The 69191-nt window shown below is 50.1% G+C and overlaps 1 protein-coding gene and 1 long non-coding RNA gene across 4 annotated transcripts; both read right to left on the reverse strand.

The window, feature by feature from the left end:
* Positions 1-15503: 15503 nt before the first annotated feature.
* On the reverse strand, positions 15504-29637 carry Nek2 (NIMA related kinase 2). Of its 3 annotated transcripts, XM_029559476.1 has the most exons (9): positions 29331-29637; positions 29129-29277; positions 28214-28431; positions 27271-27511; positions 24469-24551; positions 23690-23816; positions 21868-22087; positions 20380-20505; positions 15504-17917 (listed from the first exon to the last, which is right to left on the reverse strand). In XM_029559476.1, exons 2-9 carry the CDS (start codon positions 29222-29224, stop codon positions 17688-17690), a joined length of 1341 nt encoding a protein of 446 aa, XP_029415336.1. In that variant the 5' UTR covers positions 29225-29277; positions 29331-29637; the 3' UTR covers positions 15504-17687. The 3 variants fall into 3 exon arrangements, with proteins under 3 accessions (XP_029415336.1, XP_029415335.1, XP_017651523.1); XM_029559475.1 differs by having other exon boundaries at positions 29129-29637; XM_017796034.2 differs by lacking the exons at positions 29129-29277; positions 29331-29637 and adding an exon at positions 28844-29043.
* A 2615-nt stretch (positions 29638-32252) lies between these two features.
* LOC108490276 lies at positions 32253-50209 on the reverse strand. Its single transcript, XR_001872231.2, has 3 exons — positions 50137-50209; positions 35488-35533; positions 32253-32599 (listed from the first exon to the last, which is right to left on the reverse strand). It is a non-coding gene; the product is annotated as an uncharacterized LOC108490276 (long non-coding RNA).
* Between the last annotated feature and the right edge of the window lie 18982 nt (positions 50210-69191).

Genomic DNA, 69191 nt, shown 5'->3' on the forward strand with positions numbered 1-69191 from the left:
TGACAATAACTTAGGAGAAGAAGGGTTTATTTTAGCTCATGGAGGTGCAGCTCATCGGGGCAAGGAAGCCACCGTAGCAGGAGTGGCCATCAGGTATGACTGCAGAGCGTGAGACTGCTTGCGCATGCCTGGGTGGATGAGGAAGCAGACAGAGGGGGATGCTGGTGTGCTGCTAGCCTTCCCTCCCCCCATTTTTATTCAGTCCAGGACCCCATCCCGTGGGCTGCTGCCACCCACTGTGGGTCTTAACTCCTCAGTTAAACGTCTCTGGAAATTCTTCAAGACGTATCCAGAGTGGTGATTTCAAAATCCAGACGAAAAAACTCAAAAACCCAACATCCAGATTAACCATCAGAGCATACAAAATAATAGGTTTCATTGTGGTAGTTACACATATAGATAGAGATGTATGCATGAATTTGGACTTTTTTTTTTTGGTCTTTTTGAGACAGGGTCTCCCTGTAGCTCCAGCTGGCCTGGAGCTCACTATGTAGACCAGGCTGGCCTGGAACTCAGAGATGCATGTGCTACCACACCTGGCTCTGAATTTGGAGTTTTACACCCTGGAGCCTTTGATAAGGGGTGTGGGGCCCTCAGACCCATATACATAAGTGCTTTGTTCTTCTTCACCCTTAGAGTCCCCGCTGCCCCTCCCCTCCTGTAGGTACCCTCCCTCCCCTCAAATTCTGTGGCCTCCTGCTTTAATGTCCTGATTTAGCCAAGAAGGACTTGGCTAAATCCTTCTTACCTAGAACCTCTGCTCAGCCTCATCTCTCCCGGGAGGCCGGGGATGGGTCAGAGCCTGAGGCCCTGACTCCAGGACACCTTGCACACTGCCGTCATAAACTCATCACATGTCTATTTTTGAAACCTAGTCAATAAACTTGCACCGAATACAAGTTTATTGTGTGTCTTCCCAGTTGACTAAATCAGGGTCCAGTCTTGCCACCCCAACACCTTAGTCACGACTGGTCCACAGAACTTCCCCACCCCATGGATATTGCTGAACTGTTCGGTGGAAGGTCAGGGGCTCCGAGGGTCCGAAATCTAAAGGTGATCGCACGTTCTTCATTTCAGTTCACCTCACAAAGACTATATGAAGTGGACTCTTTTTTATTTTTTCTAAAGTTTTATTTATTTATTCTTTTTATTTTATGCGTATGACTGTTATGTCTGCATGTGTGTAAGTACACCAGTGTCATGTGATGCCCTTGGGGGACAGAAGAGAGGGTCAGAGCCCCTGAAACTGGTGATATGGAAGGTTGTTAGCCACCATGTTGGTGCTAAGATTTGAACCTAGGTCTTCTGCAAGAACAACCAATGCTCTTAACCACTGAGCCATCTCTCCAGCTCCCTCTTTTTCACTTTTTAAAAGATTTGTTCTTCTTATGTTTTTTTAGTTATGTGTGTGTCTGTATGAGCAAATGCCATATGTGTGCAGAGGCTAGAAGGGTCAGATCCCCTGGAGGTGGAGTTGCAGATAGTTTTGAGCCACTGCTATAGGTGCTGGGAAATGAACCAGGGTCCTCTGGAAGAGCAGAAAGTACTCAACATCTGGCCCATTTCTCCAGCTGTGAAGAAGGCATTTCCCCTACCTATCTTACAGTTCTGAGCTATCACCTTGCTGGACGTCACACAGTATGGATGGGGTCTGTGTGACGTGACATCTAGGGGTGAACTGCCACAATGCTGACTCTGATTTAGTTTAGAAAACAAAACCAGTAGATCCCAGTCTCCTACATTTTCAAGAACTGGTCATGCTGGCTGATTCCAGGACAGTTTCCATCTCCAAGGCCAAGGAGGGTCAGAACATTGCTCACTCTAAGACAAAGGACTCTATGAAACAGAACAAATCAAGGGTAAGTCTCCTTTCTTAGAAAGACCTACTATGATCAGCAAACCTCCTGCTAGGAGGGTGTGAGCACCGGGAATTCTCCCTCCCTCAGCAGCCCCTCCTCCTGGCCCTGGCAGCTAGGCCTGGGGACTTTACTCAGGTCCCCACTGATAGGACAGAAGGGAGCTTTGACACATTCCCTCCCCATGACCAAGTCCTACATGCATGCATTTTTCTGTGACAGTCTGGGGAGAGGAATTCTGAAAACCCCGACTCTGGTCTCCATTTTCTTCAAGCTGGAGAGAGCCTAAAGACGGAGAGAACCTAAAGCTGAAGCTGCCCCAGGGCAGGGTGTCTCAGCAAATCACAGAGGTGCAAACCGTCCACCTGAGTAACAGCAAACTTGTCCTCCCACCCCACCACAGGTGGGGACCAGAGAACTACACTGGGGAGAGTGGAGGGGACTCTTAATAAACTTCACTCTTGGGGCTGGAGAGATGGCTCAGCGGTTAAGAGCACCAGCTGCTCTTGCAGAAGACCTAGTTTGGTTCCCAGCACCTACGTGGTGGCTAACAACCATCTGTAACTCCAGTTCCAGGGATCCAACACCCTTTTCTGACCTCTGCATGTATTGCGTGACATGGGTGCATTTATACACATACAGGCGTCCAGTCTTCTGCCTCTACCTCCCAAGTGCTGCGATTACAGACAAGAGCCATCACGACTGGTTTATGGCGTGTTGTGTACTAAACCGAGGGCTTGGTGCCTGTATCCAGTCTTCTGCCTCTACCTCCCAAGTGCTGCGATTACAGACAAGAGCCGTCACGACTGGTTTATGGCGTGTTGTGTACTAAACCGAGGGCTTGGTGCCTGTTAGGCAGGCACTCTATCAACTGACCCACATCCCCATAAGCTTCACTCTTAGACATTAATACAGACTTCAGAATCCACCTGGGTTTCTAAATGCCTTCTCAGAGGGAGTCAGGGACTGCCAGGGAGAGAGTTTGAGAACATGGTTTCATTCTAGAAACTTCATAGGCTCATGCTTGCTATTTTGATGATTGCTTACCCCATTTCCCACAGGAAAAGCAGCCTAGGAGGGTGGGAGGAGGGGATCCCGGAGCCTATATTGGAAGCAGAAGGCGGGGAGCTAGATGCCAACCCCGTGGTGTCCGTCTTAAGAGGGCTATGACCACTGTCCCAAAGATGACTCTGCAGAGGCCCTGGAAATTCACCCAGGGAACCTGCAGGGCTGGCAGGGGGCTGCTGGGCCTGAGAAACAGCTTGGGTTTCTGTGGCAGGGGTTCCATAAAGACAGAGGGCTAAGGATGGAGTCTCAGCCGTGGCTGGTGGGAAATCTGGCCACTGTGGGCAGAAAGGTGAGAGGCCAGGTGACTGCTACTAAGGCCAGTTCTGGCCAGAGTGGAGTTAAAAGTACATCGCTTGACCTGTGTCCTCCTCCGTTGTCACTTTTCACCAGAGAGGCTGTCCTCACACGCTCCCTGCTCCCTCGTAAACCAAAGTGGAGGCCATAGCCCGCAGCGATTGCAGGGCCAGCCTGTGGGAAGGTTACTCACTGCCCCACATGACCACATGGGGAGTGGTGCGTGGATCTGAGCCAAGACGGTGTAGTGGAGCAGCTGGTCCAGCCCATCTGGCCCTGCACAGCCTTGGCAGCCTCCAGGCAGTCCCCCTGGCTCACCTGAGCTCCGACTTTAGTGGGGCATCTTCTAGGAGGAGGAGCCAGCTCGGGGAAGGGGTCTCTCCAGGGCTGGCCTCACCCAGGCGAGGTATCCAGCCTCAAGCTGGCGGCTAGCCAGCTTCCCGCAGCTCATTTCTTTATCTAGAGTTCTGGGAAGCTGGACTCCACCTGAGGGAATCTTTGACCTGGTGACACCAGAGACTTTGAACTCTCGAGAAAGCCCAAGACACAGATGCCTCAGGCCCAGGTGTGGTGACACTTGTCACCTTAGTGCCCCAGCTTGCAGCAGAGCCCTCCCCACCCGCTCCAGAGCAGCCCCAGGCTGGGCTTGTACATGGAACTCCAAGGTGCCACGACCACCTCCAGTCCATCTCCAGTTTCTGGCTGCCTGGGTTTCCAACCCTGTACCTCAACAAAGACATTGTCAGATCCTGCATCTCTCTTATTTGAATGTTTTGTGTTTTGTTTCTACAGGCAGTCTCCCTGTAGCCCTAGCTAGCCTCCATGAATTTGCTATATGGAGCAGGCTGGCCTTGATCTCACAGAGATCAAGTGCTGTGATTAAAGGCATGAGCCACCACGCCTGGACCTAGATTTTTGTAGGCATGAATTTAGTTATTATCTGTATTTGAACTAAACTCTGTTTATGTAAGGCTATAATTAATTATTTTTCTTTTATTTATTTATTTATTTACTTAATTTATTTCAGTTTTGGAGATTGAACCTAAGGGTGTGTGCATGCTAGGAGGGTGCAATATCATGGGATATACTCTCCTAGCCCTGGTTTTACACACACACACACACACACACACACACACACACACACACACACACACTCGGTCTCATGTAGCCAAGAATGACCTTGAACTCCTGATCTGGGTTTGTTTTACAGACAAGTAACATGTAGATGGGCCATTCAAGGAAGATGTGGACTGGGTTAACAGTTCTCAGCAGAAGCTGAACGTAACTCACTTTGAGAAGGAAATTGGGAAGTGTCTTTTATCAAAAGCTCTGCTCTGTAAATAACTTTTCAAAGCACAAATTACCTGGCAAGGCTCCAGCTCTCTAAAATTGTAAAATAGACTTTAAAACCCCTGATTGAATCCAAGGGATTAGTAAAATAAGCAGGTTTCTTGTAGTGAACTTGAAAAGAGTGAGGGAGAACCCCAAATTACTCTCATGGCATGGAGACACATACTCTGGTGTGGTGTTGGTGTGTTCAGATATGTTAAATCTACTACTGTGTCTGGGGCTCAGGGGAGCAGTATTCAAACTGGAGTAGTTCCCAACTCAGCCAGCTTTCAGTAAGATGATTTTTAGCTGTCTCAGTAGACAAGGTCTCACTCGGTAGCCCAGGTTGCCTCAAACGAGTGATCTGACGGCCTCAGCCTCCCCAAGGTTAGAATGACAGGTTTGGACCAGGCCTTGTGGAAACCACTTTTATTTTTCTCCTATCAGTCCAAAATCATCTATTCAGCAACTTACCGAACTGTCTCTCTCGTCACACTTGTCCCTCTCCCTGTCTGTCTCTCACCTCACACTGGTCATTCTCCTGTGTCTCTCTCACCTCACACCGGTCCTTCCCCGGTCTCTCACCGCACACTTGTCCTTCTCCCTGTCTCTCTCTCACCACACACTTGTCCTTCTCCCCATCTCTCTCTCTCCTCACACTTGTCCTTCTCCCTGTCTCTCTCTCCTCACACTTGTTCTTCTCCCTGTCTCTCTCTCTCTCCTCACACTTGTCCTTCTCCCTGTCTCTCTGTCTCCTCACACTTGTCCTTCTCCCTGTCTCTCTCTTACCTCACACTTGTCCTTCTCCCTGTCTGTCTCTCTCTCTCTCCTCACACTTGCTTCTCCCTGTCTGTCTCTCTCTCTCTCCTCACACTTGTCCTTCTCCCTGTCTGTCTCTCTCTCTCTCCTCACACTTGTCCTTCTCCCTGTCTGTCTCTCTCTCTCTCCTCACACTTGTCCTTCTCCCTGTCTGTCTCTCTCTCTCTCCTCACACTTGTCCTTCTCCCTGTCTGTCTCTCTCTCTCTCCTCACACTTGTCCTTCTCCCTGTCTGTCTCTCTCTCTCTCCTCACACTTGTCCTTCTCCCTGTCTGTCTCTCTCTCTCTCCTCACACTTGTCCTTCTCCCTGTCTGTCTCTCTCTCTCTCCTCACACTTGTCCTTCTCCCTGTCTGTCTCTCTCTCTCTCCTCACACTTGTCCTTCTCCCTGTCTGTCTCTCTCTCTCTCCTCACACTTGTCCTTCTCCCTGTCTGTCTCTCTCTCTCCTCACACCTGTCCTTCTCCCCGTCTGTCTCTCTCCTCACACTTGTCCTTCTCCCTGTCTGTCTCTCTCTCTCTCCTCACACTTGTCCTTCTCCCTGTCTGTCTCTCTCTCTCCTCACACCTGTCCTTCTCCCCGTCCTCACTCTTGTCCTTCTCCCTGTCTGTCCCACCTCACGCTTGTCTTTCTCCCTGTCTGTGTCTCACCTCACACTTGTCCTTCTCTCTAGGATCTGTCCTGGGAGCTCTCCTTCAGTCCTATTTTCCATCCTTGCTGCTGTTGCTGAAACCTTATCATGTATTTCAGAATCATGAAGGAGTTTTTTCCCAGAAATATTATCACTATGTCTCCCCGTCTGTCTCTCTCCTCACACTTGTCCTTCTCCCTGTCTCTCTCTCCTCACTCTTGTCCTTCTCCCTGTCTGTCCCACCTCCCGCTTGTCTTTCTCCCTGTCTGTGTCTCACCTCACACTTGTCCTTCTCTCTAGGATCTGTCCTGGGAGCTCTCCTTCAGTCCTATTTTCCATCCTTGCTGCTGTTGCTGAAACCTTATCATGTATTTCAGAATCATGAAGGAGTTTTTTCCCAGAAATATTATCACTATGTTCATACAATAATTTTTCCAGGGGAATTATTCTAGGTGAGTCCATTTTGTCAAATAAAAAACAATACACACATGCACACATACACATAAACACATATACACTCATATACATACACACAGAAACACACAGAGAAACTCACAGATACATTTCCCACACAGACACATACAGAGAGACAGACACAGACACACACAGACCCACACACAGAAACTCTCTCTCTCTCTCTCTCTCTCTCTCTCTCTCTCTCACACACACACACACACACACACACACACATGACATTTGAATTAATGGCATGTTTTGTCTTTGATATATTCTTGGCATAGCTGGTGGACTTTTATGAGGATTATACATTTTCTGAGACCTTCTCCCTCAGCAGCTGGAGTCTCTTTGCATCCCTTCTCTGATCTGTTGGCGCAGTATGCTGGCAGGTCTTACCCCTTATCATTTATGGAAGAGACAAAGGCCCAGTTCCCTGTGAGACACTCCTTGAGTTGCCGCAGTGTCAGAACCTGCCTGGTGTCACCTGCGTCCCCTCAGATGGAAGCCACCTTCAGTCCCCAACGTCAGTGCAGATTCAGACTCAGGTTTCTGCCTTGGTGCTTGCTGCCTGGACACAAGGGTAGTAAACTCTGGAGGGCAGCAAGGTCCCCACACTGGCCAAGCCCTTGACCGTGACCTTGCCAGACAACATGAACTCAACATGCCATGGCGCCACCAGGTGGGCACAGCAGGCCTTTGCGCTGATTTGAAAGCAATTGTTCTTCCTGACCCAGGTCGGAAGAGTGGGATAAACTACAGACTACGAAGAAAATGCCTGCTGGCCGTGGTGGCACACACCTTTAACCCTAGCCCTTGGGAGGCAGAAGCAGGTGGATCTCTGAGTTCCAGGCTAGCTTAGTCTGCATAGCAAATTCCAGGCCAGCCAGGTTACATAGTGAGACCCTGTCTCAAAAATCCCTTCTGTGGAACCACAGAGAGCCTCAACACTCTGAGGTCTGTAAACCAACAGCCCTACTGTGTAGCACTGTGGTCTAACCTGGGATGTCTTCAGCAGTGCCGAGAGATGGGTCAGTTCTTGGGTCTCAGTCCTTTCCATCTCTGAGTCTCTACTTTCTGCATGCGGAGTACCCACCTAGGTCAGCTACAGTGTTGTTGGGGGATCGACTGGGCTCATGTTTGTGAAAGCGTGCTGCAAACCACAGCTAAGTAGAACAAAGGTAAAAGACTACTCTTGCCAGGAAAGGGATACAACGAAGCCCAGTCCCAATAGGTGGCAAAGACATCTGGGTTTCTTCGAGAGCATTATCAGCTCCCATGCCGCCAGCTGCACCCAGTGAACCTGGCCTTCGCCCCTAGGAAGACTGGTAAGGCCTTCACGGTGCTGCATTTCTAAGGTTATGAGACTGTTCTGCTGACCTAGCTAAAACCATGATTATGTGACTGGAGGTTGGAAAAGAAGTGTGGGGGCTTATGGTCCAGAGACCAGTCTCCATGGAATCATAAAAATTAATATTTAATCCTGCCCAGTGTATTGGAGAACAGCCAGGAGCCTCAGCATGGCTGGAAGCAGGGACTGGTTGTCAGGTGCCAGGGGAGCCCTGGCTCTGTGTGACACATACAGCCCTCCCTCTGGCCCCAGGCCTCCAGTGCAAAAGGTCTACGTTCCAAGAAAATGAATCTGCATCTGAACACTTCTGCAGGCCATCATAACAAAGTCACATCCTTCACAAGAGACTTCGATGCCTTCCAAGTAGTCCATCTCCCAGCACCTGACATGGCCTGTCCTTACACTATTGTGACTCAAGGGCTCCAGACAAGTCAGATTGTGTGTGTGTGTGTGTGTGTGTGTGTGTATGCGAGTGTTGAGGTGGAACTGGGATAAAAGAGCATCTCCCTGGGAACCTCGTTCCTAATGCACGGGCTCCCCAGGTGTGCTATAAATGCCCCCCTCCCCGCCATCCTCAGACTCTCCAGGGCTGAGGGCAGAGCAGTGCTGCTGAGGATTAGCAGAGGTGTTTTGAACACTCTCAAAACTACTGCTATAGTTTGGATCTGAAATATCCCCCAAAGGCGCATGTGCACTGTTGAGAGGAGGTGGGACCTTCAAAAACTAGGAAGCTAGGTCCTGGGAACATGCCCCTGAAGGAAGGAACTCCTGGGATATCTCTCTCTCTCTCTCTCTCTCTCTCTCTCTCTCTCTCTCTCCCCTCTCCCTCTCTTTGCATTCTCTCTCTGTTCTCTTTGTTGTCTCTCTGTCTCTCTCTCCCCCCACCTTGAGATGAGTAGGCTTCCTTCACCACAATGTCCCACCATGCTGTCACAAGCCCAAAGCAATGGGGCCAATGAGAACAGACTGCAACTTGTGAAGCCAAGAGTCAAATGAAACCTCTATTTAGGGAATGCCCTGCCCTTTCCTCTGCTGCAGTGGCTGTGTGGTCAAGTGCTTTCCAACTTCCAGGTCCTGGCCTAGTGGCAGGCACACAAGAGCTTAATAAAAGGCTCTTGGATAAGCCAGGTGTGGTGGCACACACCTTTAATCCCAGTACTTAGGAGGCAGAGGCAGGCAGATCTCTGTGTGATTGAGCCCTGCCTACATAACGAGTTCCCAGCCAGCTGGGGCTACAGGGAGATCCTACTTCAAAAAAAAAACCCGCAAAATTTTAAGAAAGGCTCTTGGACAAATATATGAAATTTCCAATGCCCTCCCCAGGTGTGCGTGCGTGTGGTGTGTGTGTGTGTGTATGTGTGTGTGATTGTCTGTGTGTAGTGTTAAGGGTCAAACCCAGAGCCTCAAACATGGTAATCAAGTGGTCACTCTACCACTGAACCACATCTAGGTCTGCCTAATCCATCTCCTATCCCCCTACACCCCCACCAGTTGGAATATTTCTATTTCTGTTCCTCCCGGATTCTGCTCAGATTGCCCCTCCCCAGGCCGTGCCCCTGTCCTCCCCAGGCCGTGCTCCTGCCCTCCCCAGGCCGTGTTCCAGTCTCCTGCTCTTGCATCTTTGTGTATCCCATCAGAGAACAGCCTGGGCCTGAGCTCTGTCCAGTGGCAGGGAGGACTGAGCGGAACACTGTTACTGATGGGTTTGCTCCACCTGCTGAAAGAAATGTATACGCTTGACCAAATGGGCATAATCTCTCCCTAGTTATGAAACATTCAATAAGCTGGTTAATTGACTGGTTTGGGGTAAATGCTCAGGGAATTCCAAAGTTCAACTTCAACAAGCCATTTTGCCCCTTCCAGGTCCCTCGTGTGTGTGGTCAGGAAAGCTGTGGGGGGGATACGATGGGTCCAGCTGTTTCCTGCACAGCTCTATGCACTGGGTAACTGTTCTGTCCATGTTGGGCTGGCCCAGTCTGCCGATGGCATCCAGGGTGAATGTGACCTTGGCACAGACAACCTCTTGACTACTTCCTCTGTTCCTGGAGGCATGGTTGTGACCCTTCTGCCCCCAGGCAGATTTGCCTTGGGAACCCCCATGGATCAGACAGGAAGTGGGGCCTCTTCTTGTTCTTTCTCTACCACATGATGCCAAGGATTCAGGGAAGGCCAACCAAGACCACCCCCCCCCCGACCCCGTCCCACTAACTGGAGTGTTCAGAGGGGTCAGAGCACAAAAGGCCCTCTGTGGTTGCCTTTCTTCTCTGACTTGCCCCTTGAGGTCAGCCTGGAACAGGAGGGACAGCACACACAAGGGGGTCCACCACGTCACCAGCTTCCTCCCACCCCTCAGTTCCCAGAGCCCCTTTTATCATTTGCCACTCAGCAGCCTCAGTTCCCCCAAGATCTTGCTAGAACAGATTCTCAGGCCCTAACCTGGACCTGCAGAATTAAAGTTGCCTTTTCACAAGATGCCCAGGTGGCCCTTCTTCGTCCTTTGAATTTGGAGAAGCCGCCCTGGCTTCGGCCACACCCTGGGCACTGTCTCCAGTCGGGGTCCACTCCAGGAGGGCTGATTCTGATCACTGCAGTCATCATATTGGGCTTGTTCCCGGTCTCACCTCCCTTCCCTTTCTCCTTAATTTTAATATTTGCATTTTATTATAGCTCATGTGTTCTTACAAGCCTCATGGACTCCTTCCAAAACCAAACAGAACCATTTGGAGAAGGGACCATTCTGGGATTTGGACACAGCTCGTCTAATTTGTCCTCCGCACCCTGTCCGTTTTACAGGGGAGGACCCTGAAGCTCGGAGAAGTCAAACAAATAAGCCAACCCAGGGCATTTGCCGAGTGTCTCTGCCAGGGCACCTCCACAGTCTGGAGCCACTCAGACCACATGGATGTTGTATACGCACAACTCTGCTGATAGGGTGCAGAGGGAGGTGTGGGCCAGATCTGCACCCAGCCTGAGACTTCCCAGGGATGCCCTGGGGATCTGCCCAGCATGTTCCATGGGGCGATGGAACCTTGACTGGGAATCTTCATGTACCAACTATTTCCCCCTCTCACTGACCTCAGGAGGAGAGAGAATCAAACACAGGGGGGTGAAGGCAAAAGGAGCTCTGGGTCCCAGACACAAGCCATCAGTATGCAAGCAGCTCCCCTCTGGGAAACCCATCACTCATTCGTGTCCTAACCTTCCCACCTGCCCAGGTCACAGGCAACACGGCCAGTGCACACACCTCGTCTTCATTCTTTAAAAACGGCTGCTGTGTGTGGCCTTTTGCACTCATTCCCAGCTTTCCAGTATGGAGCCCTGACTCTGGGTCCCCTGGAGGAAGAAGTGCCGTCCTGTCAGGAGGGTGCTAGTAAAGTACAGCATACTTTAGGGAGGTGGGGAGGGTGCTGACAGCTGAGGGTCCTGAGCACCTGACCTGGGCTTTTAAGTTATAGAAAGCCATATGGCAGACAATGCTGAGAAACGGGAGAGGGGAGGAAAAACCATTCTAGAACTTTCTGTCTGTGGCCCTGCTCTAAAGCCAACACCTAGCCCCACCCTCACTCCAACCTGCCCTACTACACCAGGCCCACCATGATGCTCTGGGCCCACCAGATATCCCAGGTTAGGGTTTTTTGTTGTTGTTGTTGTTATTCTTGCTTGTTTTTTAAACTGAGATAGTCTCATGTAACCCAGGCTGGCCTCAAGCTTGTTACGTAGCTGAGAACGATCCTCCAGAGTGCTGGGAATCATAGGTATGAGATGTCACTCAAAGATGGACTAACTCCTTAATCCTTAAACTGAACTTCCCAGAAAAAAAAAGCCACACCTTGGTTAAACATTCTACACTGCTGGTTAGCTGATCAGACTTTCAGGGATTGTGGAGAGTTGGAATGCTTCCGGTCCAGGGCCCAATTACCTTGGGCTATTTCAGTCCTCTAAATAACCATGTGTTGCCCACTTGGACTGACTATTTGGAATGTGCAGACCCTTAGGCTTCTACCAACCCCAAAGTTAAGGCTCCCATCAGGCATCTGAAGCCTAGGGCAGGTCCCCCCACTTTGCTGTAACCCACCTCTCTGATGTTCCCACCAGTGGATTTGAAAGGCCTCTTGATTTATGGCTTTGTTCTGCACTATAAAGTCTTCATGAAACTGTTGCCACCCGAACGTGGTATTTGGGGTGATCCGGATCTGTGTTCCTGGGGCTGTGGTCACACATGTTTGGCTCCAGAATAAACCATCCCCCGCTCCCTTTGAGGTGAGAGCTGTGTTTTGCATCCACACCCACTGTAGGGACTTCGAAGCTCACCTCCAGGTCTGGGGAGCAGGCAGTTGCAGGGCCACCGTGGTGGAGAGTGGGGCTGTGGAGTCGCCAGTCAGTCCACAAGCTCACTTTGCTCTTCCCACCTGTGGCTTCTGAACCGAGGTTTCTCTGTGTAAAATGCTGACCCCCAGGACACCTGCTTTGCAGGGGTGCTGTGACACTGAGTGCGATAACTAGTAGAGTGTAATACCTTCCACTAACCTCCGGAGCCGTGGGGACTGCAGCGCTCACGGGGCCTTGGCGCCATCTTGTGGTTCTTCTCTGTCACAACAACCTGATGACTTTCAGAAGCGTCTTAGGCCAGCTGCGCCCTTCAGGTCCCATTCAATTTCTGGCTGGGAGCAGTTTTGAGCAAGCACTTTCCCCACTGCAGAGTCCGCCCCCTCCCTCCCCCTCTCCCAAGCATCAGCCCCCCTCCACCCCCTCCACCCGGTCCTCTTACTCCAGTCTTCTAACGCAGCCCGCCATGCTCCCGTTCCGGCTTCCCTGCGCTCCAGAGCACTGACCGCTGGTGGCTCGGTGGCCTTCTCCCCTTGGCAAGGTAAAGGCAGACTTCCCAAAGTCGTGCTGTCAGCACTTGTCCCGTTCCGGCTTCACTGCGCTCCAGAGCACTGACAGCTGGTGGCTCGGTGGCCTTTTCCCCTTGGCAAGGTAAAGGCAGACTTCCCAAAGTCGTGCTGTCAGCACTTGAAGGAGTGCTGGCTCACAGTGCCTTTTGAAGGAGTGCTGGCTCACAGTGCCTTTTGAAGGAGTGCTGGCTCACAGTGCCTCGCTGACTGAGGGGTGAAGGGAAGGGAGGTGGAGTCAGGTGGAGACCCGGCGCCAGAGACTTCAAAATAAAGTGGAAACTAGACTTGCGGGTAGGAAAGGCTTTTTTAATCCTTATTTTCATGTGTATGAGTGTATGCATGTGTGTAAGAGCACCCGTGTTGTGCAGTGCCTGCGGATGTCAGAAGAGGTTGTTGGAGCGCCTGGAACTGGAGTTATGGACAATTGTTAGCCACCACATGTGGGTCCTCCTCCAGAGCAGTCAGTGCTCTTAACCGCTGAGCCATCTCCTCCAGCCCCAGGAAAGGCATTTCCTTTTCTTTTTCCTTTTTTGTCTTTTTTTGAGACAGGGCCCCCCAGCTGGCCTGGAACTCACTATGTAGACCAGGCTGGCCTGGAACTCACAGAGATCCACCTGCCTCTGCCTCCCAAGTGCTGAGACTAAAGGCATGTGCCATCACACCCAGTTTAAATGGTTGTGTGTGCTAGTTGGTTTTTTGTTGTTGTTGTTGTTTTGTTGTTGTTGTTGTTTTGGTCTTTTTTGTTATCTTGTCCTGTCTTCCCCCTGCCCCCAAGCGCTGAGGAACAAACCCAGGGCCTCTACCAACTGAGCTAGATCCCCAGTCCCACATCCTACTTTTTGAGCAAGCTGTTCATTCTGGACTGGGCTTTGCAGATGACACACAGGCAAGGAGTTGGACTCAACATTACGTCAAAACGGCCTGTGAGGATTAATCTCTGTGTCTGGCTAATAGGATCACTTGCTGCTGACAGAACTATATTACCAACTGTGTAATAAATCTACATCCTTGAAGGAGTATTTCCTCACTTCTTAACCTTCTATAACCAGGTCTATATTACACCAACACAATTAGCAATGCCAGGAAAACGCTGCATAAAAAATATGATGGGTGATGGATATGCTGGGTGTGGTGGTACACGCCTCTAATCCCAGCAGAAGCAGGCAGATCTCTGTGAGTTCAAAGCCAGCCTGGTCAACATACATAGTTTGAAGTCAGCCTGGTCTACATAGTGAGTTCCAGGCCAGCTGGGGCTACAGGGAGACCCTGTCTCAAAAAATACAAAAGATGGGTAGGGCAAAATTTGTTCATCTTTTTTTATTTTTATGTGTGTGTATGTGTGTTGTGCCTGCACATGTGTAAGTGCATCCATATCATGTGGTGTCCACAGACTGAGGGTGTCAGATCCCCTGGAACTGGAGTTACAGATGGTTGTTAGCTGCCATGTGGGTACTGGGATTTGAACCCAGGTCTTCTGCAAAAAGTCAGTGCTCTTAATGCTGAGCCATCTCTCCAGTGCACTAACTCATATTTAAACTAGACATGATTTTGTTTCTTTTTAAATCTGGGTTGGGGAGAGGCTCAGTGGATACTTACTAGGCAAGCACTGAGGATCAGAGTTCAGATCCCCAGAACCCATGCGAAAGCTGGGCAGGCATGGCAGCTGCTGTAATTCCAGTACTCAAAACACAGAGATGAGGGGTACCTGGGGCTGGACTAGCTGGAATTAGCAAGATCTGGGTTCAGCAAGAGACCCTACCTCAACAAATAAAGTGGATTGAGGAAGACACCCAATTGTTAACTTTCAGCCTCCACAAACGTGTCTACACATGCACAAACGCCAGGCGCACACATACACACTTATACACATACACACACACACACACAGAGTTCATCAAAATTCAAAATAAGTTTCCTACAGGGATGGCAATACTGGTGGGTCTCAGCACAAGCCAGGCTTCTCAAGCGCCTGTTGGTGGTGGCTGTGCTGCACGTTGTCAAATACTGAGCACCACTGGACTCCACGCATGGGACACACCAGCACCCTCACAACTTTCAAAGATGTCTCCAAACACTGCCCAGTGTCCTCTGGGGAGCAGACTCCTTCCGTGGAGGGCCACTGGCTTCCATGGATCAGTAAGAAGGGGTTAGTGCCACTTCAGCCCAGCCCTGCAGCCCAGTACTCCAGCCCGCTACCACAGCCCATCAGCAGTTCTGCCCGAGCATCAGATCCAAGTTCTTCATTCCCATAACACCTATAGTCACAAACACACTCCTCCAATTGAGAGACATTAAATACAGGAGAACGGTCATTTTATGTCATGGCAAAAGAATAAAAACAAAAGAACACAGACCTTCTAGGCTGGGAAGACGCTCAGTCAAACATGCTCTCGATGAAGACCTGATTTCCAACCCAGAACGCACATAACAAAAGCTAGATGTGGTGGCCCATGACTGTTATCCTGACACTGGGGAGTGAGACAGGACGCTGCTCCCTGGGACTCGCTGGCCAGCCACAAATGGTGAGCTCCAGGCTAATGAGAGATGGTTTCAAAGCACAAGCCGGATGGCTCCTGATCAAGGACACCTAAGGTTGTCCTCTGGGTACCACACACACACACACACACGAACACATCCATCCAAAGAATACAGACATCACAATGATCTATTTCCAAAGGCAATAGATTTACACTACCCTGGAATTTTTATAAATAAGATGACTTCGTATTAATAAACAATTTATATCCAATTAGTTTTTTTTCTAAGTTCAAGAACATTTAAAATCTCATACTTTTTATATACACAGGATTTTATTTTGTATTGCTATACCAATTTCATTACAGACCAAAGGAGAAGAGGAGGCAAAAGTGCCACACCCAGTTCCTAGTTTCCAACAGGCTTTCCTACCTGGAAGACTGTCCTGTTCCATTCAGGACAGACAGGAGACCCTGTTTTAACAGTCACCACTAAAAGACACATTTCTAGTCACTGCACATCAAGGTGGAGGAACTGTCCCACATGAAAAATACATGCAGAAAAAGGGGCAGATCAAAGTCGTCACGACACCTCAATGCGGGCCTCGTTTGTGGAGCCAGGTGCATGTGATTCCTGTCTGCCTTTCCCACGAGTTTTACTGGGTTTCCACCTAATGGTGTTCATCAAGGCAAACAAATCCTTCTCTGAAAAGGTCTCAATAGAAACAAACAGCAAGCTTTTGGCACAAAGAGGGCACCATCAGTAACATATACCAGGCACAGCTTTTTGTTGGACTAGTGACAAGATAATCATTTTGGTTAGTGATGTGTCCAAGCACTGCTCTGTAGTCCTGAGCACCAATGGCAGAGAACTTGGAAGGGTTTGCCCCACCAAGTTATGAAATTATATAGACAGAATATAATACAGAACTTCAAAATCTAAGGACTTTGGCATTTAATAATGAGACAAATGGCATTAAAACTGCTTCTGCCCTTCCCCTCACCCTGCTGGGTTTTTCCCAATAGCAGTTTTTAGGGCAAACGGATCCTTTTCTGAAACCTTTAGGAAATTGTAAATAAAGAGCCAACTTCTGCACCGAAGGAGGTTAACACATACACAGCCTTTAGTAATGCGCGAGATGTACACTGTTCTTTTCTGAAGCAGTCTTAAGGGACATGTGGATAAACAGCAAAGCAATCCGGCTTTTCCTGGTAGCCTTGGAAACAGACCAACCTTCTGAAGACAGTTCTCTAACAGTAAACCCTAGGTGATCTCGCGTACATGATTCGGAATATGAAGATTTGTAGCATCTCAGACCAACCAGCTTGTACTTAACGGCAAAATACTCTAAAAAAGTCATCAAGTAACTTTAAATAGATGAACGGATCCCAGAGTCCTTGAGGGACAACAAACCATTTATTCAAAGTTACACAACAATTGGAAGGGTAACAGCTTCCTAGGACATGAAGGCATTTCTGACCGCTTCCTGTCCCAGCTGAGCATGAGGAGAGTGGCCGGGGCAGCTCCCCTGGGCTCAGCACAGCCTCCTGCGGCCTCATCCTCCCTCCCCTAGTGGCCAGCATGCTCTGCATTGACAACAGCATGCTGAGGGCCAATTACAATGGCACTGGCCTAATTATTAATGTCAGACTCCTGCTTGGACGTCTCCCTAAGTTTCTTCCACATGTTAAGCAATGCCTGCATTCACTGGACGGAATCTCGGAAGTGTCCCTGAAGGTAAGTGCATGTTCGTCTGGAAAACTGTCACCTTTCACTTGGCTCCTGGATTCTAAATTCAGTAGCACTGACCACACCCGAGCTGGAATGCTGGGTAGATTCTTTTGACCAGGCTGTCAGGTGGGTGGCTGGGTCTCTCCCCGTAATAGCTCACTCATGTAAAGCTGCACCTGTGTAACAAGGCCCTGCGGCAGAGTGCAAGGCCTAGAGTTTCATCTGCTTCCCGTCAACTACAAGTGAGGTCATATGCCACCTAAAATCTCATCGGGAAACTGCAGGGACAGCAGGCCGTACCAACGGCTGGTGGTCGACCCTGAGAATTCACTGAAGACACGGGAGTATGCCCGGCCGTGGCCGACAACAGGTGCTGGGCACACAGCCTGTCCTGCCACTCAGACCTATAGTTCAAAACTAGATGTGACAGATGCAGGCACGCCATGCAGCTGTTTAAACCTCCCAGTGAGTCCTCATCCTGGGTAAACAACCTCCCCGAACATTATTTTCTCCTAAGGTCTACAGCGTCCCAGCTCATTCCCAGTAGTATCACGCACAGGACGAAAGCCCAATCAACCAGCAGTGTGAGCTCTCTATAAAGGATTATCAGGAGGAAAAGAAATGTGTCCATCTGGTACAGTTGTTACTGATAAAGGAAAAAAGCAATTCCAGTGTTATGCTGACAGTACAAAATGGTGCAGCTCAGGAATCAAGGATGTAGAACCACAGCAGCTGGGTTCAGTCAGGTTGGCGGTATCCAGTGCCACCCAGCTCTGAGTCTCCTGGCCTAGCGCATGCCCAGGATCTGCCTGCTCTTTAGCTGGTAGCTCTTTTCAATGTCTGACAGGGCTTGAGCGCGCAACTGGGCAGCATGGAGCCTCTTCTTCAGGTCCTTGCACCTGGACTTGGGGCCAGGCTGGCTCTCGGAGCTCTCACTCCTTAAGGCGTTCTCTTTGCTCTCGCCACCACGGAAGTGAACCTTCTTCTTGGTCATCGAGGATGGGAAGTCAAGAAGTTCTTTAGAAAGAAAGAGAAAAGCCCTGAGCAAGAGTTCAACTCCCACATGCTTATCGACCGGTATCTGTCCCTTTCAGCTGGCACATGAATCCAGACCTGTATGGTCTTCTCTGCTATACCGGGAAGGTCAAGGGCACCGGCCTGGCAGAAATTGACCAGGTTTGTCTTTTTAAGGTTTATTTTTAATTATATGTCAAATATCAAGGAACAAATGTTTTGTCCCTTTAACAATCAATTTTTCTCTTAAGGTTAAATGCACTAGGGCTGATGGACCACAACACAACACTCTGGAAACCAGAGTTACTTATCCCTATTCCTGAAAACCAGTGACAGGACACATCGCTTCAGAACAGGAAGCAGCAGCTTCCTTACAGACACCTGCAGTGCCGGTTTGCGCTCAGGAACACATTGCAAAGCCAGCCTAAGCAATTGCAACGTGAACACGGCAAGCGACCGTGAACCTGAGGCACACGTTTCACATGTAACAAAACCCACACTTACGGTGACATCATCACTAACTGACAGAATTAGTGGGGATTAGAGCCTCGCAGGTTTCAATTCCAGAATTGTCTTTAAATTTTCTTTTGTGTGCATTTAAAGGAAGTATGTTTAAATATCTATTGAGTTCGTACTGTGGGCCACTATGAGCCAAAGACGCTTTTCTAGTAGAAGACAGGCCACAAACACTAAGTGCAGATGGGGATCTCAGAGTGGTGTGTGCCGAGGAGACAACAGAGATGGAGAACCAGCCAAGCAGTGCTTGTAGAGACAAGAACCTGAGAAGTCAATTCCGAGCAGACCGTGGAGGATGAAGGAAGCTCTCTGGATGAAGGGCAGGAGGAAGCTGGCTCCCAGGAGCACCCTCACCTCCTCCACTGTGTTTCAGAGCACAGGTGTCTCAGCAGACCTTAACTCTACTGTCTAAAACATACCTGCTGCCTTCCATCACCGTAAAACCCCCACAGTGTTCCATCAACATTATCTTTCTAGTGGGACAGTTGGGTCAGAAAAAAAAGGTGTTTAGAAAAAGAATAGTATTTCATTCAATAGAAGACAAGGGATGCCTCGGTGACCAGACAGGGAAGCTTGAGAAAAGATATGGCTACAGGACTGGCTTCCCAGTTCTAAACTTCAGTCTGGGGAGGGAGGGAGAGGGGTGGAGAACACCTTCAATGTCCTGGGCTCTTGCTCACACCTGCCCTGCCCCCACTGCTTTTCTCACACTGTGGCTCTAACATACTCATCCTATAATGCTCAGTGCTCTAAGTCTGAGCCAGTGTACACTGTGGCTGGCTTTAAACACTCACTCTGATTTACATCTATCATCCCCTGGCGTGAAACCCAATGTCCTCACCCAACTGCTCTAATCCTTTGTTCAAAGTCTATCAGGATGAAATGAGATGTCAACACACCCTAGGCTGAAAAGCCATCCCAAATGGTCCCCACCGTTCTCTGGAGTTTGAGGCATGAAATACACACAGGAAACTTATCCCCTTGCATCATCAACTTGATCAGGGTTCAGATCTGTTCTGTCTTTATGGAACTCAGTGTGGAATCTGAACAATGCTGAGTTAAAAGTCCTGAAGGAGAATCATTACAAGTTCCAGACCAGCCAGGAGTCAGGTGTGGTGGCATATACCTTCAATTCCAGTACTTGGGAGGCAGAGGCAAGCAGATCTTCGTGAGTTTCAGGACAGCCAGTGCACACTGAGTATCTGCAGGGTACCCTGTCTCACATAAACAAATAAGAAAAAATAAAACAAAAACAACAACAAACCCTAAAATGGCACAGTGATATTTAGAACAAAGTGTCTTAACAGTCTCAGCCCCCACCACTCTCACTACAATGCTACTGTGTATTTTTGGAAGGTGGAAAGGCAGCCTTCACTGCTCCACACAGGGAAAGTCACTCACTCTGGAGAGCTGGGAGAGTGGCCCACACCTCCAATCCCAATGCTTGGGAGGCTGAGGCAGGAGTACAGTGAGTAAGCTTGAACTGTATCCAGGCCAGCCTGGGCATCAGAGGAAAATCTGATTTCCAAAAACATAAAAGAAAAATAATTATGGGAAATTCAAATCTCCACTTTGTTCTGGTTTAGTTTTTTTTGAGACAGGATCTCCCTGTAGCCCCAGCTGACCTGGAACTATGTAGCTCAGGCTGGCCTGGATCTCACAGAGATCCACCTGCCTCTGCCTCCCCAGTGCTGGGACTAAAGGTGTGGGCCACACTTGGCTAACTATGTCTAATAAGGTGGTGACTAACATCTCAGGTCTCAGAACCCAGGAAATAAATCACTGCGCCTACAGAATCTCATTTCCACCAAAGTGCATATAGTCAGTAAAGGTCACCTGAAGACTGGAAACTGTAAAATAAGAGCTAGCACAGCCCCTCTGAGGGCCACCCTGGGGTGCACGGCATCCACCACCACCCACAGCAGCCTGCACAGAGCCCAGCCTCATACCTGGGCTGCTTGCCAGAGACAGGAACTTCTGCTCCTTCAGCAGGCTATAGCTCTTCACCAGACTCTCGGCTCTCGCCAGTTTGTCTTCGGCTAGTCTCTCTCGCATACAAAGTTCACGTTCCTTCTCTTCAAACGGGAAGGGAAACAGACAATGAACAGGGAATTCTGGCTCTGACGATCCCCTTTCTTATCACTCCTCTAGCAAGCCTGGCCATCTATGAATGACACTCTGCCCGAGGCTCCCCACCAGGCAGCTCGGCTGTGCTGGGTTTTAACTAGCTAGGTTAGCTGATGTTTCCTCCTAAGAACGTGTTGACGCACCAGGACAAAGTGTATTCGAGAAACTCATTTGAGATTCCTGCTCCCCACAAAAGACAGGTTAATAGTCAATTCTCAGGGAGTCTCCTTGCCTCACAGCACAGCTCCTCCTGATTCTGTGATAACATCCATGAAGGGGGGCACAGGAGGGAACAACCACAACACAAGGGGCAGGGGTTTTCTATATTGTGCTGGTTTTGCTTGCTTTGAGAAACGGTCTCCCTGTATAGACCAGGCTGGCGAGTGAGCACAGGCCACCACATCTAACACACAGGGTATTTTCAGTTTAGCCACAAAGCCCATTTGTCATGGCCCAGAACTCAGTGACCAGATTTCAGTTGCTGTATGAAATTACAAAACACCAGGAAGGCAGGCGTGGTGGCACACGCATTTAGTCCCAGCACTCGGGAGGCAGAGGCAGGTGGATCTCTGTGATTTAGTCCCAGCACTCGGGAGGCAGAGGTAGGTCGATCTCTGTGAGTTTAAGTCCAGCCTGGTCTACACAGTGAGTTCTAGGCCAGCTGGGGCTACAGAGAGACTGTCTCAAAAAGATCCCCCCCAAAAAACAAAAAAAAAAAACAAAAAAACCTACCAGGAAACGTGTTAAGAAAACACATTAAGAAGTGCACTGAGCACTTCCCCAGCGTCATGATATCAGCTCCCTTACACCAGGAGTCAGGGCCGCACCAAACCCATCAATGCTCTCCACATCTACTCAAACAAGACAGCAAGGGCTGGTTAAGAGCACTGGCTACTGGCTGCTCCTTCAGAGGACCTGAGTTTGATTCCCAGCACCCGCTAGCAATCATCCATAACTCCAGTTCCAAGGGGTCCAACACCGACTTCTGCCTTCTGTGGGCACTGCATGAGTTAGGATGACACACATGCAAGCAAAACTCTCATAAAATTTAAAACAAACAGAAATCAAATAGAAATGTAAAAGGCCGGGTGCAGTGGTGCACACCTTTAATCCCAGCACCCGGGAGGCAAAGCCAGGCAGATCTCTGTGAGATGAGGCCAGCCTGGTCTTCACAGTCGAGTTCCAGGCCAGCTGGAGCTACAGGGAGACCCCGTCTCAAGAAAAGGAACAGAAGGTTCTACCGGCCTGTGTGTATAAGCTTCTGTTCAGGCACAGCCACGCGCCTGCGCCCCCGGCTGGAGCCGACTTACGCTCCAGACTCTCCTCTCGGGCTCTGAGCGCTCGCTCTCGCTCCTGCAGCTGCCTTTCCTTTAGCCTGAGCTCACTCAGCACAGGACTGCAGTCCGGCAGCTTTGCAGGCTCGCCTGAGCGCCTCCCTCTCCTCTCAAGATTTCTCTTTTGCTCTTCTGCAACCAAGTCTGCAATCAAAGCATTCTCAAGAATTTCTTCCACTGAAGGTCGATGGTAATCCTGGGGAAAATCATGTGCATTCTGATTACAAAACAGAGCATCTGTCTTTTCGGGATGGCATTTAAAAAATATCTTATTATTTTTATTTTATGTGTATGTATGTACTGCCTGCATGTAGGTAAGTGCACCCATGTCGTGCAGTGCCCTCAGAGGTCAGAAGAGGCTGTTGGATCCCCTGGGACTGAGGTTACAGACAGTTGTTAGCTACCACGTGGGTGTTGGGATTCAAACTCAGGTCTTCTGCAAGAACAGTCAGTGTTCTTAACCACTGAGCCATCTCCCTAGCCCCAGAGCATCTGTCTTAAGAAAAACAGTTATAGGGCTAGAGAGATGGCTCAGTGGTTAAGAGCACTGGCTGTTCTTGCAGAAGACCTGGGTTTGAATCCCAGCACCCACATGACAGTTAACAATTGACCATAACTCCAGTTCCAGGGGATCTGATGCCTCTTCTATCCTCCTCTGGCACTGTGAGACACGGGTACACTTAGACACATGCAGGTGTAACACACACATAAAGATATAAGTCAGGTGTAACACACACATAAAAAATAAGCCAGATGTGGTGGCCCACACCTTTAGTCCCAGCACTCGGGAGGAAGAGGCAGACAGATCTCTGTGACTTTGAGGCCAGCCTGGTCTACATAGTGAGTTCCAGGCCAGCTGGAGCTATAGGGAGACCCTGTCTCAAAAAGACCAAAAAAAAAAAATTAAAATTAAAAAAAAAATTGTTTTTAAAGCAGTTCCATTAGAAGGCTGAGTACGTCCCTTATACAAGCTCACTGGCAGCAAGGTCTGTCTCCCCCTCCTCATCCATCCCCTCCTTGCCTGCATGTAAGCGCACGTGTACGCAGTACCCTCAGAGCCCAGAAGAGGGCATTTGATCTCTTGGAACTGGAGTTACAGATGGTTGCTAGCTGCCATGTGGGTGCTGGGAACTGAACTCAGGGCCTCTGCAAGAGCAGCCAGTGAGTGGTCTTAACCACTGAGCCATCGCTCCAGCCCTTATTCCACCTGTCTACAGAACTGGCTGTGTCCCTGTGCGATGCTCACTCGCTTGCCAGGCGCTTGTAGCCCTGCTGGAGTCTGCTTTGGGAAGTGCCACTCTTGCTTCCCTGAAGCGTTGAGGAGGACACCCTCTTCCCAACCTCCAGTCCTACACTTCCCCCGGATCCACCGCAGCCCCACAGCATCTCCTCTCTGCTCTTCCCTTAGCAGACAACAGACACTCTGCCTCCCCACCAGCTAGCGTTTGCTCAGAAAACCTTTTTTGGATTTTTTTCCCTCTCCTCTGTCTGCTCCTCCTTCCCCCTCATTCTGGTCTCTAATCTCTTGGCTAGAGCTGGAAGGAAAGTAATAAGGTCCCATTTGTGGCTGTGTTTCCAGTCTTTCCTTGCCGCTGACCATCTGTTAGGGTGGCAGATGGTTAAGGAAACCAGAAGGCAGGCTGGCTGGCGAGGAGGAGCCTTGACCTGTGCTCACGTGGATTTGGCTAAGGGGACTGACAACATTTCTTGAGTCTCCTTCAGCCTATGAAAAAGAACATGTACTCCAAAGTTTAACTGAGAGATTAAAACAGACAGTGCACAACCTTGAAAACTTTACCTTTAAATTCAACATCCTCGTAATGATGTCATTCAATTCGTCAGAGTAACGGTACGGGATTCGCCTGAATTTACCGTCTCGAATTTTCCCAGCTAATTCTTTTTGGTTAAAAGCTGTAAATGGAGGCCTGGGATTTTTTTTAAAAAAGGAAAAGGGGAAAAAAAGAGGGAAGAAAGAAGAGGAAGGGAAGGAGGGGAAGGGAAGGAGGGGGAAAGAGAAATGGTTTTAAACATCTAACGGTGAACGCATGTGACAGACACCAAAACAAGCGGTTAGGTTCCACTTTGAACGTCATGTTTGGCTGCTGAGCTGTGACCTGGGGGCTGCCCACACATCCCAGGACACTCCGCAGCACCCTGGCTTCCACCCTCTAGACACCTGGACACAGAAATGTCTCCTGACAATGCCAGTCACCACCCCAGAGAACCACAGATCTTCAGAATAGTTTAGTAGGGAGGAAATGGAAGGAAGAGGGTTAAGACTGGAGCTCTTGTTCGGATCCCAGAGCTTCCCTGAATCCCTGCTTTATTCTGCTTGGTCTTTACAGTAACTTTACACCTGCCTGACCTACGAAGTCTGCCTTGAGCTACAGTCAGTTTCCCCAGGAGCACTGAGACCCCAGAGTTCCATTCTTAATTTGTAAACACTGGGTTTTTTCTTAAACTGTCCTAACTTAATTCCAACAATTTTTTAAATTCCTTCAGAGTCAGAAAGCAGAGTCCAGTGACAGGTGACCACAGTATAAGCCCAGCCCAGGCTTCAGCCTTTGTCCCACTCACATTAATGCACACAGCTCATATAGCAGGCAGCCCAGCGACCAGATGTCCGACTTCTCATTATAGGACATTCGGCTCATCTGTTCCTAGAGCAGGAGGCAAGAAAGAACAAAGGAGGTGAAAGCTTAGTTTGTTTTAAGACTTAAAAAAATCAGGCCGGGCATGGTGGCACACACCTTTAACCCCAGCACTTGGGAGGCGGAGGCAGGTGGATCTCTGTGCCAGCCTGGTCTACATAGTGAGTTCTAGGACAGCTGGGGCTACAGTGAGACCCTGTCTCAAAAAAGATTAAAAAACAAAACAAAAACTTAAATCTGGCAGAGTACAGTGGCACACATCTTTAATTCCAGCATTCAAGAGGCAGAGGGAGAGACAGAGCTGTGAGACCAAGGCCTGTTCTACACAGCAAGTTCCAGGTAGCGGGGCTACAGGGAAACTGTCTCGACAAGGCAACAACAACAACCTGAGGGCTGGGGATACAACTCGGCTGGCAGAGCACTTAACTGGGTCACAAAACCCTGGGTCAGATCCAGGTACCACATAAATAAGGCGTGGTAGCTCAGGCCTGTAATTCCAGAAGATCAGCAATTCAAGTTCATCCTTAGATATATATTAAGTTCTAGGGCGCAAACATTACATGAGATACTGGCAATACTGTCTCAAAATAAATAATGAGCTTAAAATAGGGGCTAAGAGCACTGACTGCTCTTGCAGAAGGCCAGGTAGGATTCCCAGCACCCACACAGAGGCTAACAACTATCCGTAACTCCAGTTCCAGGGGTTCTGATGTCCTCTTCTGGCGTCTGCAGGCACTACACGTGGTACACTTACATGCAGGCAAACACACACACACATGCACATGCGCGCAGCGGGGCAGTGGTGGCTGGAAAGCGCAGCAGCAAGAGCAGCAGGACTCCAGTTTGGTCCCCAGAACCCACATCAGGCAGCTCACAACCAGCACCCACATCAGGCAGTTCACAATGGCCTGTAACAACTCGGGGGATCGGAGGCCCTCTTCTGGCCTCCACAGGCACCAGACACACATACACATCAATAAAAGTATTTTTTTTAATATTTCATTTTTATTTTATGAGTGTATTGCCTACATGTATGTGAGTGCACCCGTGTCGTGCAATGCCACGGAGGTCAGAAGAGGGCTACGGATTTCCCTGGAACTGGAGTTAAGGACGGTTAGCAGTCGCCATGCGGGTGCTGGGAATTGAACCTGGGTCCTCTGCAAGAGCAGTCAGTGCTCTTAACTGCTGAGCCATCTCTCCAGCCAAGTAAAAGTATTTTTTAAATCAAAATAATGAATGAATCAGAGGAAACTCCAGAGTAATCAAAATATGCACTTAACTCTCATCTCAACAGATACAGGCACAAATATCTAACTCAATTAAACAATTAAATTTAAAAATTAATTCATTTTTGTTTTCTTTCTTGGTCTGCTGGTATAAACCCCACAGTGACTAGCACCCTGACCCCTCTGCCTGCCTTCCCCAGGCCAACCCTGCTGCAGCTGCTCTCAGCAGGCTTCCAGATAAGTGTCAAAATCTCTTATCTAGGAGGCTGTCGGTGCCCCTCTAGCAGGTGAGGCTGACGGGGCACCTCTGGACAGCTACCACCTTAGGGAAACTGAACCCCTCTAATTACTAGGGCAGGTGGGGGAGGAACAAAAGAATCGCACAGGTGTTAATTTTTCCAACTCACTTCTCAGTAATTTTCCTTTGGTTAAAGGCTTTCTATTTGGAATATGATACTGTGAGAAACAGCATTGTTCTGACTTTGTTCAGACACAGAATCACAAACCTGCTGTTCTATCCCACTGCCACATCTATTAGCATTGCTTAGAAGCCTCTGGAAAATCCTAAAAATGTTTTTGAACTACAAAGAGGTGAGTCAGCCATCTGTCCATCCTTGCTCAGATTGCATAGCTCACACATCCGAGCTTCCGTCCCTTGTAGACTGAAGCTCGTGCTCTTCTTTAGGTCTTTCTGAGACAGGGTCTCCTTGTAGCCCCCAGCTGGCCTGGAACTTACAGAGATCTGCCTGCCTCTGCCTCCCGAGTGCTGGAACTAAAGGTGTGTGCCACCATGTGCAGCTACACTGAAGCTCTTTAAAAGCCATCAGACAGGGGCTGAGAGATGGTTCAGTGGTTAAGAACACTGTTGTTCTTGCAGAAGACCCAGGTTCAAATCCCAGGACCCACATGGCAGCTAACAACTGTCCCTAACTGTAGTCCCAGGGGATCCGACAGCCTCTTCTGACCTCCTCGGGCACTGCATGACATGGATGCACTTACCTTCATGCAGGCAATACACGCACACACATAAAATAAAAATAATAAATATTTTTTGAAAAATAATAAAATTAGGGCTGGGTGTGGTGGCGCACACCTTTAATCCCAGCACTCAGGAGGCAGAGGCAAGCAGATCTCTGTGAGTTCAAGGCCAGCCTGGTCTACATATACTGAGCCATCCTCCAGTCCATGCTTAAATCTGCATTAAAACCATTTGACAAAAAAAAAAAAAAAAAACAAAAAAACTCATTTCATCTTTGTAATCCTAGCCCTTAGCACATGGTAGTCATTAAAAACATAAAGGGCTCAGCGGTAGAGTGCCTGCCTCACATGCATAAGGTCCTAAATTCAATCCTCAGTGCTGAGAGGGGAAAAAGAGGAGAGAACATAAATGTAAAATGAACAGTATTAGGAATTCTAGGCTACTGGATTTCCTAACAAAGCAATCCAAACCTCGGTTTCTTTGACATCAGACCCTGAGGGGCCTCTCAGTTCTGAGTACTCACAGGAGACATGTAATACGGAGTCCCTACAAACGTTCTGGCAAAACTCGTATCGTGGCTTAATATCCTGGCGAGCCCGAAGTCTCCGAGCTTGACGTTCTGCTTGCCGTCTAGGAAGACATTGGCTGGCTTCAGATCCCGATGTAATACAATGTGACCACCATCACTTCGTCTGTGACATTCTTTCAGGGCCAGCGTCAACTGAGTCATCACTCGAAGGACAAAGTCTTCATCTAAGTATTGTCTGAAACAGAAGCAATTAGACAGCAAAAACTCCTGAATAAAAACAGTTCAAATGTGGGATAAGGTTAATTTTTTTTTTTTTTTTTTTTTTGCCTTTTTGAGACAGGGTCTCCTTGTAGCCCCAGCTGGCCTGGAACTTGCAATGTTTAAACCAGGCTGGCCTCGAGCTCACAGAGATCTACCTGCTACTGCCTCCCCAACTGCTGGAACTGAAGGCCTGTGCCACCATGCAAGCTAAGGCTAAATTTCTTTTTTTTTTAAAATATTTCATTTATTATTATTTTATTTTATGTGTAGGAGTGTACTGCCTATGTGTATTTAAGTGCACCCGTGTCGTGCCAATGCCTGCGGAAGACAAAAGAGGCTGTCAGATCCCCTGGAACTGGAGTTACAGACAGTTGTTAGCTGCCATGTGGGTGCTGGGATTCGAACCCAGGTCCTCTGCAAGAACAGTCAGAGTTCTTAACTGCCGAGCCATCTCTCCAGCCCCCTAAATTTCTTTTAAGTGCACAAATATGGAAATAAATTATCAGATATGAAACATGGATGCTGATTCACTGGTAATTTTCTACCGCACCATGGACTCACCAAACCAATACAACACTCCACCACATCACAAAGGACTGTTCGTTCCCAACAGGACGTGTGTAACAGCAACAAGCCTCGCTCCACCTGCAGCCTATAGGCAAAGGGTCACATTTACCTCTCCTTGGTCCCTTTTGTGATGACACTGGCCAGGTCCCCTCCTTCACAGTATTCCATTACAATGTACAGGGTTGTGCTGGTTCTGTCAATAATCCGATCGTAGTAACGGACGATGTTTGGATGTTTCAGTTCACGGAGCAAATTCACTTCAGAAACAAGCATCTGTTTCTCTGCTTCTGTCATGGAGCCATAGTCGAGCTCTTTCCAAACCAAGATCTGAATGGGATCGTTTCCAAGACAGGAGAGTTGATTATCTGCCCCCATTTCAACATGTCTTATAGAATTAGGTCATCCTGGCGCTGATACTGTCCGTCTGACAGGATCTATCACCTAGGAGGCAAACTCTGGCTATGTCTGAGCGGGTTTCTAGACTGGGTTAACCTCTGAATGTAGGTAAGGCCATTCCCTGCGTTGCAGTTCTGGACTGCATAGACAGACTCATGTCTGCTTCCCGACCACTGGTGCAACATGACCAGCTGCCACGGCCCCCCACGCCATGGCTTCCCGGCTTGACGGCCTGTGCCCATCGCTTTCCCGCACCCTCAGGCTCTGAGCCAAAGCAAACCCTTCCCTTCCTAAGTGGCTCCTGTCAGGTATTTTGGTGCAGGAACAAAGAGAAGTTACTAACAGTCATGACCGTGTAATCCGGCTCGGTCCTCCTGGGGTGCCCCGAGTCTACTGAATAATCTTCAACGCTCAGGACTCACTAGGTCTCAGCATCCCGGCCACCAGCTGCCGGATGGGAAACTGACACAGGCACTCGGTGCGGGGGGCGGGGCCCAGTGTAGACACATGCCTGGCCTCGGACCCCGCCCCCGGCCCCGGCCCCCCGCATCCCACAGGCGGCCTCCTCCGCACGCCTCTCCCGGCACAGGTCTAATCCGGATTGCACCGGGTTCAGGGCCCCGATCACCTTGCCGTCGCTCTTCCTCCGGATCTTCTGGCAGCGGCCGTAGGAGCCCGTACCGATGCTGTGGAGCACCTCGTAGTCCTCCACGCGGGACGGCATGGCGGCACCCCTCAATGAACCGCGCCGCCGCGCCTGGGTTCAGCCCGCTGCGGGTTAACCGCGGGTCAAGAGCGCCGCCGGATAACCGCGGGTCAACGCGCTGCGGGTTAACCGCGGGTCAAGAGCGCCGCCGGATAACCGCGGGTCAACGCGCTGCGGGTTAACCGCGGGTCAAGAGCGCCGCCGGATAACCGCGGGTCAACGCGCTGCGGGTTAACCGCGGGTCAAGAGCGCAGCCGGATAACCGCGGGTCAACGCGCTGCGGGTTAACCGCGCCGTCCGAGCTGGGCTCAACCCCCGCCGGGTAACCGCGCCGCCCGTTAACCCCGAGCTGCGACCCCGCCGGGTTAACCGCGCCGGCCGACCCTGCTCCACCGCTGGCCGGGTCAACCGTCGCGGGCCCGCAGCCTGGCTGTCTATTGGCGGCGGGCGAAGGCGCCTTTTAGCTCTGATTGGCTAAGAAAACACAACACCCCTAAGCATCCTGGGAAAACGGGTGTCGCTAGGCAACCGCGGCGGCCGGCGTCGACTTCCGCGTTGAGTGTGTCTCAGGCGGTCAGGCCCTGCCGTACTAATTGCTTTTTTCCCGATATTTTATTTATTGTTTTTATTTTATGTGTGTGAGTGTATGCGTGTATGTGTGTAAGCGCACTGCATGTGTGTAAGTGCACTGCACGTGTGTAAGCGCACTGCATGTGTGTAAGCGCACTGCATGTGTGTAAGCGCACTGCACGTGTGTAAGCGCACTGCACGTGTGTAAGCGCACTGCATGTGTGTAAGTGCACTGCACGTGTTTGAGTGCCCTACAGTGTGTAAGCGCAATGCACTGTGTAAGTACACTGCATATGTGTAAGCGCACTGCACGCATGTAAGTGCACCTGAGTCGTGCAGTACCCAGGGAGGGCAGAAGAAGGCTTGAATCCCCAGGAAATGGGGTTCTGGACGGTGGTTAGCCATGTGGGTGCTGGGAATTGAACCCGGGACCTCTGCAAGAGCAGCCAGTACTCTCAATGCACTGTGTAAGTACACTGCATATGTGTAAGCGCACTGCACGCATGTAAGTGCACCTGAGTCGTGCAGTACCCAGGGAGGGCAGAAGAAGGCTTGAATCCCCAGGAAATGGGGTTCTGGACGGTGGTTAGCCATGTGGGTGCTGGGAATTGAACCCGGGACCTCTGCAAGAGCAGCCAGTACTCTAACCGCTGAGCCACCTCTCCAGCCCTGTACTAAGCACTTTTATCTTCTCTTGCACAACCTATAATGCAAGATTCCTGTTACTTCCCTTGAGGACGTGGAAACTCAAGTTAAATCATTTGTTTGGCCTGATGGATAAGGTAGATATGCACAGAAAGGGTGCAAAGTCTACACGTGATCTCTGGGTTGTTACCACAGACTGGATTTCTAAACATTACATTGGAGACCTGTTCCACTACAGGTGTTCAAAGCCCTGGGGTAAGCTTTGGAAGCATCCAGAATTCAGCGGTGGCAGAGAGACAAGTTTTACCTTAGCACATCTACAGAAAACATCTTAGAAAACTTCCACATAATTTCTCTGGGATGCTGAACATAATTAACTGACATCGCTGATCACAGCTCGGAGGAAGGCAGCCTTCCCAGCTCACCCCGGGAAACAATCCCACTTTGACCTAGGAAAGAGGCTCTAAAGGCCTCCCATCCAGGGCTGTCAGGATAATTTGTGTTACCAGAAAGTTAAGAATGTGGTAATCTGTAAATAGGTCATTTCTTAAAATATTTGTTCATCCTGGGATTGAAAAGGACCTGGCGTCCCACTAATAAGAACGACAAGCCTTACATTACAACTAATTGATTGCATGCACTGAATAAGATAATTGGAACTGTCAGCCAGGAGAATATTTAAATGAACTTCAAGGGCGTTGTCTTACCTCAAAGGCGCATTGCAGGATCAACTTAGACCTCAGAATTTATATAAGGAGCTACAAGTGCCTAAGGACATTGACATCCTGCATGTGAGTGTGCGTGTGTGCGTGTGTGTGTGTGAACACTCTTACGACTGGTGTTCATACAGCTCAATGGCTGGCAGGCTTCAAACTGCCCTGCACCCCTCCTTCGGACACGCTCTGCTCTTTCTCAGCTCCTCCCCCACCGTGGCACTGGTTACACCATTTGTCCAGAACTCCATTTGTTCACTCCCACTCTGTGATGGTTACTGTCGATTGTCAATTTGACAGAATCTAGGAGATAAGCCTCTGAGCACACCAGGGGATTCTCCAGATTAGTTGAACCCCGGGCCTCGCCTATGAAGAATGATTATAAAGCCTAAAAGTGGGCAGCACCATGCTTGGGTCCTGGAGTGCTCCCAGAAGCCATCTGGGGAAGAAGTCACTCATCTCTCTGCATCCTCACTGCTGATGCAGTGTGACCTGTATCGGACACCTCATGTCTGAGTTCCAACTTTGTCACCTCTGCTCTAAGGAGCCTCTGAGCATACTTGAACTGCCAATTCCTCCACCCACAGAGTTCACAGACTGCTGCGCACATAAATCCCAGCTGAACCTCACGGTGTTTGTAGCCAACACAAATCCTAGAACACGAGGCATGAAGAAACACAGCGCTGCTAATGAAAACCCCAGAAGGCCCATTACTAAGAATTATGCAGAGATTTGAGGTGACATTCCCAAGCATCCCCAGCTCTGAGACAGAGCCTGCTTATCCCGGATAAGCCATCCTGGGAGCATGAAGAAAGGTCCTAGGCATTTGTGTTCATCCAACCAATATTACGAGCACTTACTACAAGCCAGGTTATAAAGATAGGCACTTCTATTAAGAAAAAGATGGTGGGGCTAGAGAGATGGCTCAGCAATTAAGAGCAAAGGACCTGGGTTCAATCCCAGCACCCACATGGTGGCTAACAACCATCTGTTGTTTCAGGGGATCTGACGCCCTCTTTTCTCCTCTGGGGGCATTACACAACATGGGTGCACTTACATACATGCAGGTGTTATAGGTCGGAGTTCACAAAAAAAATCAGCAGCACAACTTTAAGAAAAGTAGCAAGGTAAATGCTTATTATTTTGACCCACTGGGCTATCTCAGGAGTAGACGCAGTCCTGATCATTGTCAGGTCAGAGTTTTTATAGGATTACAGAAATATTATTCAAACAGGACACTTGTGAACCAATCAGGTTTGTACAACATAGCAGAACTTTGACTCTACTAATCAACAAACAATCATTATACAGACAAGTGATACAGTCATATAACTTGGCAGTCAACTTTGTAATTTTAAAATTAGTCAACTTCCTAGCCATAACAAGTAAAGTAAGAAAGCTGAAATCAGCAGTTACCAGTGGTCAGACAGTAACAGGGTGGGCTTATGTTCTGTGTCAAGGTGACCTAAAATAGCAAGCAAAAACAAGCAGTTAGCCAGATGTAGCATGTCTGAGATTAGCACATTCCACTGGTTTGTGATTGAGCTATTTCTTAGAACTCAAGGCTGTTGTCTCTTTTTAAATATTTTCCATAAGTAAAAAGAGGTTACTGTTAAAATAACTATTCTGAGCAAGATGGAACAACTTAGGTTAAGTTGCTAATATAGCTCAGCTGGCACTTACATATATGCAGGCAATACACTCATACACATAAAAACAATAAATATTTTTTAAAAAAAAAGAATAGTTGGGGCTGGAAAGATGGCTCAGCAGTTAAGAACATTGGTTGTTCTTGCAGAAGACCCGGGTTCAAATCCCAGCATCCACATGGCAGCTAACAATTGTTCGTAACTCCAGTTCCAGGGGCTCCAACAGCCTCTTCTGTCTTCCACGGGCCTTGCACGACACGGGTGCACTTACCTACATGCAGGCAATACACGCATACACATAAAATTTAAAAAATTTAAAAAAAAGAATAGTTAAGCCGGGAGTGGTAGTGCACGCCTTTAATCCCAGCACTCAGGAGGTGGATCTCGGTGAGTTCGAGGCCAGCCTGGTCTCCATAGTGAATCCAGGACAGCTGGGCTACAGGGAGACCCTGTCTCAAAAAGACCCCCCCCCAAAAAAAAAGAATAATTGAAGCCGGGCATGGTGGTATACACCTTTTATCATCCAAGCACTAGGGAGGCAGAGGCAGGTGGAGCTCTTTGAATTCAAGGCCAGCCTGGTCTACACAGCAGTTCCAACTGGGGATACAGAGAGACCCTGACTCAAAAAGACCAAAAAAAAAGAAAAGTACTGAGCATCTCATCTTCACCATGTCCAAAATCAAGCTCATGATTTTTGCCCTTAAGTTTGTTCCACTCTCTGTCTCTTTCACCTGAACTAACAATGTGTGTTTGGGGTTGGTTGGGTTCACCAAGGGATCCCCAGGGCCTAAAACACAGCAGGCTTCCAGGAGTGTTTGCACTCCTAACTGGCTGAATGAAGCCTCTGGGTTCTCAGCTTCCTGCTTAATGTGACAGTGAAGGCCCACTAGAGGGCTGTCCTCACCGCATTGTAACCAGCCACCTGCAGGAACAAGACTTGTGAACAAGTCTCTCCAAGGCTACTTGGGGCAGTTTGAAATTGGGGATTATGGAAATGCTTTAAAGTGATTGGTAAAGATTTCTAGCAAGAATAATAAAACAATATCAGGGACCACCATAGAAGAGGGGGAAGAAAAAATTGTAAGAGCCAGGGAGGAGGTGCATGACCGTACGCAAACAGTCCTGCAGGCTCCAGGACTCTTCGCATACAAACTTACAGCAATGGTGCCAGCATGCACAAGACCCATCCAAACTCAAGCAGACAAAAACCCAGCAGAACTGTGGAAATGGACAGCAGGCCCCAATCTTACTCAAAGAATTATTGGCAGCTGATTTGATTACTGCTGGCTGAGGAAGAGCTGATCTTTTTCTGTTGTTGTTGTTGTTGTTGGTCTTTCTGAGACAGGGTCCCCGGCTGGACTGGAACTCACTATGTAGACCGGGCAGGCTTTGAACTCTCAGAGATCCGCCTGCCTCTGCCTCCCAAGTGCTGGGACTACAGGTATGCACCACCACACCTGGCTCAGAGCTGATCTTTTTTTTTTTTTAATATTTTATTTATTATTTTTATTTTATGTGTATGAGTGCATGTAGGTAGGTACACCTATGTCATGCAAAGCCCACAGAGGTCAGAAGAGGGCATCAGCTGGGCGTGGTGGTGCATGCCTTTGATCCCAGCACTTGCGAAGCAGAGGCAAGCCGTGTGGGTACTGGGATTTGAACCCAGGTCTTCTGCAAGAATATTCAGTGTTCTTAACTGCTGAGCCATCTCTCCAGCCCCGAACTGATCTTCTTAAAGGAGGGACTCTAGATAGACTGACTAGATCCCGGTAGATGAACTTGCACTGAAGGATGTCAGGGGACACTAACTTGACTCAATAGGCCTTAACATAAATGACAGAATGCATGAACTCCAGTGTGTATGTGGGGGGCGGGGTCTATTGAAGGGGGCCAATGGGGAAGGAGGTATAGAGATGATTAAGATGTTCTGTATGAAATACACAAAAAATTCAATAATTTTTTTAAAGAAAGAAAAATAAAACAATAGAGCCTTTTTTCATAACAACAGAAAACTAAAAGGATGCTTGAGCCAAGTGCAGGTCTGCAACTCTGGAGGCTGAGGCAGCATGACTATGAGTTCAAGGCCAGCCTGGACGACATTGTGTCTCCAAAAATAAACCTGCACAACATAGCATATGCTCAGTAAATAACTTGAGGAGAGAGTGATAGATGTAAGACAGACGGGCCTTGGTAATGACAATGACCGGATGCAGACAGGGCAGCTCTGAATTTAGTAACAGACTGCCGTGGAGGACTGTGATTTAAAGAAGAACATTAATCAGGGATGATAAGGCCTGCTAGGGTCTAAATAGTGTCCCCCCCCACCCCCCATGTTGATCCTAACTCCTGGGTAAAGGTGTTAAGAAGTAAGGCCTTTGGAAAGATTAGAACTCTCTCATGGTCAGAGTTAGTGTCCTTATAAAGGAGCTGGAGGGGTTTATTGGCTCCTTGCATCATGTGAGGACAGATTAATGAACAGGCCCTCACCTTGATCTTCGATTTCCTGGCTGTGTACAAAGAGCAATAAATTTCCATTATTTATCAATTACCTGGTCTTCAGTGTCCCAAACAGGGCACAACAACAGCCTTTAATGTGTTTATGAGGCACTTCAGGAGCTCTCAGGAACACCCCTAACTCCAGGAGGGGGCTGTCTCAAACTGGATAAGCAGTGGGCTGGAAGCCTGGGAATCCGGGCGCACCTACCTCTGTCTTCATGAGCTATGTGGCTTGGGGACCCCAGCTCTGGGCTCTGTAAAATAAAAGCATTAAGTTAGAAGACCCTAAATGTGCCTCCCAGCTTCAAGTGCTGCGTGGCTCTGTGTCCTCTAGTGGAAAACCCTCTAGAGCTGCTAGCAGAGCCAGAGCACCGGGGTGCTTGTGCCCTCGGTCTGTAGTGACCATGTCCGCATTAGCTCCTCCCTTGTCCCTCTCTTCTGTGCACTGGGATAAACACAGTGATAGGTACTGGAGAAGGAAGGGTAGAACCCAGCCCTTGACCTAGAAGGGAAGATGAGGCAGGGCTCAGTCAGCTTTCTCTGTCTACTGTGATAACGACCCTGAGAAAACTTAGAATAAAATGTCTAGGACACCCAATGGAGAGGAGCCAGACTTTAATAGGATGGCAGGTGTTGGAGTTGGGCAAATGTTCCTGGGGAGGTGATGCCTGACTACTCCTGAAGGAGAAATGGGGATTGGGAGAAGGGACTGTGGGTGGAAGCATGGAGGACTGCCTACGTGTTGGGCAGTTGAGCTGATGGGTGCATAGGACTTGCCACTATTATTTATCTGTTATTTATCAATTACCTCATCTTTGCAGTCCCAGGGGAAGCAGCAGAATATGAACAGGTATGTTTTTCCAGAAAGACTGCTCTTAGAGAGGAATTTGGGTTGCAGAACTACAGTAGGGCAACCCAGAGGGGTATGGTGCCAATGAGTGAAGGGACCACTCAGGTAATGAAGAGGAGATGGGTCCAGAGAAGCTTGAGAGGCCGATCAGCTGTGGCATGGTACATGGGTAAACAGAAAGACAAGTCCTGGTTTAAGTGACCAGACAGATGGTGGTGGCCTTTAGCACAGGAGGAATAGCAGAGCTGAGCCCAAGGGCATATGGGAAGTTGGCCCATTGCAGCTGGATACAAGTCCTCAGTTTCGTGTTCTGGACTGAGACAGAACCGGAAGATGACAGGAGCCAGGTGTGCAGGTGGATGAACATGTCCTGCCGGTGGCAGGGTGGACAGGAGCCGGGAAGGGAGCCCAGAGGTTGTTCTGGACAGGAGGAGGAAGAAAAGGCAGTGAAGGAGACCAAGGGGGGGTGGACAGGGGCAGAGCACATGGAGTAATGTGCAGCCCAGGTTCCCAGGGAAGAGGACCTTGGGTATAGAGGGGCCAGATGCAGAAGCAAGAGCAAATCAGGAAGACAGACATCCCAGCACTGGACCCTTCATTCGGAGAGCATAGCAAGCTCCCCAAGTGCATTTCCACGTGGACTCAGGCAGCAGGCAGCTACAGGGGTAGCAACGGGTCAGATGGTGAGGGAGGGCTGCTGCAGGGTGTGGACATCCTGGACTGCTGTCTGGGGCAGCCGTATAACCTGTCTCCCAGGGCACTGACTTGCAGATGGTGATTTTATGTTATGTGCTTGTATGTGTCACCCCACGGGGCTGCACACACCTCCCCATATCCAGTGACTGCTGATCTGGGTAGGGCCAGGTGACTGGGGAGAGGAAGGGAAGAGCAGTATGTGCTGAGTGTGCTGAGGGTGTGATGGCTATGGCTCAGCAGGAGACAGAGCCAAAGACACCAGTGTGGGCAAACCCCACATGGAGTCTTTCTGGAGCTCCCAGCCGCCTCCTGCTGCAGCACCTTGCTATGGACTTGGGCCAGACAGAGGAGCTCAGGGTGGATCCTTTGATGCAGCTTGGCAGGTGCTGTTGCCTTTGGACGGGGAAAACATGCCAGAGCAAGGGCAGGCAGGAAGGCCTGAAGCTACAGCCTTCGGCTTCGAGTCTCAGGCCAGTTCCTCAGCTCTGAGGCCAGGCACTGGTAAGTGTCCCTCCTAACAAAGAAGTCTCATGAATCACACAAGGAAACCAGAGGCATTAAAAACCAGAGGCTTAGTAGATGTTAAACAGTTGACACAGGGTGGTAGGGGGCAGATGCAAACTGATCCAGCCAGAGTCCAGGATCAAGAAAGCTGGTGTAGGCGGCCTGTGGACTTGCAGGTGGAGGGAATTCAAACAAACGAAAACAAACAAATCCCGGAACAACCCAGACTGTAATTTGGGTTCCCTGTTCTCAGTGGTGCTCTGAGGCTGGGCATGTGCTCTCTGAGGGGAGTTCATCCATCCTTGCTGAGCTCTCAGAGCTGGCTTGTTACAGCAGTGTGGCATAGAGACAGCCTGTGGAGACCCAGGACCTCACAGCTGGGTGAGACCACAGGCAGATGCCCCCCTGCAGACTGGGAGAAGCACGCCTACCTCACCCACTCTGGGGGGGCCTGAGGAAGGAGGCACTACAGCTGTCGGGGATTAAAACAGCGCTCTTACTGGGTAAAGTCATGAAGGAAAACGGTATCCCAGACCTTCCCTGCCTGCCAAGGCTCTGCGAGGGGCATTTTACCAGACTCCAGCACGGCTGCCCTGGCACGCATTTCTTAGGCAAACACCCCCCCACCCCCCCCCCCCAGCCCCGGCTTGTCACCTAGCTTCTGCTTTTTCTTGCCCTGGGTGGGTTCTTAAGCCTGAATTGGTATATCTACTCTGTCAGCCCCAGCTCAACAAAACAGGGAGACTGGGGCCAGGCAAGGCATCCTCGGGAGGCTGGAATCTACTTCCCTACTGCGGAGCAGGTGTGAATGCCCCCACAGCACCTTGTGGGCATGCTTGCTCTCACTCTCACACTCTCTCCCCCTACTGACTTCTTGTGCATGTTGGAGGCAGTTGGGGAGCACAGAAGCCCTGCTCCACGTGTCTGCAGACCTAGTTCTTTCCTTCTCTGTCCTCAGGTTTCAGAGCTGGCCTCACTCAGGCCTGAGACACCGTGAGGTGCCCACCTTCTTCCTCTCTTCCTCTTCAGGAAACACCTGGGAGCTTCCTGGAGGGAGACCGCCAGTCTCCATGAATTTCAGACTCTGTCCTTTTTTTCTCCCCAAAGCTGTTTGCTTGTTGGACAATATGAGAAAGGTCAGGTCTCTTCCTCCCAGACTGACACCTGTCACCCAGACCCCTAAGAAATCAGAATGGACCACAGACTAATTTGGGGGAAAGGGCTATTTGTGACCCAAACTGCTCGTTTTATAAAAGCATTTGATACTAAGTAAATGCTGCTCTTCTAAGTGCACCTAAAACTTTATTTCTTCATTTGTTTACTTATTTATTTGACAAGGTCTTGCTGTATAGCCCAGGCTGGCCTCAAACTCACTATGTAGCCTGTCCTCTTGTTCATGATCCCCCCGCCTCAGCCTCCCAGGTTCTGAGATTATAGATGTGTAACAGTACACCAGGCTAAAAACGTGTTTTTCATTAAAAATATATTCTTTGCATTTTTGTTTCTATGGAGGAATTTGTGTATATGGGGACAATATATTTTGAGGAGGTCTTGCTGACTAGCAAACAGAATTGCTCAGGCCCCTGATGGACTGTGGAACAGGAACCTTTTCCTGTCACCCTGAGTAGCCACAGAGGGCTGAAGAAACCAGGGAACTGAGAGCACAGACACCCATGACCTGCAGAGCTGGATGATGGGAGAGGCCGGTTCACACCCCTCCACGGAGACTCTGTGGCTGGAAGTTGCTTTATTCTCATTTTGCAGGAAAGGAAATTCAGGTTCAGGGCCTAAGCCACATGCCTCAGACCCATTCCACATCCAAAACAGCACTGGGGTTCCATGTACCCTAAGATGCCCAGATATCTGCCTCAATAGTATCTAAGAAAGCTCCTACATGGCCCAATCCCCACCCCCACATCTGGGCCACGCAGCCGACAAGCAGATCTCTAAACTGTGAGTCAGGGGATTCTGAGCCCCGAATCGGGTGTGCTCCCCACAGAGGCCGCAGGTATGCACACAGAGAGGAGCGCTGCTGGGGACCAGGGCCATTTTGATATATAGAAGCCGTAACCCCCCTTTAGCCTGGCTTTCAGGTTGAATGTTTTACCACTAAAAAAGGGAAGTCAGACAAAAACCAAACTTGAGGCCCAGCAGGAAGCTGTGCAGGACTCACCTAGAGAAATGGAAACTCTCTACACTGTTCATGATATTTCTGTAAATGTAAAACTCTTCAAAAACAAAGCATTTAGAGGCCGGGTGTGGTGGTACACACCTTTAATACCAGCACTCAAGAGGCAGAGGCAGGCAGATCTCTATGAGTTTGAGGCCAGCCTGGTCTACATAGTGAGTTCCAGGCAAAAAAAAAGAAAGAAAAATAAAGGTCGGATATGGTGGCACAGGCAGGCAGATCTCTGTGAGTTTGAGGCCAGCCTGTTCTACATAGCAAGTTCCAGACCAGGGAGACCGGCTCTCAAAAAAAGCATTTGGGGCTGGAGGTGTAGACCAGTGATAGAGCATATGCCTAGCATGCAAGAGGCCCTGGGCTTAATGCCAAGCACCAAAATTAAACAAATAAGTAAATGAGGGACAAGTGAGGCGGGAGATCCACTGATCTCTAAACTGTGAGCCAAGCACCATGTGGCCTGACACGTCTTCTCAAGTAGCAGCCGCTTGCCTCTCAGAGCTGCCCATGGCTGCCAGTGTGGTTGCAACAACTGGGAAGGCTGCAGGGCTCCTGCCAGGCCGCCTTTCCCATGCAGGCTGAGCTGGAACAGTAATGCTGATGTGGCCACAAGACTTGGGCCAGCCAGGCTCAGAGCCCACAACGGGGCAACAAGCAAGGAGCAAGAGGCTGTCTCAAGTGAAACTTGCTGAGAACAGGCAAATGCAAATACAGGACTGGCTGGTGTTTTGTGTGCATGTATGTAAGTGTACTCATGTGTGCAATGCTCGTGGGGGCCAGAAGAGGGCGTTGTAGCAGCTGGAATTGGAGTTAAGGATAGTTGTTAGCTGCCATGTGGATGCTGGGAACTGAACCCAGGTCTCTGTAAGAGCAGCCAGTGTTCTTAACCACTGAGCATCTCTCCAGCTCTTTATTTTTTTTTAGACAAGATCTCACTGTGTATCCCTAGCTGGCCTGGAACTTTCTATGAAAACCACATTGGTCTCAAACTCACAGAGATCCACCTGCCTCTGCCTCCTGAGTGTTGGGAGGAAAGGCATGTGCTCAGACACCTGCAGCAAAGCTCAACTCTGCTATGAAAATAAAGTCAATGTATTTCAATCTAGTTTCTAATTCGAAAGCCTCCCTGGGCTCCATCCTAGAGAATACAGTTTATTATGACATCTCAGGATCCTACCTGCTTAGGAAACCCATGTTCTCTGAGTTCTCAGAATCAAACCAGAGTGGGCCCAAGTGGATGCACTCCAAAGAGTATGTGCCATTTGTGATATGAAGGCCCGTCATGGTGGGGCCAGTAAGTTTGCCTGTTAGACACTGGCAAAGTCTTGTGTCTCCAGGGACTCAGTTAATGTGACTGAGGACCAGCATGGACAGGTAAGTGGGATTCCCTCTGTACCACATCACACACATGCCCGTGCAGGATGGAGATGGGAGGAACCCAGACCAGGGCCGAAATCACCAGGTGAGCCCCTTAGACTATATGGCACTCTCTGCAGGCCAACTAGGCAGGAGGGCCAAGGCTACCCAAGTGCTGGCCAAGGACAATTGTCAAGGAAAGAAAGTGGCTCAGAAAGACTGGGGGTGTGGCTCAGTGATAGAATACTTGCCTATCATAAGGACCCGGCTTTCACCACCAGCATGTCAAAAAAAAATGAAGAGGAAGAAGGAAGAAGAGGAAAAGGAGGAAGAGGAAGGTGGGGAAGGAAGAGGAGGAAGAAAGTCAGCTAAAACAAAGAAATGTGTGTAGGTGTGTAACAGGTACGTCAGCACACAGCAGACACTTGAATATGATTTTTTTTTTTTTTTTGAGACAGGGCCTCCCTGCAGCCCCAGCTGGCCTGGAATTCATTATGTAGATCAGTCTGACCCGTGAGATCCATCTGCCTCTGCCTCCAAGTGCTGGGATTAAAGGTGTGCATCACCAAGCCCGGCTTTGAATATGATTTTGATGGTCTGACAACTCAGATGGAACACCAAAACCTGCTTGTGTGGAGGCCTTCCTGACTTCTCTGATCCCTTTTCCTCCCCTCTCTATTCACCAGTTTACCAATTAAATCCCCCTTCAGACAACCATGACTTTAGTCCATGTGCCCTCTGAGCTTGAAGGCAGAGTCCCATGACTTAGTCTGACTATCCTTGGTGGTTTGAAAGCCTGTGTCCATAAACTAAGTCTCCTGCTCTGGCTGCTTGGAAAGCATCTTTCCCAGACTAGAACTTGAAACGCGTGCTTCGTCCTTCCCAAGCACCCTTCAGCCTTTTCTGGGTGTCTGTTTCAAGACTTCACCCCAGCGATCCCTGTTAGGACATGGCTGTACACAGTGACCAAGCATCCTGTTTTGCCTGCCACACTGAAAGTTTGCGTCCTGGGAAAGTCCTGGGCCCAGGCAAGCAGAATACTTGGTCACATTAGCTACGGAAGCTCTGTTGAGAAGCACCCCAACCCATCATAGTGAGAACAGCTGTTTAGTAAGTGGTGCCAGCCCTCCCATTTGGTCCTTGGAGGCAGGTGGAGAAGGTTAGCAATCACCTCCGCCCATCTTTGCCCTTGCGGGGTTTGAATATGCTTTGTCCCCTCTGAAAACTCACAGTGAACTTGAGATGCTGGGTATTCGGAGGCTGAAAACCTAATTGGACTGGTGTTTGGGGGCGACCAGGATTAGGTGAGGTCGTCAGAGTGGAGCCTTATGACCAGATCCTAGTGGTTTTGTAAGAGTCCAAGGACACACACTCACATTCATGTGCACACACATGCACACACTCCTGAACACGCCCCTCTCTTTCCCCATGTACTGCCTTGGGGACTCTGGAAACAAGAAGGCCCCCTTCTAACTGTAGTTCTTTGACCTTGGATCAGACCTCTGAGCCAAAATAAACTCCTTTTCTTTCTTTTTTTTTAAAATTTTATTATTTTTATTTTTTTATGTGTATGCATGTATTGCCTGCATGTAAAGTGCACCCATGTTGTGCAATGCCCGTGGAAGTCAGAAGAGGCTGTTGGATCCCCTGGGACTGGAGTTTCAGTTATTAGCTGCCATGTGGGTGCTGGGATTCGAACCTGGGTCTTCTACAAGAACGACCAGCGTTCTTAACCGCTGAGGCATCTCTCCAGCCCCAAACTCCTTTTCTTTAAAACTCACTCAGTTGGTAGCACTTCAGTCTTACCCACAGAAAACAGACACAGTACTTTGTTCAAAACAAGAGTCTTGCTCTGGTGTCCAGGCTGGCCTTGAACTCAAGACCCTCCTGAGGCTGAGGCAGGAGGACCCTGCACCACTGTGCCCAGCATTGGGGTGTTTCTTCTCCCCCTCCCCTTTTTTTGAGACAGGTCTCCATGTAGCCCCAGCTGGCCTGGAACTCTCTATGTAAACCAGGCTGGCCTAGATCTCACAGAAATCCACCTGCCTCTCCCTCCTGAGTGCTGGGATTAAAGGCGTGCGTCACCATGCTCAATTCTTAAGAACCAGCCAAAGAGCCAAACTGACACCCGGCAGATGAGCTGGAGAAATGTATGTCTTGATACATGGGGATCCTTGTGAGTGAGAGCCAGAGGAAATGGCCAGACAGAATGATAAATTGTGTGGCAGGTCAGCAGGGTCCAAGTTAGGGACAGCTGAGTGGTAACCAGGGGCAACATCCCAGCCTGGCTGGGCAGTGAGCGTCCCCCAGGGACTGTTAATAGCTTGCAGCGGGTAGGGAAGAATGGGTCAGCCAGCCCTTTGCTCAGCTGGAGTTGCTCCAAGTACTTTGGCATGCCTGAGCTAGCCAACACCCAGTTGGCATGCCTGAGGGTGGCTGGTACCTCACTCCTTCAGCCCTCCTGGGGCCCCAGGTCACCTCAATGCTGCACCTCGGGCCTGCTCCCCAGCACAGTCCCAGGGATTCCTGTCAGTAGGCCACTCTGGAGGGACATGAGGACACCATCTGCTCTTCAGACACATTTCCAAGGGAGTCCCCCACTTCAGCGTGGCCATGCGGTGCCCTGCCTACCTTGGAACTCTGCCAGCAAGACGTTGTCACCAGATGGAGCTCCTTGAGCTTGGCCCAGAACTGTGAGCCAAATTAAACCTCTTTTCTTTAAAACTCACCCCTCTCTTTAGCATTTGGTGTTTGGGCAGGCCAGCTGGAAGCTGTCCCAGCTGAGAGCAGATGCCAACCTTGGTGGCAGGGAAGGCTCCAGAGGCAGCGAGTTTCCAGAGCACCAGGCATAACAACCACACCAGTCCTTCCTCCCTAGGAATACTGGGAAAGGGAGTTAGGAGACCAGCTTTATTTTGTGGTACTGAGGAGCAAACCCAGGGCCTCATATATACAAGGCAAGCACTCTACCAACTGAGCCACATCCTGGCCCTAGGAGACCAGCTTTAAATCTGCTCTGATTTGCATGTTAAAAAGACAAATGAGAGGTGGCTCGCGGTCAAGCTCACTGGCTGTTCTTACAGAGGACCCCAGTTCAATTCCCAGCACCTACATGGAGGTTAAACAAGCATCTATAGCTCCAGTTCCAGGGGATCCGACGCCATCTTCTGACCTCTGTCAGCAATGCATGACCTGGATGCACTTACATATATGCAAGCAATATACTCATAGACATAAAACAAAAATAATAAAATATTTTTTAAAAAGACAGATGGTTGGCAGATGTTGACATCTGGAGTATTATTATCAAGACATTGCTTTCAGGGGCTAGAGACACGGTTCAGCAGTTAAGGGCACTGGCTACTCTTGCAGAGGAATCAGGTTTGGTTCATAGACCCTATATGGCAGCTAACAACCTCCTGTAACTCCAGTCCCAGGGGCTCCAACACCCTCTTCTGGCCTCTGCAGGCATTGCATGTACAGGGTGCACTTACAGACAAGCAGGCAAAACATTCCTAAAGTAAAAATAAATAAAAATAAGAGGCAGGTGATCTTTGTGAGTTCGAGGCCAGCCTGGTCTACATAGTTCCAGGACAGCTGGGGCTACAGGAAGACCCTGTCCCAAAAAGACAAAAAAAAAAAAATTAGAAAAAGAAGTTATTTTCAATAGCTCACTGACAGTGGTGTTCTGGCAGACTGGGTGCTGGTTAGAAGTCCTATGTAGCTTGGGTTAGAGAAAAAGTGCCTTGGTTACACGTGATACCTCCTCATTTGGGGTGGATGGTGAGGGCTGGGCTTCTGTAATTTGGGGAGGCCCCTCACATGGTTCTGATAGGCATCCAAGAACAAGACCATCAGTAGAGGTCCCCAGGCCCCTGGTCAGCACAGCCATGCTCCCTGTGACCACGTGAGGGTGCTCATACCTTCCAGGCACTGAAGGAGGAGACTAGAGACAGTTCAGTGTTCTTTCAGTGGGCTGACATATTTTATGTGCATGTGTGTATGCCTGTGAGTATGTGTATATGAGTGTGTGTGTGTGTTTGTGTGTGTGTATGCACGGGTGCACATGCATGTGTGGGGAGGGACTGTGCAATGAGGGTCAGGGTGTGGGGAGGGAGGTGTGGCTTATGAACACCTACAGAGAGAATGCAAAGCCTTCAGGAAGGAGCTTGTGCCATGTATGAATATTAGAAAGGCTGACCCCATTACTGGAACATTCAGCAAATGCTGCTTTTCATGGGCAGTGATGTTCCGGAAGGGGCTTTGGGATGGGTCGGTTGGATAACCTGGGAGGGGTTTGTTCTGAGTACTTTTATAACTTCCAGCTTCCCCTTCGTCCTGACCAAATGACTTTGAAAAAGAGCCCACAGAGGTGAAGCTGCAGCCCTGGGCCCTGGGACTCTCATGCCTAAAAGTTCTTCCCAGAAGGCTTTGCAGACAGCGGCCCTCAGTCTGCCCTCTGGGGTTTTCAAGGAGGCTGGCAACGACCTCCACAGCACTTCAGACTGAAGGAGGTGCCCTTGAGGAGTGGGCAGGCAGCTCAGGGGGGTCACTGCAGAGACGAAGTCCTTCCTTGGTGACGTCAGGAGTCTCTCCTTCTAACCCTAGAACTGCACCCCTTCCTTGCCTGGCCTCAGTTCTCCTTTCTGTGAGACAGAAGTTGGTCCCTGATGCGGCTCAGCTTTGCAAAGCCACGATTAGCTGGGAGTTGTGTGTGCCTGATCCTGTTCACAGAGAACCCACACTGGCCACCCTTGCCAGCAGCTGACGGAGGCTGGGAGAGCCCACTTTGCCTTTTTCTGCTGGAGGTGCCAGGTGTCTCCTGAGAAGCACCGACCCAGCACTGGATAATGACACTGTCACCTTCCAGGTCGTCTGTGCTTGGCACCTGTGGAGCCCTTTGCACATTTGCCTCATTCTGTGAAAAAGTAGCATTAACACCAGCTGATTTCTTCAGTTTTAGAAGAAATTTTGAAGTCAGCTTAAACCAGCAAATGTACCAGATCTAGGCTGGCAGATGGTCCAGTGGATGAAGGTGCTCACAGCCAAGTTTGATGGCCTGAGTTCAATCCTCAGAGCCCACGTGGTGGGAAGAAAGTGCTCACTCCCACAAGGTGTCCTATGACCTCCGCACATGTGCTCTGGCGTGCACATGCCTGCAAACATAGTAAATAAAAACTTTAAACATGTAATTCAATGCACTAGATCTGCTGGACTGTTTATCTTTGGGCTTTTTCCTGTTTAACTAAAATGGGCCTCAACAGAAGGCCACAGGCTATGGAAGTTACAAACAATGAAGTGCCCTTGGTTCACAGTTCTGGAGGCTCGGGAGGCCAAGATCAAGGTCATTCTGCTTCTGTCATCTGGTGGCAGAGGGCCGGCTGGTACAGGAGACGACAGAAAAGACTCTAGTCCCCTCACTGGGAACCACGGCTTGATCACGGTGCTAATCCGTTTGACCTAATGCCTCTTAATCCATTGCAGTGGCAATTAGCTTCAATGTGAGTTGTATCGCCCTGTAGCCTCAGCTGACCTGGAACTCACAGAGATCCGCCTGCCTCTGCCTCCCAAGTGCTGGGATTAAAGGCGCACACCACCACACCTGGCTTGATAAGGCACCTACTATTTGTCAATTGAGTAATAGATCTCAGCCAGGTGTGGTGACTCACAACTGCAATCCCAGCACTCAGGGGGCTGAGGCAGGAGGCTCACCATGGCTTTAAGGCCATCCTGGGCTACAGACTGAGACTCTGTCTCAGTATCTTGAGTAGTATGATAAAGATAAGTACATCAGCTGAGGGAATGGGTAAGAGCTACACCTACTTTCCACCTTAGCAATCAGAGGTGAGCCTTCCGTTGGGTTTTCAAGGTCAAGTAGGAGTTCTCTGGGTGGGTAACAAAAACTAGTGGTGCAGTGTTTCCCCCCAGTGGCCAAGTTTCCAACCTCAGATAAGAGTCCTATGATTTAATTCTGTGACAATGCTACACACTTGGAGGTAGAACCCTAGCCCCTGGGTTAAGGGTTCAGTCTTTATGACAGTCCGTTTGAGTGACTGATTTTTTTTGGCTTTTTTTGAAAAGCCAAAAAAATTTTCCCTGTGGCCTCAGTTGGCCTGGAACTCACTATGTAGAAAGATGGCCCATTTTAGATGGCAGTGAAAAGCCCAGGCTTCCTGTTCTGACCAGACAGCTTATGTTGGGACTTCCCAGGGACCCCCCTTAGGCTCTAGGACTTGCTAGAGTTGGTGTCTGGATCTCAGGGGACACAACTCCCATTCACTGGTTTACTAGAAAGGGTGCCATCAGGTGGACGCAAATGGAAGAGACATTTGGGGCAAGATGTGGGCAGGTCAGGGTGGGCAAGCAGGATGGGACAAGTGGCAGAGCTTCCATGCCCCTTCCTGGCACCCCACCCTCCCGGCACCTCAGACTACTGCCAAAGTGAGGCAGGCAGCGGGTCCTAGACAACCAGATGCCAGCCACAAGCTCAAGATGCCCCGATCAGTCTGCTAACTGAGCTTCAGTTCCCTTCCAGAAAGAGGCTCAGAGGTCTCTCAGGACTGGCCCCAGGGTAAGTTAGCCCCCTAAACCTGTTACCTCATTAGCATAAAAACAGGCCTGGGGTCCAGGAGATGGTAAACTGCTTGCTGCCAATCATGGCTGACCCCTGAGTTCAATCCCCAGAACCCGCATGGTGGAAGCAGAGATGATTCCTACAAGTTGCCCTCTGACCTCCACAAGTTCATAGCAGAACATTGTTCCGGTTTGTTTCTCCATTGCTGTGACAAAACACTCTGAACAATACCAACTTGTGGAGGAAAGGGTTTATTCAGCTTACATCTCCCAGGTCACAGTTCATCAGGAGCCCAAGGTAGGAACTCAGTGCAGGAACCTGGAGGCAGGAGCTGGAGCACAGGCCATGGAGGAACGCTGCTTACATCAAGAAGATGCTCCAGAGACATGGCCACAGGCCAGTAATCACTCACGAACTTCTGAGCTCCAAAGGGTTCTGGCAGCTCCACTGCTCTGACTCTGCCATCCACAGCACACACAGCTCATCTCGCAGACCCAGGTCAGATCCATTCCACACCTACTGCTGTTCTTGGTGGTCGTCCCATAGCATCTCAAAAAGCTGGGGTCTCCACTGAAACTGAGGCTACACCTTCACCAGTGGCCTCCCCTGGCCTCACATGGTGCCAAGCCTCACATCCTCTCCATGACCCCTTTGGATCTGATGGGTCTTCACTTTGACTGAGGCCACACCTCCACCATTGGCCTCTCCTGGCCTCTCACAGTGCCAAGCCTCAGCAGTTCTCCATGACCCCCTTCCACAAACAGCCCCAATAGTCTCTGCTTCCCTTTGAAGCTTCACAAGCCAGGCCTCCATTGTTCACAACTCTTTCAGCATAACTGTTCCAAGCTCCACAGCAACAAACTCTGAGCTCTCAATGTCTTTTCCAGATCAAAATTCCAAACACTTCCACAATCCTCCTAAAAACACCAAGGTCAGGTCTGTCACAGAAATGCCCCACTCCTGGTACCAATTTCTGTTTCTCCATTGCTGTGACAAAACACTCTGACCACTACCAACTTGGGGAGGAAAGGGTTTATTTTATCTTATATCTCCCAGGTCACAGTTCATCAGGGAGCCCAAGGTAGGAACTCAGGGTAGGAACCTGGAGTCAGGAGCTGGAGCACAGGCCATGGAGGAATGCTACTTACTGACTTGCTCTCCTGGCCCCTGCTCAGCCTGTTTCCTTATGCAACACAGGCCCACCTGCCCAGGGACTGTGGCCCCACAGTGGGCTGGTCCCTCCCCCATCACACAACAATCAAGAAGATGCCCCACAGACATGGCAACAGGCCAGTTCAATGGAGGCAATTCCCCAATTGAGGCTCCTCAACCCAGGTGTGTCAAGTTGACACTGAAGCTATCCAGTATACACGTGCCACACATGTGCACATACACACCCACGCACACAAATAAAATATAAACACAGGTATCATCAAAAGGTACACTATGAATAACAAAATATTCCTGGCTCAGGAAATCGACAGGTTTCAAGAGCTTTGTGGCAGGAATGGGCTGGAGATCAAGCCTGTTTCCACAACAGGCTGGGGCAGTGTTACAGTAGAGGGAATGGGGGAAGAGGGTCCATGTGTGCAAAGAGGCTCTTAGACCAGAAGTCCAGGTGTCCTCGCTGAGGAGTGGACAGGAAGCCAGAGAAGGCGGGGGAGAGGGTGCCACTGAGCCAGTCAGAAGGTGGGATGACTCGGACCTGGTGATCTGAGTGTGGATAGGCAAAGAGCTGGAATGCAGCCTTTGTGGTGGATGCCCAGGTTCCTGGCAGGATAGGACCAGCATTGAGCAGGAGGAGGGTGGGCAGGCCTGCAATAGGGAGCGGTCAGTCATGAGACCCAAATGCAGTGACACATGATCTGGGAAGGTGACACAGTACATGCGGGGCTATCAACAGGAGACAGTGGATGATGTCACAGGGGTGGCGTGGATGAGGTGGAAGGTGGGTGCCTGAGAAGGGAGATGAGCCCAAGGTAGCAAGCAGATAGCCAGTCTGCAGGTGGGAAAGGACAGGGGTCTCTGTCTCCATGCATCTGCCAAGTTCCTGTCCTGAATCCATACCTGTCTGCTGCACTGGGGGTCCAAGTGGCTCCCCAGCGAGTGAGTCACAGAACATTGGCTGCTGCTTCAAGGGCAGCTTCTGGCAGAAATGTCAAAGGGAGGCTCCTAAGCCTGACAGAATGGGAGCAATGGACAGACTACAGAGAGAAGTGAGAGGCTGCCTACCTCCAATGATGGCCTGGGAAGGAAGGACTGGGTGTGGAAGGGGCCTGAAAGGAACATACCTGGGCTGGGGCTGGCCTAGCGTGCATGAAGCCCTGGGTTCCATTCCTGACACCCCACAAACCAGGCATGGAGGCAAAGACCTGTGATCCCAACACATGGGAGGCAGAAGCTGGAGGATCAGGAGTTCAAAGCCATCGAGTGAGGTAGAGGCTGGCTGGGCTACATAGACCCTGTCTAAAATAAGCTTCAAACCCACAAAAACCCTGAAACACACAAGAAAGGAAGGAAGGAAAGAAAGAAGGAAAGAAGGAAGGAGGGAGGGAGGGAGGACAAATTAAGAAAGCAAGAGAAATTCCTTCCCTGAGCTTCAAGTCAAGACAGAACACTGGAACTACGAGCCCTAGAAATGACCTTTACTTCCTGTACCACAGGAAGGAGGTAGCAGAGAGTGTTGTAAACTCACCTATGATGGAAAGCTCTAGAACGGGAAGAGCACAGGCAGAGCACTTGTGCAGAGCTGGCAGCTTTCAGAAAAGCACAAGAGGAGCTGGGTGTGGTGGTGCACAGCTTGCGTCCCTGTACTCCTGAGGCAGAAGCAGAGGCAGGCGGGTCTCTGTGAGTTCAAGGCCAGCCTGGTCTACAATAGCGAGTTCCAGGCCAGCTGGGGCTACAGGGAGACCCTGTCTCAAAGAAAAAACAACAGCAACAACAAAACAAAAACAGAAAGCCAGAGAGGGTGACAGGTTTGTAGGAGACACCCAGCCAAGTATCCCAACTCCAGTCAACCAATCTCCTTTACCTCTTCTCCATGACCCGCCCACCCTGTGTTAACCCATTCTCTTCCTTACTGACTTGTCTGTCCATTTGTTTTCCTGTCCCTGTCATATGTGCTGGCCTTGGTGCTGAGTGCACAGTGGGGACCTAAGACAGACAAGAAAGAGCCTGGTCCTCAGGGGTGGGAGGAGAGGTCACCCATCCATTAAACAAAGTTGGAATCGGTGTAAACCAGCTCGGTGCTAGGTGCTGCCAGGGTGGAGGGGACAAGTGCTCCAGCCATCAGTGGGTCCCAACTCCCTGTTAGCCCCACGCAGGCGTTTCAAAGCCTGTGCTTCCCAGTGAGGTTGGTGTGGGGTACGCAGCGTGGTCTCATCTGGCTGTTAAATGTTTGCTGTGTGGAAGTTGTTTGTTGAGTACTACTGCAGGAGTGAGTGTCCACCTCCTCTGGAGGGCTGTCTGGCCATGGTAGGAGGATGTATGATACCCCTTAGCGGCTGGATTTCTGCATAAAGACCAAGAGATGACCACAGCAGAGGAATGTGAGGTTTGGGGCTTTGCGTGCTGGCAGGGCAGTGCCACTAAGGGGCTGAGCCGGTCCTGCAAGGAAGCTTTTGAGAAATGTAGACTCTGCCCCATCTAGACCTACCGAACCAGGAACTCTGGGGCCAGGCCCAGTGCTCAGTTCCCACACGCCTTCCTGGGGAGGCCCTGGAGGCTGAGACCCCTGGCAAGCACAAGCAAGCACAGGGAGGGACAAACAGACGGGCATTTGAGACTTGGCTTCTGGCTTGCTCTGGATTAACTCTCTTTAGTAAAGGGTTAAAAATAGCTCCTACTTTCCAGTACCAACTTCCAAAGTTGTGGAGATGACATTTGGCAACACGTGGTAAAGGCCAGGGCCCTGGAGCAAGTACCACGAACACAAGTTAGTTATGATTTTATTATGAGTATTCTAGGTGTCCACAGAGGGTGACCCTCCCTACCCACAGCATTGAGGCCCTTGGGGGTTAAGTCCTCCGGGTAACTGGAGCCCTCTCCAGTAGGTTTGGCCCTGCCAGCCCTGCCCACCTAGCAGAACTTTGTGAGGCCAAGATGCTGCCTGGCTCTGGACCTTCTGGACACAAGGGTTTATAGGACAAAGGTTATCAGGAATCTGGACCTCAACTTGCTTTAGGAGTTGCAGCCTGTGAGTCAGGTGACAGAGCATCGTGCTCCTGTATGATCAATGGTGTGAGCAGGCACAGTGCTGGGTGGGGGTGTCACCTCATCGCGGGGTGAGGTGACAAGTGGGTACATGAAGCGGGGGGGGGCGCCACAGTTTTCCAAAGAGGAGCTCCAGGTCCCCCCACAGGGGGGTGAATGTAATCTGAGTGTTTCCTGTGGCCTCTTCCACCCTTTAAGCAACCCTTCTTGACTATAGAAGGTCATCCTGAACTGTAATCACATGCTAAGCCGGAATCAGCTCTGCCACTTCTGGGGACAGCTGCCCAAGCAGGTCAGACAGGTCAAGGGAGGTTTGTGGACACACTGAGCTCATTCCAGAACTTGTGGGTCCTGCTCCATTCCCCTGCCAGGAAACCAGGGAGTGACACTGGAGAGAACATCCCCTGTCATTAAGCTGCCAGGGGCCACTGCAGGCGGAGTGTCAGGTGGCTTCCTTCTCAGAGGTTACAGAAGGTGGGCTCCTCATCTTCTTCCAAGCATTCCCCCGGGGCACGGGTAGCTGAGTCACAGACCAACATGTCCAGACCATGTTTTCCCAGAAGCAGAGACATGGGACAGTTAGGGGACCTGCATTCTAACAAGGTCCTAGGCAAGATGTGGTGGTGGTCCCTGGGTCCTGGCCTATGTGCACAGAGGCCCCTGCTGGTTGACTCCAGACAGGACCTCCTTTGCAGTGGGCTCCAGTCCCTTTCTCCACCTCTGTACAGATAACTAGCAAGGCTTCCAGTACATTCTCTGGAGTGCCCTCACAACACGGGGTCAGTAAGCTAAACCCCCAACAGGAGATGTGCCAAACAAGTGGGGAAGGGCTTTGAACTCACAGAGATCTGCCTGCCTCTGCCTCCTGAGTGCTGGGATCAAAGGCATGCGCTACCAGGCCCGGTGTTCTCTGGTTATCTTAACTTTTGTTTTATTATTTATACACCTGGATTTATTTATCTATTTTATTTACTTTGTGGGGGGCAGTTGAGACAGGGTCTCCCTGTAGCCCCAGCTGGCCTTGAACTCACAGAGATCGGCCTGCCTCTGCCTCCTGAGTGCTGGGACTACAGGCGTGCACAAGCAGTCACGGCCGTCTGGATTCTTGCAAGCCACCTGAAGTCCTTTGTGAAGAAGGCAGACTTTTAAATGGTAGTTTAGCTTCTATCTTGGAGGGGTGGGGTGGGGTGTGATTGTGGGAAGGAAGTTTACCCCATCAGGCTTAGTCATGGTTGAGACACATGGGAAGTTGGGGGTGGGGGTGGTCTGTGGTGTGTCAGCCTCTGTGAATACTCAGCTTCAGAAACATGTTCTGCACAGAAGGAGGGTCAGAGGCCACTTGGGGACAGCTCTTCCTTCTGCAATTCTTCTCCTGAGGGAGCCCCACAAAGGGAGAGGATGTGTGTACCTCCTCCTGGCGGCCCAGCTGGCCCTCCCTGAGCACGGTTCCTGGTGCATCACCACCTCACATGAGCTTCTGAAACCTCCTCGGGCCCCTCAGTGACCCCTAGCCTCCTCCCCCCGCACACTGTCGCTTCCTTTCCCATCTTCCCCGCGAAAGAAGCGTCCCCCAGCGTCCTGTTGAGACTGTCACTGTCTCTGAATTGTAGCCACGTTGACTCCTGTGGGATGTCATGGAAGGACTCAGGGCTCCAGCCTCTGCACCTACGCAGCCAACACTCCTCCTCAGGGGCTGGTCCCACCACCTGCTACATGCAGCCCCGCGAGTGCCTCACAGAAATTGGTATAGTGTTTGCATACCACCGACTTCCTCTACCCACGTCATCCCATCGTTAGACTACTGACAACACCCGGACAGTGCAGAGAGAGGCCTGTACATAGTCCTCATGCTGTGTTATCTAAGAAATAGTGATAAAAAAGAAGCTGGTAAACATTTAGCACAACCACCACGTCTGACTATACAGTACACCAGCAACAATGGAACAGAATTTTTTTTATCTTTTTTTTTGGTCTTTTTGAGACAGGGTCTCCCTGTAGCCCCAGCTGTCCTGGAACTCACTATGTAGACCAGGCTGGCACTTGAACTCCTGAGTGCTGGGACTAAAGGCTTGCAACACCACGTCTGGCTACTCTGTGAGGTCTTGAAGCTCCATGATGCTTTCCACTCTCCGTGTCTGTTGATAAAGATGTGAATTAAGAGAACAGAAAGCTCACCAAATGTCTAAGTGAGGCACCTGGTCCAAGTGTCCAAGACGAGTGCAGCCCAGACATGACAGGTATCTAAACTTCCGCTGGTGCTGTGTTTTTGTAAACTGTGATGACCATTTTGACAGATTCCTGGCCCAATTAGCCCAGCAACAACTCAAAAGGCAGCAGATGTCCTGACGCACACCTGGGATATCTACTTAAGCTATGTTGACAAAGCGACCTCAGGAATTCTGAGATAACAAGGTCCACCATAAAAAGAGAAATAGGGCCCAGGTGCCAGTCATAAAATAATGACGTCAAAATGCCTGTTTAACCCCGTCTGCACTCCTGTACACAAGCTTTGGTTGCTAATTCTGGGACCCCGTGCGAGAAAGCATGAACCGTCTTTCTGACTCTCTCCTGGGTGATCTCTTTGTTGTTTGAAGAATTTTCCCATAGCACTTCCGCCTTCTCGTGTTGGGGTTACAGGTGCGTCTTCCTGCTGCCTTGGCTTTACAGTCAGCATGTTTCCTTTTGAGACAGGGGCTATGCAACTCAGGTGGCCTCGAGTTCCTGGGCCTCTGTCCCAGTCTATTGAGTGTTGGGGTTACAGCATGTCCCAGCACCTTGACTACATTTAAGTTTTGATGCATTTTGAGCTTACTGTGGTGTACAACGCCACCACGCCCAGCTTCGTCTCTGTTTCTTAACCCAGGTTCTGGTCTGGCAGAAGCCCATGGGTGCTTTGAGGAATGAAAGGGCAGATGAACTGAGACATGGGAACCCTAAGGAGCAGGCTCTCTCAGCCCTGCTGGGAAACACACAACATGCATAAGCTCTTCAGGGGCAAAGCCAGGCATGGCAGCATGGGCCTATGACCCCAGTGTTGGGGAGGTGGCGACTGGAAGATCCCTGGAGTTTGCTGGTCAGCCAACCTATCCTATGTGACACGCTCCAGCCAATGAGAGACTATATCTCAACAAAGAACAAGGCGGAGCTGTGTGTGGTGGTGCACACCTGTATTCCCAGCACTCGGGAGGCAGAGGCAGGTGGATCTCTGTGAGATTGAGGCCAGCTTGGTCTACATAGTGAGTTCCAGGCCAACTGGAGCTACAGGGAGACCCTGTCTCAAAAAATCAAGAAAAAACAAAAGCGAAAAACAAAATGAATGATATTCCTGAGGAATGATAGCCTCAGGTGTCCCCTGGCCTCTACGTGCACACACATGCTCCTGAACACACACACGTACCTGTGCGCGCACACGCGCGCACACACACACACACACACACACACACACACACATACACAGAACTCTTCAGGAACATGCGGCCTACTAATAAGGGAGTAGGGGAGTTTGGACATCAGCGTACATGTGTCAGCTCTGGATAAAGTCAGGGACGTGGTGACACTCTGTTCAATGAGCAGTGCACTGTGGTTGTCAGCTTCTGAGCATTAAACCTGGAGAGTGAACCATCGGTGTGTTTGCTAAAGAGAGTCTAGATGCAAGTGAACAGATAACAGACATACATTTGAACGGCCAGGTACATATAGAGTTGTACATGTATGTTAGGTGCACATGAGAACACACATACACACACGCATAAACAACACAGGTGAGGGTGACAGCAGGGGTCAAAGGGCAGCAGAGCAGGACTCTGAGCAAGCACACACGCGGCCTTCTGACAAGCAAGTCAAAGGGGAGAAGCCCACACTGAGCTGCCACGCCTCTCTCCCCCTTCTTGCCTCCGGATGGTCCAGGACTTAAGACGTGGGCACACGAGGCCCCTGCAGCAACTGCTTCTCACAGAAACCTCAGGGTGTTCTCACAGAGATGACAGGGTGCTGTGAGGTGCTAAGTTCTCCCCTGGTCATGCCCCTGGTTAGTTCTGGCCTCCTGCTCAGTGCTTGTGCCTGGGCTTTGTTCCTTTGCTTTCAACCACAGTAACAGGATATGTGTGTGAATTCATGTGTGCATGTGTCCCCACACGTATGTGTCCTCTGACCAGGAGCTCCCTGGAGGCAGGATCAAGTCCCACAGTAGGCTAGGCATTTCTTTAGGGGAGACCACACTTCTCGGGGTGCTCCCAGCAGGAAGCAGGCCTGCTCTCCCTGGTCTGCTGCTTTCTGAGCTGGGTTTCTACCTCTACAGATCTTTTAGGAACCTCCATCTGAACAAGGCCTTCCACTTGGCTGCAGTGAGCCACCCCACTCTGGGGTCCAATCTGTGGCAGCAAAGTCCTGCTCAATCCCAGCTGCGGCTCCTAAGACCCAAGTCGGCTTGGGTTTCAGGGCATATCAGAATTGCTAGGGAACTGGTGAGAACCTGGGATTTCCTCAATAATTTATTCCCATGCTCCTCCCTCTGCAGGATCGCATGGCCCAGAACAAAGGGTGCCATATCACCCTGTAGTAACTTAATCTCCCAGATCCACTACAACAAAAAGCAGAGCGATCCCAAGGATTACCCTGTACTCTGGCCAGCGCCGTGGGAGAGTAGGACCTAGCTGGAGACCAGTGACCTGGAAGGCCACGAGGCCAGTGATGGGCTCCACTGCTGGGAGGTAGAGACACATGAGCTCAGGAGGCTGTCGGCTTTGGGAGCTGTGGAGACTTGACAGGGGCCTGTTCGGCAGCCCCACTGGCTCGGGGGATGCAGGATAAGTGGTGCTCAGATGCCGTTCCCCACCGTGTCTCTGCCCTGTCTACACTGGCCTATGTTGGTCCTTTTGGCTGCTTTTCCTTCCACCTGTGCTTCTGGCCCAGCTGCCCTGCCCCACACTCTGGGTTCTTCTGCCTCTTTACCCTCTCTGTCTACACGGCTCCGGTCTCTCAACATAGACACACACTCGGGCTTTGGAATCTTAAAGTAAACCTCTTTGCCCCTCTGATCACTACTGCACTTCTGTGCTTCCCTCCTGGGATAAGTCACTGGAAAGGCACTGGGAACACAACCCACCACCTCAGCTCCCACTGCCCATAGCCTCAGGTGGTCTACAGACCTAACACCCCAAGACGCAAGCTGTGAGCCTGTTGTTCATTGAAAGTTGTTGCACACCTCCTCTGTGCTAGGCACGGGACAGTGAGGGTGGAGAGGTTCTGGGAGCTCCCATAGAGGGTCAGGAATGCAGGTCAACACATTTGCTACAAGACACACTGGAGATGTGCCCAGATGTGACAGGAACCCAAGGAAAAGCATCAAACTGGTCAGGGAAGGTTTTCTGGAGGTACTGTGCCACAACTGGATGTACAGGATATGTTGGGAATAGGAAGAAACCGGGATTTGGACAACGGAACTCTGTTTCATTTCTGCCACTGTGATAAAATACCCTGACCAAAAGCAACTTCTGGAGAAAAGGGGTTTATTGGGCTTACAATTCTAGGTTATGGTCTATGTTATAGTCTATCACTGAAAGAAGTCAAGGCAAGAACAGGCCTGCTACTCCATACAGCCCTACCTCCGACCAAGGAACTCCCTTCACAGCCAAAGAGGTATGGCAGGAACACGGAGTGCTGCTTGCTGGCGGCAGGCAGACACTCAGCTAGCTCTCTTGCACAGTTCAGGACCACCTGCCCAGGAAATGGGCACCATTCCCAATGGTGCCCTCTACAGTGGGCTGGGCCCTCCTACATCAGTTATTAATTAAGACGCTCCCCCATAGACATACCCATGGGCCAACCTGATCTAGGCAATTCCTCAGTTGGGATCTTCCCAGATAATTCTAGGTTGTATCAAGTTGACAGTTAAGGCTAATCAGGAAAAAAAATTTTGTGTGTGTGTTTTTTTGAGACAATGTTTCAAGGTACCCAGGCTGCCCTTGAACTGCCTGAGGATGACCCTGAACTCCTGATCCTCCTGCCGCCACATCCTGAGTGCTGGGATTGTAGGCTTGTGCCACCATGGCTGGTTTATATAGTGCTGGGAACTGAATCCAGGGCTTCATGCATTTCTAGGCAGGCACCCTACCAACTGAGTTACATCCCCAGCCACAGAGCTATTTAAATTTTAAGTAAGAGGCACTCAGTTCAGCTAGATTAAGTAAACCAGAGAACTACCCCTGGGATAACCGGGGGAGGTGGCCTTAGCCTTTACTGCGCTCACCTCCTCTCTGAATCCCCTTCTGTGTGAGCCCTGTTCTCCCCTACCCCCGAGTTCCAGGGGCAGGAGGGGCATCACAGGAGGGCCACTCACAGACAGTCCCCGTCTCATATCATCCCGGTTTGTTGGCCTTGGGAAAGAGACTGCTCCAGGATCTTCAGATGCCATTGTTCTGTATTTAGGACTGGTCACACATTGACCAGTGTCCTAAGAACAGACGGTGCCAAGACACGCAGAGGAAAAAGGGCAACTGAAGAGGGGGAGATGGAGACAGACACCGAAGGACGCCTCCAGGGCCTCTCAAGTCCCCAGAAGCAAAGGGAGGGGCTATGGCTGGCAACCGCGGAGGACCCGGCCTTACCCATAGCTTGAGTTAGGACTTCTGGCCTCCCAACCTGTGGGAACAAATTTCTGTCGTTTGGAGGGATTTATCATGGCAGCCCAGGAGACGAGGCATTAGGGAAGAAAAGCAGAAACTATCCGAAGTCATGGGTGTTAAAGAGCTGTCATAAGCACAGCCAGTACACAGAATTCACTAAACTCAGTTACTTCCCCTGTGCTGGGTGCCAGGATCTGTCCTGTTTGTGTTACTGCACTTAGAAATGTTAGGCCACACCTCTACCCATGGGATCTTCAGGGGGCATTTTACATAGCAAAATCACCAACATAAAGCCCAAGAGTCTAGCCAGCAGTCCCTCCACTTGGCCCATGTGCGCCCTGCAGCTCTGAGGTCCTCACCTAACACAACGTTCTGATAGGGCTCAGATCTAGGCTACCCCAGACCCAGAAACCATGAGGCTCCTAAGTGGAGCTGAGTCAACTAACTCCTAGCTACCTGCAAGTTAACAAAAGCAGCCCCCAGGAAGTTCATGACCAATGTATTGTGATCACCAGAGCATGCCCCACAGCATGACAAACAGGTTTCCCAAGCCCTTAGCTGCAATTAATTCCTGGAACCCTGTAAGTGTAGAAAACATGTTTTACAGTAGATGCTTTCCTCCGTACGTTTCACCAGGTACAGACCCCATGCCCTCCAAGAGCAAGCAGCCCCCAAAACAGTTCCAAACAGCAGAAAAATAGTCTCTTTTTCCTCATTCTTTCCCGTCATAAGCTGCCCCTCCGCTGCCATTAGGCTGCTGGTTCTTCCTCACACCCGAGTTGAGGACCAGCCCTCCAAACCTAATTAAACTCTCCCTTTGCCAGAGTCCTGTTTCTGTTTCATGGAGATCCCGACCCTGCCACCTTGTTATCTAACATGTTCCGTACTTGCCATCGCTACTGTGTATTTGGTGCTTGCTTCCGTGCTGTTCGAAGCACACCCTGTGTGCTGGGTCCTCCTCTGCACACACTTAGCAGGCACAGCCAATTAGTGGTGAGCTTGGATCTAAGATAAAGTGGTCACATCCTGTGTACTCTGCACTGCTGCTCAAGGCAGTGGGAACCATCCTGTCCTGACGTACCAGGCACAGCTTCTACCACCTCTTCCTCCATTGTCTAAGGAAGGTATAGGAGACTCTGAAAGCCCATCATCTTTTATCCAACTCCTTGGACCAGCCCCAGCTTTGGTCTCCTCACTAGGTGTGAGGCCCCAGTAGCAACAATCTCTTACATTAGAGGAAGGACCTAGTTGGAAATGGAAACAGGAGCCATGGAGGCTGGGTGCTAAATGCTAAGACCTGGCCCTGGGGGAGCTGTGACTAGCCCTGCATGTGGCAGATCCTGTTACTCAGAAAGCCGAGTTCCCATCAGTTTCCCAGAGCAGGGCTGGGGGTAGAGGGTCCCCTGCTCAGCTCCTTCTCACCATGCCCACCACTGCAGCCTCTACCCTCACGTCCACAGACCCTGCCCGACACCCAGCCTCTCCCTACCACAGCTGGGTTCTGTCTGACTCCCACAGGGGTCTCCAGCTGTCAGCTAGCTCTGGGTAACCTCTCAGCCACATGACTTCCGAATTTATCTCTCTAACACCAACACATCCCAGCCTCCATTTTACATATCTAATCTACACAACACATCCCCTTAAATAGCTAGCAAGTGTCTGAAACTTGATTTGATCACAACTTTCCTGCCCCCGTCACCCACACTTCAGAAATGGCACACCAATCCATTCAGTTGTTTTAGCTCCAAACCTAGGGATTATTTTAATCTCTCTCTCTCCTCTCTCTCTCTCTCTCTCTCTCTCTCTCTCCTCTCTCTCTCTCTCTCTCTCGATAGACTAGGCCAGCCAAACTCATGTAATAGAAAAAGAGCACATCAGATGGATGCTAAAAGCTCTTGGAATGTGATGGTAATTAAGAATTTAGAAACAGGAAAAGCTCAGAGACCAGAGCTAGAGATGGGGGAGGTGACCCGTGCGGTGCGGTGACCCAGGATAGAAGTTTTTGTTTCCCAAGGCTTTCACATTCCTGTGACCTTTGCAGCCCCGTGGCACCTTACTTACTTACTTATCACATATGTGCTGTTCTGTCTTTGCATTTCCTTACATATGAATATAAAGGTCCCCAAACTGGAGCAGGCTGCTGACCCCTTTACAGACTGATCCCTGGGTCTATCCCTCTCCTCACCCTCTCCTCACTTTCACTATTGGTCTCTGATTTTCTGTAACACTCACAATCCTCCTGCCTCAGCCCCCTGAGGGCTGGGATTGTGAGCGTGGATCTTTTACTTCCTAAATTCGTCAGCCAAGTTGAACTAGGTTTTAAACCAAGTCCGGTGTTCCAACCCTGGTGGAAATCCTGCTCTCAAGCCTGGACACTGTGGTTGCCTCCCATGCCTGGTCTCCGTCTTGGTCCTGACACAGCAGCTACGAATCATGAACACAGAAGCCAGTTTCATTGTTCTGCTTAAACCCTCCAGGGGCTTCTGTAGACTTAGGTTTGAAGCCAGAGCACTCGTGTGGCCCTCAGCACCTTGTCCTACTGCCCTTTCCGCCATGGTTCTTGCCGCTGTCCAGCTGCACGACTCTGTCTGCCCCACCATGGCTGTCTGATGCCCAACTGCCCCATCGCAGGGAAAGCTCTGCCGGGGTGTGGGGGGGGTCCCCGTGTGGCTGTCTGCTTCATCCAGGTCTGTGCTCCTGTGTCACCTCAGAGAGTCCCTGCTTACTCCCCCTTCCAATCTCAGTGCACCTGTCTCCCTGCTTGATGTCCTTCATGGTAATGATCACCGTGCATCCTCACTATTGTGGTAGTTAGGATCTAAAAAGTACCCACACATGTGGAATTAGTGAATGCTGACCCACTGTGGAGTTCCGGGATCAGGTTTCTGCGAGCTGCTTGCCACATTTCCATCAGCTGATACACAGCCTTGTTTTATGTGTGTCACCTCTTAAAGGCACCATATTACACTGGGCGTGGTGGTGCATGCTTTTAATCCCAGCCCACAGGAGGCAGAGGCAGGCAGATCTCTATGAGATCGAGGCTAGCCTGGCCTACATAGTGAGTTCCAGGCGGACTGGGACTAGGGAGACCCTGTTAAACAAACAAAACAAAAAAGGCACCTTATTAAATGTATGTCATTGATTCAGACGCATTGAACTCACCACCGACAGCACTATAGCTTATTCTTGGGCACGGCTCAGTGGTAGAGCGCTTGAGCAAAACTTACCTAACACAGGTATCCCTCAGAGAAGCACCCAATCATTGGCAGAGCGGAGTGAGCCCAAGTCAATCGTCGTTCATGAACAGTTCTGCCAGCAAAGCAGGCATGAGAGCCGTCCTCCAGCACACATGCTGCCCCGCCTACCCATTCTCCCCACAGTGCGCCCTCCCCTCCACAGTGCTCCCTACCCATCTACAGTGCTCCTTCCTCCTCCATAGCCCTGGTCCTCTCACTCTGTCCCCTCCAGGCTCTCCAAATTCAGGCCTGGCCTTGCTCTTTCCGATTCCTGCTAGTCCTCCTGTGACTTATCCTATTTTCCTTTCCTTTCTGGGACACACAGACACCACCACAAGCGCAGCATTTCCCCGGGGCTTCGTCCATTCCTGTTCTAATAGAATTCCGGAAACCAAGTGATTTCTGTTTATTTGCCTCTCAGTCTGGAGGCCGGGGAGTTCAAGGCTGAGGGACTGCCTCTGGTGCGAGCCTGCTTGCTCCGTCTTCCCTTGGCAAAAGGGCAGAAGTGGGTCAAGGAGCTCATGGCACGAAGGTCCATGCCTGGAATCCTGGCACTGGGGAGGCCGAGGCAGATGAGCACATGGGCCAGCTTGGGCTATATAGACCTTGTCTCAAGAAATAGACAACAGCAAGAGAAAGGGGCAGGCTCAGCATCTTTTCAGAAACCCACTCCTACTCTCAGCATTCACCTTTCAAGAGCTGCACCCTCCGCACCCCGAGATGCTCACAGCCCCCACCACTCCACACTTTGGGGACCCATTCTAACCAGAGCACCTGGCTAGCAAGGCAAGTCATCTCTGCACTGACTTGTCTGGTTATTGCAGGAAACATTTCAGGGTCTCATCTTTGTCCCCAAAGTCCACACTAGGCTTGGTGGACGGTGCCAAACCCAGCCAGAAAGTTTATTTATTTGCTCTTTTTGAGACAGGGTCTCCCTGCAGCCCCAGCTGGCCTGGAACTCACTATGTAGACCAGGCTGGGCTTGAACTCACAGAGATCTGCCTGCCTCTGCCTCCCAAGTGCTGGGACTACAGGCGTGCGCCACCATGCCCAGTTTTTTATTTTTTTTAAATATTTTATTTATTTTTATTTTATGTGTATGCGTGTATTGCCTGCATGTAGGTAAGTGCACCTGTGTCTGTGCAATGCCCACGGAGGTCAGAAGAGGCTGTCTGATCCCCTGGAACTGGAGTGACGGACAGTTGTTAGCTGCCATATGGGTGCTGGGATTCCAACTGTGGTCTTCTGCAAGAACGACCAGTGTTCTTATCCGCTGAGCCATCTCCCCAGCCCCCGAAAGTTTATTCTTTAATACAAGTTTGTGTTTATACAGTACATGACCACCCAACTCACATTTTCGTTCCCATCTAGTTGATCCTGAGAACCCAGGCAAACAGAGTAGGCCTGATAACTCCTCTTCCAGATGACACAAGCAGCTCTCAGAAAAATCCAGCAGTTTGCCTCAGGCCATGGAGCGCCTAAGACTTGGGCCTGGGAAGAGAATTTCTGTCTGTGAGCCAGGGTCAAGTGCCCCCACAACTCTAAGGCAACTGGACTTAGTGAGGCTGCACCTCACTAAACGATGGCCACCTCACTTAGTGATGGTCACCTGCAGATATGGAGGCTGATGATCTTCGGGTCGCACCCTACAACTCCTGTCCCTCACAGGTGAGAGGCTCACAGGCTTGCTCTCTGCTGGCTGTTCCAGAGCTCTGGGCTGGACAACTTGCCAACCAGCTCCTCAGAACAATACGAGAGGCAACCAGGGCCTAGGAAGTGGTTCCTAAGAAATGTGGCCCAGAAAAAGGCCTTGAAGAGGGAAGGGAGGGCTTGGCACCAGGCTGCAAGCAAGCTGCTGAGCGTGGCCGGCCTCAGGCCAGCGGCCAGCTGGAACCCAAGGTGAGCTGCTGGTAGCTGAGGAACGGACCCCTTGCCAAGAGCGAGGCTTACTCTAGATCCTTCTCTGGGGTCCTTTCCTTCTCTAGGTGACGTCCCCCAAGCCCTTCAGTCAGGGCCATGTGCTGTCCACATGTGGTTGCAATGGTGACACAGTCCCTTCCCTTACTCCCTACTCAGTAAACACCCCACTGTCTCACTCTCCTGCTTCTGTGTGGGTCTGTGTGACTGGGCAGGGGGGGTAAGGGAATAATGAAAGAACGGATAACTACAGTGGTGGGGGGAGTAGGAGGAGCCTCAGCTCTTGCAATCTCTGCTCCAAGTTCTGTTGGGAGCTGGTCCCCAGGAAACCTGGAGGCCCCTGTGCAGGGTCTCAGTGCTACTTACCATATTCCTTTGGCTCCCAGTTCACACTGTGACAGACAGCTGTGGTCCTGAGGGACGCGCCCACCTGGCAGCTTCCTGCTTCAACCACGTGCACTTTGGACCTTGAAGGTCCTCTAGTTGGAGGAAAGCCTCTTTTTTTTTTTTTTCCGTCTTTTTGAGACAGGATCTCCCTGTAGCCCCAGCTGTCCTGGAACTCACAGAGATTCGCCTGCCTCTGCCTCCCAAGTGCTGGGACTAAAGGCGTGCGCCACCACACCCGGCCTCAGGAGAGTCTTTTGCACCCACTTGGGGGGCAGTCCAGAAGTAAGGCTCAGTGTCCTGTCCTTTAGGCCACAGTCCTGGCGCTCTTGCAGTTGGGCTCCCATGGTTTACAACTCTTCCTGCTCTTCAGGGACACCTTGTGCATCACTTGGGAAGGACAGAGGGAGGACCCTGACATCCTCCAAGGGACACTGCCTCTTCTTGCCTCCCAGACTAGGCTCCCCACTTGGGTGGCCTGCCTCCTCCTGTTTCCCCCTTGGTGGTCTTTATACCGGGGCTGACATCACATGTGACCTGCCCTTGTTTGAGTGTTCTGAACAGTGTCATAACTCTTAATACCTCAGAACCAGGGCCTTGGCAATTTCACTTTGCACAGGGTCACACCAACGACGAAGTGTGATGCTTCTTAAGTTGAGAGAGGCCTCCACAGTGATGAGAGCAAAATGACGCTGCCCTTAGCCAGGCCAACTCGTTCTTCCTCCCTCTGAGTACAAAAGAGCTGGGACAGTGGAGGCTTTGATCAGGCTCGCTGCGACAAGGGCGCATGGAAGGAGCCAGAGGGGGCAGGCAGTAGAGACCAGCTGCTCCCACCCTCCCCAGCTGGATTCTCCCACCCGCAGCCTGGCACCAGCTTGTCCAGCCTGTGTGACACTTTCCACTGACAAGTTCGCCTGTCTCTGTAGACACCACTCTTGTGACGTGTCCTGAGGCTCTCCAAGCCCTTCCAAACATCGTGTGACCGTCCTGCGTTTCCCACCCTCTGCTCTGTGCAGCGTGGCGGGCATTCTCCAAGGAAACGATCAAACTCTCCGAGCAGCCCTTCCTCTGTAGCTGCCCTGGGTCTCACCTCTTCTAGAAGTCTTTCGGCCAGGCACTGACCCCCCACGGGGCTGTGGGCATTGGGGTGAGGGCCTTTTTCTCAGATGAAGTCCTAAGATGGTGGGAGCCAACACAGACTTTCATGTGCTAGTTTTCAGTGTTGACATCTGTTTAAAGGTGGAAGAATGAAGCTGGCCCCAGAGCCTGCCTTCAGGATTCCCAAGGAAACCAGTGTAGAAAATACAAACAAAACAAAAGCCATCCCTGCTTCAAGCACTGTCAGCATCAGTCACAGGGAAGAGGGCAGAGCTGGTTGTGAAAAGTGCCGGGCAAGGCAAGGACACAGACACTTCTTGAACCATGTGGTATTTTCCCTAGCCCTGCACCTCCAACGTGTAAGAACAGCTCTTTACTCCTGTCCAGCACCTGCTGCCCCAACCCGGCCTCAAGTCCCTTTGCAGTCTACCCTCATACGTTAGTAGGGTAGTGCTTCCTGTGGTACCCCAATTCCTAAGACTGGAGCACTCAGAACTTACCAGTGGGGACACCATCAAATGTCAAGGTAATAATGTCAGACTCGGTGTGCAACTAGGAAGGGCAAAGCTTCCCAGTATTGGCCCCAGAAGCTTCAGGGCGCATTCAACGCTGCACTCTATTTAACCTCGTATGAATTATTACACAGAGCAGACCATAGCTGGCGGACAGCTTCCAAACACTAAAAATTATATTTCCCTCCCTCTGATAATTAGTTCAAGGTCTTTACCATATGACATCATGTCTCAGAAGCAAAAATAGGCCCCATTAAGAGTGTGATGTCTTTTGTCTAGCAGATCCAGTTCCTTCTTTGAGCTCTGGTCACCTCACCCTCCTAATTGCTTCTCCGACCTCGCCCGCTGCCATCTGGGGGCCTTAGAATCAGTCTATGTGAGGTCATCAGTGTGGCTGTGCATTAGTGTTGTCTGTTAGGAGCTCAGGGGGCCCAGGGCTCTGGGAAATAGGCCTGTGGGCCCTGACAGCCTATGTGATCACGATACAATGGAGTTAAGGCACAGTGGAAACAATTCACATTCTCTACTGAGCCCAGCTGGGGCGGACACACAGCCTCCTTAGTGAGCCTTCAACACAATGTGTTAAGTGTCCAGTGTGCCTCAAGTACAGTATCTCACTTAATACCGAAACCACTCTTCTAAAGTTTCCCAACACAGGAGAATGAAGTTGAGAGAAGCTTGCCCAGGGCATAGTCGGTGCAAGCTGCAGGCACAGCCCCAGATCCTGCTTCTCTTCTACGGGCTCCAATTTGGACACAATCTTGAACTTAACAGTGCTGTGATGGAACAACACAGGGCACCAGGTGCCACTGATCACTCTCTGCCAGTTTCAGACCTAGAATTTGGAAGCACCAGGAACTGTGCGACTGCACTCTCTTCCCTTTGGTCTGAAAGGCCTTTCTCTTCTATTACACAGGCACGACAGAAAGCAAACTGCACTTCACCTTCACAACCAAAGAGAGAAAAGCCATGGGCTTCAGACATCCTCAGTGGTTAACTGCCTCTGCCAGAGATGGGGGACATTTTCTAAGAAGTTATCCTTTAGGGTTTGGGGACTATTATGTTTACTTTAGAACTGAGGAAGAAGAAACTAGAATTTTGAGAGCCATCACCCCATTATTATTATTATTTCATGTGTACTTAATCCTTGGCATTTAACTCTTATTTACTGAAACCAGAGACCTCAACAGAAATCACCTGATGTTCTGGGAAAACATGAATGGGGGTGAAGAGAGCTGGTTCAAGTCCTCACAATTCTATAGGCAGCTGTTTGAGTCTCCTGGCTATGGATCGAAATCACATAGAGAACTTCACCATCCTGAGGGAAGGTCCTATCAAAGCTCCTACCAGCTCTGAAACCCCAAGAGCCAATGAGCCCTGTGCCAACCAGTGCCATAAATCACAGAGCTCTCCAACAAAACCTCTATTGTTTTTGAAACAAAGTCTCATTCTGTAGCCTAGGTTGGTCTCCAACTCACCATGTAGCCCAGGCTACTCTTTAACTTTCCATCCTCCTGAGTGCTGGGTTTATAGGCATGCCCTACCATGTCTAGAAAAATCAATCTTTTTATTTTTGTGGTTCTAGGGTTTGAACCCAGGACCTTGTGCATGCAAGGCAAGTACTAAAAACTCTTTTTGCTACGTGTCCATATGAGTAATATGTCTCACACGACTGAGTTGTGACAGTACAATAGATCTAACCTTCAAATATCTGGAGATTCACATTTCCAATTGATAGACATTGTAGGCAAATTTGCCAAGTGTGAGAACTCTTATGGTTCTAACCAATGTCCTCATTCAAATAGCTGTGGATGCTTTACAGTGTAGCTGATCTTCATAGATGGCTTCTGACCAGCTGCTCCTGCTGGCACTCACCCTTTTGTAGACCCTCCCATACCACAGCTGGACTATGACTCACTTTAATCAAAGAATACATCAACAACGGTGAGGCGAGGCTGCTCTTGGGCCCAGATTCTACTGAGTCTTGGTGGCTTCTACTTTTATGCTTTTGGAGGCCCTGAGCTGCCACTGCCCAGTGCCCCACACTGCATCAGAACTGAAGGTATTCAAGACAGGCCCAGATTCTGATGCCCTCCTTTGACCTTACTGGAACATGGACACATCAGAGAAAGACAAAGGCTCTACTGTGGGCTGAGTCTCCTTGTTTACCCGAAGGGCCTGAGTCATCAGTGTTGTGAATTGTTCCTTTGTTGGGCCTCCTGAGGGAGATGTCTAAGGCTGAGGTAAGTCTCTCTCCTATACAGGGGAACAGTCACTTGAAATGGGAGGAGACATCCCTGAAGGTAGGGATTCACGAATGGCACTCTTTAGAGCACATGGAAGTTGACTTTCTTAGCATTACCATCAGTTACAGTCTTTGTGTATCTGGGGTGCGTTCACTTGCTGTGAACAGCCGTCCACCTTCCTTCTGTCTCCCATACTCCTGGGTTCCTCCTCCCAGCATCCTAGCTCTTCTCATCTCTCCCCTTCAGGGAACCTATTTCCTTTCAATTATCCATCTGCTGGTCCTGATACAGTGCCAACTGGCAGAAAACTGCAGATAAGATTTGATTTCTGCATGCAAAGTGAACTAAAAGAATGAACACATAATAATTAATAATTGATCTTCTAGGAAATGATCCTCATTTCCATGTTTTCTCAATGACACCAGGAAGGGCACCCGGAGATTCCTGAGGATGGCTGTCCTCTCCTGGCTCAGTTTAGCAGTGACCACTGCAGTCTCCAGCTCCAGACTGTCTCACACCTGAGGCAGGAAGTACCCCAAAGGCAGTCTGCACTTGGGAGGCAGATCTCTGTAAGTTCGAGGCCAGCTGGGGCTACAGGGAGACCCTGTCTCAAAAAGACCAAAAAAAACAACAACAACAACAAAAAACCCAAAAACAAAGAAGCGTTTCGGGCTCTTTCTTTCTTTTTTTAAATATATTTTATTATTTTCATTTTGTGTATAGCCTGCATGTAAGTGCACCCAAGTCGTGCAATGCTTGCGCAAGTCAGAAGAGGGTGTTAGACCCCCTGGAACTGGAGTTAAGGACAGTTGTTAGCTGCCATGTCGGTGCTGGGAATCGAACCTGGGTCCTCTGCATGAGCAGCCACTGCTCTTAACAGCTGGCCATCTCTCCAGCCCCAGGAGTCCTTTCTTATACAGTGGACTTGTGAAGGCTTTTCTGATTCTGAAAGGAGTCATCTCACTTTCAATGGTCAGCCAGCCCTCCTCCCATGTTGCACCTGTGTGTCTGTTTCTGTGCATCCCAAACTGGAGACTTAGAGTTTGTGTTTTTTCAGCATCCGAGAGTTAAGAACAAGGGTACCCGATTCCTGAGAAGTAAGAATTTATTGATGTCTATCATGTCAGCCTGTTATGATGTGGTCACATCTGCTCAGACTGCTGACCTTTCAGACCAAATGAGGATTTGGTTTTTCTTTTTAAAAATACATTTCTCACCAGTAAGAAACATTTAAAAACAAACATTTTCATATTAAGTGGGAATTTAAAACAATGACTTTTCCCAACTCATGGGGAACGGGGCTGGTCAGCAACACATCTCCAGAGCCTTCCACCTGCTTTCAGGCCTCTGCCGCAAGGTACGCTGTTGCTCACATAAAGTGCTTTTAGAGGGAAACACAAACCCCTCTCACCCAACCAGCAGCCCAAACCCAGCCAGAAAAAGAAGAGGTAGACTGAACTGTAACTATTTAACTTATTTGGCAGATTGTACAAGATATTTCAATACATTAAAAATTTTCAAT

Source organism: Nannospalax galili, unplaced genomic scaffold (genome assembly GCF_000622305.1).
Source record: "Nannospalax galili isolate Female #2095 unplaced genomic scaffold, S.galili_v1.0 scaffold648, whole genome shotgun sequence".
NCBI classification, from domain to species: Eukaryota; Metazoa; Chordata; class Mammalia; order Rodentia; family Spalacidae; genus Nannospalax; species Nannospalax galili.

Coding starts and splice junctions, on each gene's coding strand:
- Nek2 (XM_029559476.1), bottom strand. CDS start 29,224: ATGCCGTCCCGCGTGGAGGACTACGAGGTGCTCCACAGCATCGGTACG. Junction 27,512..28,213: donor ACAAAAGGGACCAAGGAGAG/GTAAATGTGACC, acceptor CTTCTGTTTCAG/ACAATACTTAGATGAAGACT. Junction 20,506..21,867: donor CCGAGAGGAGAGTCTGGAGC/GTAAGTCGGCTC, acceptor TCCCGTTTGAAG/AGAAGGAACGTGAACTTTGT.